The 72,089-nt window shown below is 37.2% G+C and overlaps 1 protein-coding gene across 1 annotated transcript; it reads left to right on the plus strand.

Moving 5' to 3' along the window:
• The first annotated feature begins 7,502 nt into the window (after positions 1-7,502).
• Positions 7,503-47,631, plus strand: eng (endoglin). The gene is made up of 14 exons (XM_014970854.2): positions 7,503-8,243; positions 9,261-9,419; positions 24,695-24,837; positions 31,692-31,799; positions 35,361-35,532; positions 36,528-36,711; positions 36,820-36,922; positions 37,139-37,343; positions 37,479-37,645; positions 39,227-39,478; positions 40,057-40,123; positions 43,307-43,417; positions 44,233-44,280; positions 44,358-47,631. Exons 2-14 carry the CDS (start codon positions 9,362-9,364, stop codon positions 44,477-44,479), a joined length of 1,740 nt encoding a protein of 579 aa, XP_014826340.2. The 5' UTR covers positions 7,503-8,243; positions 9,261-9,361; the 3' UTR covers positions 44,480-47,631.
• The last annotated feature ends 24,458 nt before the right edge of the window (positions 47,632-72,089 follow it).

Below are 72,089 nucleotides of genomic sequence, written 5' to 3' on the forward strand. Positions count from 1 at the left end.
CTTGGACTGGGACACTCCAACAACCATTTCAGCTCCTGTCACGGTCCTCTTCAGGGCCCTTCGTGTGCCATATTGCAGCTGGAGTATCGCACTGAGATGCAGTTTATGCAATGATATATTAAAAAATAAAAAGATCATGGGTGTCCACCATGTAACAGACACCTTGCATAATATTTTCATATTTTTCAAAGATGCTCTACTGTATTCCTAACTTGAGGGTAGAACATTTTGTTTTTGTACTTGACTACAGCTGGTCATTGAGCTTTGACGTTTAAATTGCTTATCATTTTCTTGTATTGTCCATTTTGGCAAACAGAACATGTTGTGCCAATGAATTACATTGTGACATTGGCAGATAATGTGGTTACGATGAATTACAAGACAAAATCTTATTTTTATACAAACATACAATAGATCTATTCAACACATTTGCTATAAAAGAAGTTCAAAATGCATAAAAAAAACAGCCACGCCACTGCTACAATATGTCTTCTTGTGCCATTTAACGGAGACAAATTTATAAAATAAGGTTATTGTTCACATAGGCAGAACTTTTCAATTCCTTTTTTTTAGCCCATCTTAAGCTCTGCAGATATTTTGCGCCGCTTTCATTGTGACGGTATGTACACATGTGAAAGAGATCTCTATAAAGTTGTAAAAAATACAGATGTTCAATATCCTATAAAACAATGTAGTTTGATGTTAATTTTGCGGTGGTGTATGTACTGAGCTCCATCCCTAGATTCCACTTTGTACGATTTTAAACGCCATCATACTGAGATTGTTGGTAATTCTGGACAAACGCCATAAAAGGAGTCCAACACAGGAAATGCTTTCTAATAATAAACCACAACGAGGACGCTGGAGAATGCAGACACAACAGGATACAGGACACCCTGCAGCAGCCGTGGTCCAGCAGTGTTATTCCAATAACTCCTTTGAGGCCCAAATGACCAGCTGCTCTTCCTCTGCCTCTCACCTCCCTCATCTTTCTCTCACACAAACACACATATTTCCAGTCGGGGCTGAGCCAACGCTACTGCAGGTATCCGGACTTTTCTCCAAGGACGGCTCTGATCATGACTGTGCTCTGTAGGGATGAGGAAAGGGAAAATGGCCTCTGAAGGTGGACAGGATGTGTCCGTAGGAAAGTCAATCAGAAGGAGGCGTCTGAAATGCTTTCATAAAGTCACTGAGGATGCTGCTTGAATGCCAAGAATTTTGTTCTTGCTTCATAAAGGTAGAAAACAAAGAGGACATGTTGAGCTTGCGGTGGAATTTGCCACGTACAACTGTGGAAAAACTTTGGCGTCTAGCTTGACCGACGGCTTATTAATCTCGAACAAATTTGAGACAATATCAGTCATGCATTCGAAAACATCTGTAAGTCATAACACCTGATGACTTATACAGTTAGCACACATTGTTTTTAAATGGATATTGAGGTTATAACTTGCAACGTGGAAGTCATTGCAAAAGACGTTTGTTCTGTCAAGTCGTTGAAGTGAGACAAAACAACATACAGCAAATAGCAAGTAGCATAGAAGATGCATTTTGTCAGGGTTGCACATTTCAGTCTTTTCAAGTAGACATTTCTGAAATATCACAGGAATAGCAAACTGTTTATTATACCAGTATTACACTGACCAAACTGCTGGTGAAAAGAGATGAGAACTCTGCTTTCAGATAGGACGGCAAGGGATTGATAGTTCATTAAAATTTCATGCGGAAACGTCCACAGAAATCCACAATTTTCAGGTCTTACAAGTTGTTTTGTGGAAGATTTAAACCGCAGTTCCTTAAATAGCCACCTGAGGCGCCGATAGAGAGCATATGCTCTCTATTGCTGAATGTCTGAAAGGAAATGAAGCAGATGTCTCAAAAAAAAAAGAAAGCAATGCAAATAAAGTAAAAGGAGGGGAAAATAGAGGGTAAAGTTTTTATTTACATTGTATTTTGAAGTAGTATAAATTTATTTAGAACCACATCAGTAATCAAATGAAAAAAAAAATAGTACCATTGGAAAGATCAAAACATTTTATGATTCAAGATTTAGTGATTTGATGATTAGCCTAAATCTTTGAGAATGAAAGGCCTCCTTGCAACCAATCTTATCTTTAGTTCCCTTCAATTTCCTTGTTTTTTCTATGTTGTAAAGCTCTGAAAAATATATTGCATAACACAGGGGGCTCACATGCAAAGAGAAACAAAGTGATTACATTTCTGAATATTGAACTTCAGTTTTGCTTTTGTCAGAAATCGTTCTCAGGTCTTCGTTTCATAGTTCAAGCCTACAAGTAAAATGCAAAACAGGAAATTGAGGAACAAAAAAAAAAGTTTAATATTTGAATTAGTCAGGCAACAGAAAAAAAAATAAATGAAAAGGATTAGCTTGGTGCCAGTTCAGGATTAAAGTGAAGATACTGACCCTTCCTGTGGGTTAGATAGAAATTTCATGTGATAATGTTTTGACTGCCCTTTTAGAGGGAAAAAAAAGAGTAATATTTTATAATGTTCTTCATCAGACTAGATTTATTTATTAATCACTGAACACATTCGTATTACAGCCTTTTGGTAAAATCCTTGACAAATGCATTTTAGATGCCCCAGTCTAACGCGTGAGAAATCTTACGGTTTGACGAGATGACAAACCGAAGTAATGTTTTGTGCATATTTTAAAGACATTGAATACATTGAATATTTATGTATAGAATTTATTAAAGCATGCCTGTCATCTGATGAGGCACATACCTCAGAGAAGTCTGACTCTTAAAGCTGAGTAAGTACTCCAATAATCTACATATATAATTCACCAAAACGATGTACTTATGAAGCTTACTGTTACAGATATCGGCAGCAAAAGTTCACGTACGTGAAGCATATTTGGTGCATTGTGTTTCAGCTTTGGAAACGTGCTTCAAACGCATGCAGGTGTTGCTTTTGAAATATCACTACAGTTGAGGGTTAATTTGCTGCAGGTGATTATTTCATGTCAAAGTGTTTTGTGGTAAGCATGGGAATTGTTCAGGATTTGTTTTGATTTGCAGTTGAGCAACTGTAGATGAAAACAAGAAATCGGGGCAGGTTGGAACAGAACCACCCACATGGTCTATTTAAAACAAGAGCGTCTAGCTGAATGTATACGTCAAGATTCATTTTCTCAGGGTTTTCGTTTGGGGGGCCTCCGTTGGGTTATCAACACAGGACTGATTTAACATCATCAATCTGTCATTTTCTGTGATAGAGTGCCTCCGCCCATCACGTAACTAAAATCTCACTTTAATGCCAGCAAAAAAAACAAAAACTGTCAACCGCTTTCAAAAATGAGATGGATATTCACAAACGAGACGACTCTGCCTGCAACAAGCGCCTTATCGTTCAGTCTGCTTGGAGGACTGGAGACGCACATTAAATGACTTTGTAATGGTGATGGGCTTCTTTCCACTCGTGTCAATCCAGGGTACTTTCAGTGAAAGCCCGAGCGTGAGACCCCTCCGCCCCATCATCCCCCACCGCCTAAGAGGACGATAAGGAAACGAGGAAGCCGACACAGGCTCTTTATTCTCTCTCAGCTCTGCTGTAGACTGGCTGTGTGCTGGCTGGCTGGCTGGCTGGCAGCATAGAGACCTAGTGGCACCGTGCGGGAACCAACGTCAGCTTGTGATGAAAGACGACGGCCGATTGTTTCCTGTTATTGAAAAAGTACTACTGGGGAGAGGAGGCTGAAGGGGGGCGAGGGGGGAGGGAATGCCACTGAAGTATTGAGCTGCTTTAAAAATGTCCTTTGGTGAGGAACAGAGGTGAATTCCAACCCTGACATTTTGCTCATCAGCTAAAATGTAAGCCCAGCGAGCTGCGTGACGAATGCAGACATTTATGTACCAGATACTTTGGGCAGGAATACAAGTAGAACAAAACTGCCCCCTCTTAGGGTTAGGTCTCATGTGAATTTGTTTGAACATGCTGCTTGATAGAATGAGGTCAGATTTGCGGCGTTAAGACGCAACATATCATCTAGGCTGAAAACACAAGACTCTCTGAATAACTTTAGCTCGCTATTTGTCACATTTGAACATCTAAATCGGATGCTCTTAGACTGCCGCGGTCCCTCACTGAATGCACACTGACAAAGAGTTGGCACAGTTCTGTTTCGCGTTGTGCTTTCAAATGACATAATCAGAGGTGTGACAACAACATTGGTGTCCACAGAGATGTGCTCCACCATGCTGGTTCTCACCTCGGTGACTATCTCCTTTCGGGCCAACCGCAGAAAGAGGGAGACCCAGCCACGTTGTAAATATTCTTGGAGACTCGTTAAAAGTATTTCCGTGTTTATCTTTTATTCAGTTTTCTCCTCAACTAAAAGGCTTTGTGTTGTGGAGTTGACTCAATGGGAATATGACTTCTCCGAGTCCTTTCATAGTGGAAAGGATGTTTTGTCTACCCTTTTGCAGCTTTTTTTTTTTTCTGTGATGGTGAAGCAGCCAAAGAAAAACATTGCTCCCTGAGAACTTCAAGCTTTTTGTTACATCAGAAAAACAAAAACAAAAAAAACAGTGCAGATCAAATATACAGGGCCTTGAAAACATGTTCATTCTGGTAAGCTTTGGTAAGCATTTTGTCACCAGCAATTTTTTTTTTATTATTATTATTCTAATGTGGCAGAACACAAAATGGTGCAGAATTGCGAAGAGGAAGTTTTTCTAAATTTTCCATGAATAAAATGTGTGGCCATGATTGCATTGGGTTTTATTTGTGGGTGTCAAAATAGAGGGGGCTCAACACAAATGCAAAATACACTTAGCAGACTTTTAGTAAAAAAAAAAAAAAATCCATTCCCTTTCACTTGATCATTTACATTTTTGATTGGTTTATGTCCCACTGAATCATAATGAAAACCCTAGGTCTAACCTGATTGCTAAAGTAGGTAACTTACTTTAAAAAATATATATTTTTTACATATTTGTTAAAACTCACTGTCTGCTGACAGTATATGAGATTGATGTTTTGTGAAAAAAAAAGTATAGTTCCTCTGCTCTTCTATAATTGTACAATGAAATTATCTGTTCTGAAAGCAAATAATCTTATTCACTCTGACCTCTCCTCTTCTGATGCTTCCACTTTTAGTGTTTATAATTTTAATTGATCCGTGTTCAAAAACACTATAATTTTTGTCTGATGGACCGACTCTTAATTATCTCCTACAATTTAGACCTGCAGTGGTATGGCTGCAAAATATAATTTTTTATCTTTTTTTTTCCATAATTTTATTTTTGTCTGGAACTGAAAGCTGTGAGTCAGTGGATATTTTTGTATGTAAAAAAAAAAAAAGTGGCAGCAATACCTGCTAACCCATTTTCACTAATGGACTCACTAATATCTCTGGCTTATGAATTGCAAGTATAGACCATAAAATATGGCAATGACCTTTAACTGATAATAGGTGTGTAATTTTCTATAATAGCTTTGTAATTACACAGAAAATGCTTGCCTGAGGGATACAAAAACTCACTTCAAAATTACAAGATCACGTGTGGGTCTGAGGACAATAGAGTGCCAGAAATGAGAACTGATGGAACAGAAGCAATAAAAGAAAAAAACAGACTGCAAAAAAAGAGCCCAGATTTTTAGCATAATCAAATCATAGTTGATGGGGGCAGAAGATTGGAGGAATTATTTTGAGAAAAAGCACATAGATGAAAAAAAAGAAGAAAAAAAAAAGGAAACGAAAAAAGCTCAATCCTTTTGTCAAAATTCAACCAATAATTTCACGCTGTAACGTGAGAGGTGGCAACAGAAGATCATTATAATACAAACTTACCACAGGCTGTTAAATGAGGTTGCAGCTGACATTATTATTGTTATGGCCTACAGGGTAATGTGAGGCAGTTTTCTTGCAGTGTAGCAGAATGTCGCTAATCATTTTTAAAACCTATAGATGCACACAAATTTCTTGGTACCCTGACGGCTTGTTACAAAATAATTAATATGTCATGAAAAGCGATGCAGTTAAGGTCTAATGTACACTTGTCCGCCTTTTAGTATTTGGCAAAGTAAACAAGCAGAATTATGAATACTTAACTTCTTATTGCAGAGTCATATGGTGAAAATGCAGTGCTACCCCTAAAGAGAGTTAATCCTCACGTTTTAGAAGTATTTGCAGAGAAAGGAAAAGTGAAAGCTCTCCGAGGACCTCAGAAAGAAGAATATAGGGATATCCATAATGCAAGTAAAGACTAAAAATCCATTCCCAAACAGATTCATTTCTCTGTGACTGTAGTCACTAATGCTGTCAGCAGATATGGCGTTCAGTGGACTGTGTAAGCAATCCGGTTGATCAGATTGAAGGTGCAGATGATGGATAATAAAAAAAAAAAAGTCACCTAAAGCCGTTCAAGAACTCCAAGGCCAAAATACTTAATATGCTGATTTCAACATGCATTACATTTCGAATCATGCTGGGCTCCATGGAAGAAGTTCAAGATCCGGGAGGGCTCCACCGCTGACGGAAAAACACAAAACAGACAGACTGGGGAAAGCAAAAAAAAAACAAAAAAAAAAAAAAAAAAAGCATGCTGGCAAGCCCTAAAGGATCTGGAAGGATACCCCGATGAAACAAAAACAGAGCTTTTTGGCCAGTCATGTTGTAGCTGTGCTTTCAGGAAGGAAAGTCCGACATTTCAGGGAGAAGAACATGATACATTACATGCTGTTTTGGGGATGATTTCTCACAACTAGCATTGGCCAAGCTGAATCTGCACTGGACACCTGGAGCGAAACATATTGTCAGAAGGTTCATTCTCAGTCGCTGGTTATGGGTCTCCTAAGAATATAAATAGAATATATTGAGCAATAATATTTACTCACTCAAGAATGCCCTCAGTAACCTCAGATTAAATTAATTCAACATGAAACTTTTACAGGACAATCTGAGAATGGCAGAGTAGAGATGCCACCCTTCAAACCTGAGAGAGTAAGGAGGCCTGGCAGATGAGGAATCCCATTGTTTGTTGGTAGTGATTGCTGCAGAACGTACTGGGACAAAATACTTATATAGATGTACATATATATATATTTTTAAATTATGATGTGTAACTAAATCATTAACACAAAGAAAAGTTTAGCTAGTTTTCAATGTTGACTTGACAGCATATTACGTGAAGCAACTTTTACCAGCTTCATTTTTTTTCTGCAGATGAGGCCAAATGTAATTCTACCTCTAAAACATTTTGTGTGTTTCACCGAAAAGAAAAAAATAAAAGAGTAACAATGCAATGGAAAAATAAAAATAATACCTCAAAAATAAATATATCATATTGTAGAACACGTAAAACCCTAAGGTTACAAGGTATTTTGTAATTTTTAAGCGCTGGCCAATTTTTTTCCTGTTGTCTTTGTTGTCATATTGAAAGCTCATAAAATGTTGTCACATTTTACTTTCATCAAACATTTTTCTAGACCTCAGATGACGATGTTTGTCTCACTGGGTTTAGCTGTTCTTTAGGGGATTTTTTTTTTTTACGCAAGAATGTGGAATATGTTCTCAATTGTTGCTGAAGCTTTTAAAAAAATGTTAGTGCCATATCCATAAAAATGTACTAATTTCTATTCATTTTACTGTTAAGACATGCAATAGTATACAAAACTAAAAACAATTAAGTTTTTTTTTTTACAGAATGAACAGTAAGATGTTTTAATGAGTATGAAAGGAGCCTTCTTTTATCCTTAGTAAAATTCTAACTAATTTACGTACCTTAAAAGGAAATTGATGAGACATTTGTAACCTATTACTAATTCAGAGGACGGATGCACAGCTCTTGCCAAATGAAACCTCTGTGACTCACTGATGTACCTTATGCGTTAGAAAAACCCATCATATTTAATTTTGTTGACACCAAACAACCTATTCTTTCAAACTTGATTGTATTCAGAGGGAATGAGATAATTGTTCTGCTTACTGTCTCATCTGTTGATCATTATATGAACTGAAGGGAATTAGTTTTTTTCTCTCTTTCTCTTCTGTTCACAAGGGCTCAGCATGTGTTTCTGTTCTCAGAAGCAAAAAAAAAAAAAAAAAAAAACAGGATCCTGTGGGAGGGGTACAGAAGTCAGTCAGTACCGCCCCGGCAGAAACAAAAACTTTGGAAAGTCCACACATCGTCACTTTGCTGAATGCAGCCGCATTCCCGCCAGTGGATTACAAAGTCTAACTATTATCCAAGAGAGCCACCTATTTCAAAACGGTAAGTTTTGATTTGTTTGCTTTCATTCTTTCTCGTTGCTGTTATTTTCCCTGAAAGCTTAGAGGGCAGAAGCCAGTATTTTTATTTTTTTTTTTCCTTGACTCTGCGCCAGTCCATTTTATTATATATCAAAGCAATTTACTGGGGTTGTGTATCTGCAAATCATGTCTTGGGATTGTCACATATTTTACTTGTAAAAACAGAAACCTGTCTATATCTGTTAGATATTCTCTGAGAGTCCCAACTGCGGCTCAAAAGGTTTACCATCAGGGCTCAGTTCAACCAACAAAAACGCTCTTGAATTGTTTCTATATTAGCAGCTCAGTGCTTCAGTTTTTCTTTATAGTTTCTTTTATTTTATTTTATTTTTTTTTAAATCTTACAGTGTGATGTTCGGGGAAGTAACGAGGCTTTCTGTTTTCCTTGGAGCTACATAAACAGTTTACACAGACTCTTCCTTTCCCCTCTATATGAATTATATAACAAGAACAGTCTCCTTCTTATCTGATCTCGGCATTGTGGTATTATTTAAAGACAGCGATGCCGCAGAGCTTCCTGAAAGAGTTTGCCAGACGTTTGGTGACCAGCAGATAACCTCTGGGTTCAGACCCTGATTGTGCATCGGGAAGACGGGCAGAAATGTTGCCTCGCTGTCTTATGAGTAAATTCCTGTTGGCCATGCTGTTTAAGTGACCAGTGACCTGTCTATTTTCACAGTTTCATTGTTCAAATTTGGTTTTGTTTTTGATGGACACATACTTGGAATTTTTTCAGAGGGAGACATGTGCTCTTCCATTGTTCTTATCGATTATAAATCATGTTTATTTTTGCAGCAGAGACTATTTTTGTATTGCGACATTAGCATGACACGTTCCTAACACAATGGGACTGTGACACTTGGGACACATCTCATCAATTACCACATTTCTCTACCGGTTCCCTCATTTTTTTTTTTTTTTTTTCTCCTGACCTTTCCACCTTCTAAGACTGTAATTATCTGTTCTGTCACTGCCACAGTCATTGTCTCGCCTGCCACCGGACGAGGACACTTGAACCACTGACCGAGCACCTTCACACCGCAGAGACTGAGATCCCGCGTTTACAGAAAACTTTAAGCGATGGAGGGACACCTGATGAGATTCACTCTGCTTCTGTGCATCGCCCTCGCAGCCTCCTGTAAGTCTGACCGGCTACAATTTATTTCTCTCACCTTTTACATTTTACTTTCTTATCTAAGTCTTTCATTTACGGAAATAAAGCAACCTGAAGCTTCAGGCAAAAAAGGCCAGTATATTTAGTCAATGTTGAACCTTTGAGTGACAGTTCTGTCAAACTAAAGTTCAGAGGCAGATATTAATCTCGATTTGTTCCATTCTTTGACATCATTTTATTCTAGGCGCATGCAAGTTCCTTCTGTAGTTGTCCATCAATCTGCAGAGGCAGACAAAATAGTTCCTTGTGAATAATTCCACGTGAAAGACGTCCCAGCAGAATTAGTCTTGTTACTGTCAGGTTTCTGGGGGCGGGGGGAAACATTTGTTGGCTTTATTGCTTAGAAAACATTTTTTTTTCTTTAAGATCTGTCCAAAGACACAAGAAAACATGTGGATACTGATTTAATGTAATCCTTCCCAGTTGCACCTCATCCATCAGCCCGCCTGCTGCGGCTGGCTGACCGTAACAGATTCAAACCAGTAATCCCCACAAGGTATTGAAGATAACGAAACCCTACCTAACCCAGTGAGCCAAAAATCAAGCTTCTGAGTCTGCTTTGACTCATGCTGCCATGTGTTTTCCAACAGTGAGATTAATATCCGACACTCACAACCATGTCAACAGTAAAACTAGGCCTAACATTTTGGCAGCGCTCCAGATCTGCTCATTAAGTTTTAGAGATAACAAATTTACAAGTTCATTCAGCGTTTACTTGCTCTCTTTAAATTCATGGACAGATACTGTTGTTTGTGGAGAAGGTTTATGTTGAAGATTGCCTCAGCAGCAGGTAATAAAAACCCAGAAACTTATTTTTCCACTTTAGTTTTTAAGATGACTGTTGAATAAAGAACAACTTAATAGCCCTAAATCCCTAAAATGGTAACATTTTCAATCTCTACACGTGAAATGCTGGTAGATCCATAGATGGAAGGTGACAATGCGACAAAGTGCGAAAAAGTTCACATTTTCACTCTTGTAGCATTGAATGTCACCGTTTCATTTTAGTCTTTGACAAACTGCATCTGATTTACCCAAAATTTCTATTAAAAGAAATAACAGATGCCGCCTCTTGTCCGTGAATGTGTAGATGTCATAGCAACAAACACGCTGCCACTGTTTAATGTACTTTGACATTCACTGTTCCCATAACAAATTTCTTGGATTTTTTTTTTGTTGTTGTTGTTGTTGTTATTATTATTTATTTTAGTTTTGCTTGAAGTTGCAAGTGCTGGATGTTTTGCTTCCACATTCAAAGGTCTTTACACATACCAAAAAAAAAGCAAAAAAAAAAAGCAAACAAACCAAAAATAAATAAACAAAGTGACATTTTCATCATTCTTTTCGGAGAAACATAAAGTAGACACAAGGCTGTTAGATTTTTTTCTTCTAGAAAACCAAGCCTGCATACACAATCTGGCTGCAGTAACTGACCTGCTGTATTACGAATCACAGTATTTCCTTAGGTACTAAGCAGCCTCTCAGCGTGGTGCTGCAGGCATGGATACAGTGTTGTGTTGTACTTTAGCCAACTGGCAAAACCTGTGGAGAGTTTGACCTTATGTAGTTTCACTGCAGGGGATCAGTCTCGCTTTCTGGTGCTGCAGCTTGCAAGGAGCTGTTTAGTTCAGTCCTAATTGCCTGTATGACACATAGTTCTGAACCCAATATCCGTTTTTTTTTTCTGTTTTTTTTTTTTCCTTTTCTTAAATGAGGCTCTAGGGATCTTCTTTTTCCCCTTATTTGTGCTTCTGCCAGAGCAGCTTTAGGTGAAGACCCAAGGGGAGCTGGAACATTGTTACAGCGGTATATTCTGATATTGTGCTCTGGATTTCTGAGACATTAATCAAAACATTGATGAGACACACACACACACACGCGAATCGCTGTATCTCGTCCTTTGTGTGTTTGTCTTTTTTTTTTGTGTGTGTGTGTGTCAAATGAGTTTGTCATTTTTCAGACATGTCTCCTGGGCTTAACGCTACTTTTTTTTTTTTTTTTTGGTTTCACGAGCGTGAGCTGTGTCACACCGCAGCCAGGCACGTCCTCTCAAAATGGTATTTTTCCAGACCGATAACAAATATGGAAATGAATTCTGAGCACGCACAACATATTCAAAGGTTTTTTTTGGGGGTTTTTTTTGACAAAAACCCAGTCAGCTGTAACTGTGACTAAAAACAGATGTTGTGAAAAGCTGCTAAAAAGAAGTAAACACAGAAAAAAAACTTAAAGTAAATCAAAAATAGCCTGCAGCCCCCCCACAAATCCCATGACATACTAGGCCAAAGCAGTACTGTATTGTGTTTTCCTTTAGCTCAGGCCTGCTTTAGCTTTTTGTAATCGTTTTATATGTTCGACTATGCTGTCAGCTATGACGCATGACCATAAGCAACAGCTACTCTTAAATTCGCAGTTAACTTTACCCTAACACTTCACTGAAGGATGGGGATTTGGATCCTGTTTTGTGTAATAAATGTGGGACATATTTTTTTTTTTTTAAATTAAATGTCATTGAAAATTTATTTATTTCAGTAACTAAACTCCCCAAGAGCGACACATCTTGATTAATTACACATAGACTGGTGTTTTTTTGTTGTTCCTTCCCCCCACCCCCCAAGTCTTTATTTCTGCTAATTATGAGAGCTACAGTAAACATTTAAGATTGGAATGTTACATTAAACCAGCACAAATGCAGAAATGTAGACTTAATTAAAAGTATGTTTAAAACTTGCCTGAAAGTTATTAGTTACAAAAAAGTACTATTAGTGTGACAACTGAGATTCATCAGGAACACATTTTTCTGTTGAGTATGACTGTGCTCAATGGAGATGTAATGATTTTCAAACACCATCACTCAATCAGCAAACTGACCAACAAAAGTAAGCCTGAGCTTATGTGATGCTAGTCCAGTTTTTCTTCTTAAACCTGAAAATGTTCCTCTCTGCTCAAATGGGTTGGATTTCTCTCGTCTCGTTAGCAACTTATCCGTAATCTCGGAGAAGATTTTTGCAAGGCTTCAATAAAAACAGCCATTATTAGGCAGGTCTTAGCTTCACTGCACTGCCTCCCTGTGGGACTAATTTTGTCAAAAGTGTTGCTGTTTTAATAGTCTTACAGGCTTTACCCAGCAGGTTTGTTTCTAAGCGCATTTAAGTCACAACATATCTGATATCTTCAGTAAACAATTGTTTTATAAGTATTAGATTACACAGACTGATGATCACACTTCAGCAGCGGTGTGTGTTCACACTCCGTCTTAACAGCTGATTTGATATGTAATTTTGTTTTTAAGAGAAACATGGATTAAGAGGTGATCTTGGTGTCTATTTGGTTTGTCTATGAAGAATAACCAGTAAGTGCCAAAGCAGCGTATTTACAAAATTAATAATTTTGATCGAAATTACCAGCCGGGACGCCACCTGATTATCAGGAAATAGTTGTCAAATAGTTTTTTAGTATTCGTTATTGTTTTATGAATGCCTGTGTGTTGAGGTTTGGAAGGTTGATGCAGCAGCAGATCTTTAATGTTTCTAAGCCGTTCAGTGAGTTAGAAACTAACAAAAGTATTTTAATTTAAAGTCTATTCTCTGACTTTAGACACATCCTTACACTGCAGCTCAGTATTTTCTCCAATAATATATCCTACACGATAAATATCCAGATGTGAAAGTAAAACAACCCTGCAAATATCTTAAAACACTCTTGCTCAAACTTGAGGGAGCTTCTAAAGAGGAAGATGCAAATTATTAGTTTCACCAAAAGGAGCTTAAATCAAACTGTTCTAGTTTGTGTTTTTACTCTACCAGCGCAGGGCATTTGGGTGATATTCGGATTTACTGGTTTGTTGCTACATGGAAACCAGCCGCGTGCCAACTCCTTAGCAGACAATTTTCCGATTATGTTTTTCAGACTAAGCACAATAATCGCTACCATAAAAGCTAGCTGTGGCAGTTGGACAGATTTACAATCATCTTTGCGTCTGACTGAAGACTTTGTGATTATGCACTGTGTGTGCAGCGTTTCCTGGCTGGGAAATAGTGTTGAACATACCCCCTGCTGCAGCAGCTTTCCCAGAGGGACATCAGGCTTCATGATGTTAACTGCCAGACCTCCTGCTGCATTTTTGCCAACCCCGGAGTCTCCCGCCACGGACTGAGGGAAAAGTACAAAAGTGATTAGCCTGCCGCTGGAGGGGGGGTGAGAGTCGGGGAGATTTGAGTCTGAAAATGGACCAAAAGAGAGACGCAGGGCTAGACAGACGCACAAACAGAGATAAGAGAGTTCATAAAGGCTGATTCATGGAGACAGTGAGGGAGTGGGGGGTCAAATCTTTGTGACTGTCAAAAGCAGATAAGTGGAAAGATTTAGGAGGAAAGAAGGAAATAGATGGGGGGAAAAAAAAGAAATTTAAGAAACAGGACAAGATTAAAAGAGTGTCAGATATAGGGGCCAAATGAAAGTATTAAATCACAAAAAGTGACAATTAAAGAGTAACCAGACAAATGAATAATGAATAAAACCTGACGCACAACCCAGGACATTTCGGCCGTCTACAATTGACAAGGTAACAAAGAAAAATAAAGAAAGCCGACATAGGTTTCTCAGAAGTCGGGCTGTTAAAAATGACTTTGTGAGTCAAAACAGTCGACTTCCCCTGTTTGACTGTAGTGAGCCAGCTCAGCCTGCAGTCAGACTGGGTGGCAGGGAGACGCGACCACTTGTCGCTGCCTCAGACCGATTTCAATCTCCTACAATGTTATGCCCCTCCCGAATAACAATCCATTTCTGACTGCCTTTCTTTTCCACTGTTTGAATACAAAAAAAAAAAAAGCAGTGTGAGGAAGCCTCACCAACCTTCTGTTCTTTTTTTTTTTTTTGCAAATGTTTTTGAGAGATAAACATTTTTTTAAGATAATTCTAACATGACTGGGTGGGTATTAATACTATGCATGTAAAAAAAAAAGAAAAAAAAGTTTCTTAGTGAGTGATAAAAATAATCCTTAGTGGAATCAGAAAAAAAGTAGTAAAAAATAGAGATATAGAACTGTTTGGCACCAAATTACTTTAACATCATAACTTCTAAGAACTGAAGCAGACTTCGTTTATGAAAAGCAGATATGCTGACCCATAGTTCACCGACTTGTTTGATTTCACCTTAATGCAGTTAATGAGTTAATTTCCATATCTTGAACCCTTGGGTGCAGGGTTTTTATTATGCTCCTGCATGCGAATTGAATGGCTCATTTGGAGCGGTTGAGATAAATGCGTCGTCTGCATGGCGGCCACTTGTGCCCATGTCAACATGCCCGCTGTCTGTGAAGATAAGGCATGGAGTTATGTATCCTTATCTGAACGTCCATCTGACCTCATGCTTATTAGAACAGAGGAGCATTACTGATGGGTGAGCTAATTGAAAACACATAAAAATGCCTGGTCGGGATTTTTACTGGACAAAGAGTTTGTGTCCTGTTATTTGCATGATCTAAATTCAATTGCAAGTAGTATCTGGCAATATGTTTAAAATCAGCTTCTCAAAATACTCCTACATTTAACCAAATCCACTAATTTCCATTTTAGAGACATTACAGAAACTAGAGGTGACGTTGGGTTTAAAAAAAACCCCCAAAATGTTAATGTGGAAAATGCATACAAAAGAAAATTCAGTTCTAAGCGTATGTCCTCAATCCCCTGGGAGTTATCCGGGAGGCACTTTGTTAGCGCATGGCCTTCATGTGAACTTATGCTTATGCACAAAGCTATGCTGTTACATTCATACTGTTAAAGACTATTCACGCATTAGAAATGGCCAATCCAAATTTGTACATTTCTTTACAGACATGATTTCTCAGTTGCTATATTTCTATACGTGAATTATATAGCTTTCAGTTTTTACTCATGCAAGGTGTCATGACCTCTGATAGTTGCCCCTGGAATTATTATGTGCTCCTTTAAACAGTTCTTTAAATCAGGTTAAATGCGCATGATCATATGACCTATCAGTCCATTATATTCGCAACCAAAGCTTCAAGGCTTTCCATCATCGAGATTTTCATCGCCTCCTTGTCGGATTATTTTCATTGGTGAGATTCGTTTTGTGCATACAACTACATTTTTGATTCGGTGTGCAGTTGGCATCATTGCAGAGTTTCTCTCTCCCACCGGTATGCCTTTTTAATCAAACACATTAATTTACCGTCGGGATGCACTGGTATGGAGATCGTGCGGTATGAAAACCTTGACGAAAAATGACATTTTTGTAAAAAAATTTACACAAGAATAGAAAAACAAAAATGCATGAGAAGATTTAATTATTTATATTCAAAACACCGAACATGGAAGTTATTGCTGTTAAAATTTTCAGTTATTAAACATACAACACTTAGGCGGGTACAATATGATACTAATTTATTGTGACGGTATCACTCTATGCAGTGTTGATATCATTAAAAAAAACTGTGTACATTTAATTGCTGTAAGCGTTACCATACTTTCTTTGACAATAATATATTTTCAATCAGAAATTTCAATAAAGGTAAAATTGCCAATATGTCAGATATAAACTGATGTAAATTTTCATTCGTTCTCAAGCAATACGACTTGAGAACGAAGTTGTATTGCTTTGCCAGTGGCTGGATAAACTACTCACTATCTGTGGACAGGCCCAGAAGGACAGGAAAGTGGATTACAGGTGTCCAGAGGAGCTGACCAGGACATAAGGAAAGCGACATCTACCAGCTGGAGAGGATATTAGTGAGATGGAAACCAGTTAGATGTTGCAATGCAGCTAGGCTCCGAACTGAGCGGCTGAGGGAAAAGCATTGAAGAACTGAAAAATGAACACACTTGGATCTACACCGAGCTTTGACACAAAACGATTTACTAAGAAAAAACGGAAGAATAACACTAAGATAAACTAAATCAAGAAAAATATGCTTATTGCACATAGTGAAATGCTTTTTTTGCTGTGGAGTTGATGCTAGCAACCCTTTTAGCTGAGCAATCTGCTCAGACATTGAACCTGGAGTTCACACTAAAACAATGCAAAGAAAGTACAATTTAAAAATTGAATACATTCACTTGGGTTTATTTACCCATTATTCAACAGTGTAATTTATTTGTTTTTATTATCGAGCTTTTATTGGGATCATTGTAATCAAACTCTTCTTAAAAATGTTCAACAGGTATTTTGACAGTTTCTTTGATGACGATCATCAAGTCTTTGAGGCCGCAAAGCCATTAAAGAACGCTCTAATATTGAGCTGCCTTTGTAGACTCAATAGCAAAGTCACTTCAGGATCATGTCTGTGCCGCTCCAAAATGCTAACATTACTTTGAGTCAAAGGAAACACGCTGGCAAATTTAAAAGGTTATTATAAACATAAATCAATCTGTATGAATAATGTTGGGAATAACTGTGGGTATTGCAGTCCTTTTACTCTCTACATGGCAATTATATAACTGGCCTGTTTGATAGACTGTCTTTAAGAGGATTTTTGTGACAAAGCTACTAAGAGTCAGAGGGGTCCTTGTAACAATGGAAAATAAAGAGAAGAAAGAAACAATTATTTGGCAATGGTATAGGTGAGAATTAGTTTAAGATTCAAAATGTTTCTACCTGCCTTGTCCTGAAAATAAACCTTGAAAATGCACTCAAAATTCAACAAAACCCAACACTTTCCCTCCCCAAATTCCATTAAGCATGCTCTCTAAACCCTCCCTAAATGTTAAGATTTTAAAATTACACATTTTCTATTCAATTTAAACCACCGGGAACTCACTGGAGTAGGCGTACTGGTTTATGAAAGCACTAGTGGGTGGTTCCTGTTGATTCAGGTGCCACACTAGTCTGTTTGTTTTTTTTTTAATCTGAAAAATCCCTCTCTGAAGTCTGTGAGTCTGCTTACAGCGAGTCTGTGTAAGGACGATGTGATGGAAGAATCATCCCTGTATCGTCTTTATTCACGTTAATTTATGTGATATGTTAGGGAGCACAATGTAGAAACTAGTGAGAAAGGCTTGACGGATTATTCTAATATCGGCTCATGCACTATTACTACATCATATCAAACAGTCAAACTCTGGGTACTTAATAATCCTTTTTACAGATGCTTGAGGGAATAAAGTAACAGTTTTGCTGGAACTCTCCCTCTTGTCCAGACACTTTCATTAGTTAAACAGTAAAAATGAAATCATGAACATGAAGCTGTCTCATAAATCTTACTGTAAGATAATTCAAAAGCCTCTATGCTCAAGAAGGCGGAGGGAGTTCTGCGCGATACACTTTGGGGTGTGCTGTCACTTTCTTGAAGCCTTCATTATGAAGCCTCTATCATATAGGAAATCATTAATATTTGCTGGCAGAAATCAGTCATGGAAAACAAGGTAATCTCTGTTGGCTCAACATGAACCATATGTTAAACGAAAGCTACATCAATCTCAAATGATTGGAAGCAGCCACTGTGCACCGAGTTTTCTAATGCCTCAGTCTGCTTCTGCTGCACACAGTTAGCATGAAACTTTCTAAATTAGTCTGTCTTCCCACCACTTAAATCGTAAGATGATTAATTGTTGTTTTTGCCTGCGTTCTTTCACTACGCTGTGGAAAAAACGTCTACCGCACAAGTCAATACAGGAGATACACATTCCCCAGAAACTGATGGTGCTTGGAATATAACAGATGATTTATGTGCGTGACCACAGGAAAATATCTCTTTTCTTTGCCCAATACTGTTTCCCTCTCTGAAATGTCCCCACTGATAATCTCATTCGATAAAGCTGAAATGGCTAAATACTAGCAGCAGACGAGATGTAAAGTGAGGCCAACAATGCCAGTTGCTAGAGTTCAACGATGAGTCGACGGACAAATGGCTCCCAGAGGTGTAAACAGTGCTAGTGTGAAGACAGCCTGTCTCCAGAACAGCTCTCACATCCTCAGTACCTCTCCAGTAAACACTGGTAGCAGGACTTGGCCCAAAGATACATGGACAATCATCATAAGCCATTAAACTGACAAGACTAATAAGCATTTCTTTTTCTTTCTTTTTTTTTCTGACAGAGCTTTAGGAATAAGAATATGATGGTGACACGGTCAGGAAGCTTGTGTGTTGTATGGCGTGTGTAATGTGTAGTATGTAGGGGTTAGAGGCCAGGGGACAGTTTATGCCCCTGCAGAGCACTGATAAGAGCTTGTTTACCTTCCTGTGGATGGTAAGGCCTCAATCTACAGCTGCGGAAACGCTGGGACAATAGGTGTGTGTGTATATGTGTGTGTGGGTCTGTGTGTGTGGAGTCGAGAGAGAAACTTGAGCCAGTCTGGAAGCTCCCCTTTTCCTCTTCAACTAACTCTGATAGGACTGCCGACCCTCCCTCCTCTTTTGCCGTCATGACTCTGTCGCCCGACCCTGGACACAAACAGTTTACTCCGTCCCCAGAGACCACAGGAGACAGTTGGTCTTGACGCTGTTCGCTATCAGGGTTTCCCCCTCATTTCTTCTTCCCTCTCATTCCTCATAAAAAAAAAAAAAGAAAGCTGCCGAGCTGTCCCGCTTTAACGTCTGTGGGTCTTAATTCACTCGCTAAACTGTTGGCAATTACTTCCCCCCCCCCAATGATGTCATAAAAATTAAACACCAGTCTGCAGGGGGATATGCACTTACCAGATATTATCAGCAAAAGTCCAGCCAGTCTCTAATTTTTTGCAATGCTTTAACCAGATGATACTGATTTCAATCAAAAAGGCTCAAAAACAAATAAAAAAAGTTCTCACTTCCAGCACAGTCCCTCTGTCCCTTGACTTAGATCGTCTCCGGAAGATTTTTTTGAACGGGCCAATCAGTGAACAGAAGGAGAAATTGTGAATGGCGATGATGTTGATTTTCTGCAGCCCGCCTGTAGTTTTAGCAACAAAGCCGTTCAGTCCGTGTCGGCCACGCTTCCAAATGTTGAATTAACATTAACAACCGCCTCATTCAGATTCTCTGTTCGTAGTGGAGGACGGCTCCTTACAGCGCAGGCAATTTCCGGTAAGCTTCTTTGCATTGAACGTACATATGTCATGGGCAAACGTTAGCAAGTGGGTAAAATTTAAAGCCTCTACAGTCCACCCCTCCAGGGAGCAATCGTTTCTCAATAGCCAACAACTTTGTTTCATACTTTCCTGTATGAAGCAAAGTTTAGTACAAGGAGTTGGTTTTTAGTAGGCTAGTCAATTTCTTTTTTTTTTTTTTAAAGAATACTATATCCAAAATATTTGTTCTCATTTTCCTGCCCTCAGGATTTAATTAATTATTTATATTAGAATCAAAGATCATGTCGCACTATGTATGTGAGGAAGCAAAATAGGGTTTTACTATTTCTTTTAAAACGAACCAGATTAAAATGAATACATTTTAAGCTTTCCTCTGCATCGTAAAAAAGCAATTAGCACAACAAGCCTGGTTGTCATTCCTTACTGTGAATAACAGCCTGTGATCCCTGGAGAATGTAGAAACTTACCTTTAATGCTTAATTTATACTTCTCAGCCCATTTCATGTCCGCTTCATTGAGAATCCGGTGTGATGAGAATTTTGTCATTATTACCTGCCATCTTTGGTCCACTAGGACTCTCTGCAGATGTTTGGATGCAGCCAGATTTCTGTGACTGTGCTGACAGTGTGCGCCAACAGAGACAATAGTCCTCTCTCTCAGAGTATGGTGCCAAACACGTGGCAGACAATGAAAATGACAGGTCATAATATAAGCATATAAACAGCAGTGCTAGTATTTTAAAAAAAATGAAAGAAAAAGAAAAAAAACTGTAAGGAATGTTTTTTTTAATCCTCTATAGAAAATATAACGTTCATTATGAGGACACAAAAGTTGCATTAATTTTCTTCTCTACGTCTTTCGGATCTTCATACACAGCATTGCTGTATATAAGCCAGTACGTTCTTACCTCCTAAAGGATTATTGTGAAAGCTGTGTGTCTTTAATTGGCAGGTGGTTCTTCAGCTGAGCTAAAAATAGTACAAATAGGGTCGCTTGTCTATGAGGTCCAACCAGCTCATGTTCACAGCGACTGGAAGGTATGTGAAGGCCTTAACTCTGACATTTACAAAAGGTTGTCAACACATCCAAATCCGGTATGTTTTATAACAGAAGTTGAAAGCTCAGAAGACTGAAACAGAGCAATTTTGTTTTGCTCCGTTCAGTCTCCAAGTTGGCTGCTGAAGTCAGTCCCCAAAGCTGTGAGAAAGACAAAGCCGCACAATGGCAAACAGATTCCAAAGTGAATCTGATTCATTGACCAACAGAGAAAATACAACTACCTTTAGAGTAGCTTGATGGACACGTCCTACTTTCTTTGACTTGATTCTTAAAGCCTGATAATACATCTCTGTTTTTGCTAACATTTGATGCTATGTAAAACATACATATGCTCATCGTTGCATTGCATTTTTTCTGTACACATCCAAATCATTAATCAGAGAAAGTATGACAAAGTAAAACACAGCATTTAACAAAGCAAATACTTGCAGACTGAAACGAGTTAATGACAAGTCGACCTGGAAATGTCCTACGACGGACGCAGTTGCACCAAGAGCCTAATTGGTTCTGTGCACAATTGAGCAAAAACAGATGTTTGTCATTTCATCAAGCAGTCTTCTGTGTCCTTAAAGAACGTATCGGAGGTTAGAAAAACACTCTTGAACAAGTATATGACCAGATGGGATTTTCATAACGCCCCTCACCCCCTGCCTCATTTCACTAATGGATTTGTGGTGTTCCAGAAAATCATGCACTTTATTGATTTTTATTTTTTTTTATGTAAGCATGCTTTATATTTTTATTCTCTTTTATGAGCTTTCACTCACTTTACTTTAAACCTTTTACTTTGTATCCAATCATGATTGTCCAATCTAACGAACAGAGAGTATCTTTTAAAGCGATTATTTGAATCCAACCTTATTTTATGAATCAAGTTCATTTTCTGGCCTCCTTAATCTTTTTTATTCACATTTACACAAGATACTTAACATCTAGATGGAAACCACTGACATCCATAAACACATCTTCTCATGGAATGGGAACTGATGGGGACTGATATAAGTAGATAAAGGGGACAGACGATGGAATGGCTCTTCTATACCTCATTTACCAGCAAACCGCTTAGCAAAGCCATTGGCATTTCCGGGGTCAAGGGAGCTAAATGAATGTTCTTCATATCCTATGGTGACTCGTAAAAAGGCAAAAGTGACACACACATACACACACACGCGCGCTATCACGCAAACGTTGTTACTCAGTCAGCGTGATTTATACCGGGACCTCGGGTGACAGTCATGGGCCGTTGACTCTGTCACAGCAGAACAAGAGAGAAATAACTTAATGGATGTGGATATTGAGTAACAGACATTAATGCAGAAGGCCAGAATAACAGGAAGCGAGCCTTGACCTCTACGGCAAGAGCAGAGAAGACAGAAGGCAAATGGGCACAGATGATCCTCAGTCTTGATTTACAGCAAGAACTGCTGCTCACAGTACTAAACCCAACAGCTGGTGCGACCTTTCCCAACCCTAACCTTCTAAGTGGTTGAAAATAGGTGTTTAAATTAAACAATAAATAAACTCTGTATAAAGGAGGGAATGATTTCTTGAGCGAGACGGAGAAAACCCCATCAATGATGTGAAATATCCCATTTTAAAGCACTTCTTTTTTTAATAGTAACATAAGTCAAATGATCAGGGTCTGTGTCTAATTAAGGTCCCCAGACAGTTTTTCACAGTGCATCCCTAGTTGCTATACATCAACAACTTGTAGTTATGTTAAAATTTGTTTTTACACAGGACAAAAATTTTTAGACAACTGATTGCTTTGCTGAGTGTGAAGCGCCAGGATTATTCTTAGAAAAGGGAGTTGTCTGTTGCATCCCTTGTCTTATTTGTTGATGACAGTTTTTTTTTTTTCTGAAAATAGTGCCCTCATGCACAATTTTTAGAGCATTCAACAAAGTAAAAATATCTACACTAAAATACCCAGTACCATGAAGGAAGGATGACTGGCTAATAGAGGTTTAAAGGGGGTCAGAAAATGCAGAACTGAAAGTAAATCTTCTAATATTTTAGAAGAAGGATTTGGAAATCTATAGAAACTTGGAGCCTTTTATTCTTCTTACTCTGAAACATTGTAGTATTTAAATTGAGCTCTGACCTCAATTTAAATAGTGAGTCCATATCGCTCGGAAAGAACAATGCGTTTCTTGACAAGGAGAGATGTTTGTCGAATAATCATCAAAGCACGTCATTTTGTTGATGATAAGTCAAATGATTAAGCAATTAACCTGTTTGAGTTACTATGGGAAACATTTTCTTATGTGACTCATTTTGGGCCCCTCCTTTTGTTTATTGGTTTCTGTCCCAATTTGTCTCAATCTACCTCCTGTTGATACTGATGCTATTGCCTCAGCCAAGTCTTCTCATTAGTGTTTTCTAAATAAGGGGCATCCGGTTTAAGTTCCAATCTTTACATGTTGCCGTTAACAGAGCTTTTCTCCATGTCCCCTCTCCCTGATGGATGGTGTCCCTCTGGGTTAACAGTCCAAATATATCATAGGAGCCAGTGATGCGGTCTGTCATGCAGCATTTCCTACTAAACTAGCTATTGTGGTGTAGAATTTCAACAACAGAGTCACTGGGGCGTGCTACAGTCGGATATACCTGGACGTTCATTTAATTTTGAAATGCTGTGCCTAGCAAAATTAGTAATACCCCTTGCGATTTTTCCAGACGTTTTCAGGATATAATTACCAACACCAATGTATTTTATTTCTATCTTGTGTTACGGCCCAACACAGAAATGTTCTAACTTTTTTTAAGTAAATGGGAAAAAAAAAAGGAAATTGCATACATCAATATCAAATATCACATTTCAACCCCCTTGGGTGCAATTATAGCTGCATGGCGTTTGAGCTCATGCACATCTCAGCTTTTCACATTCAAAGACTAAACTTTTTTGTCATCTATAGTTTTTTTTTTTATATACCTTTTACCACATATCTTTCTAAAGCTGCCTTCATTTAGCCCCATCCATCTTCCTACCCCCTGCTGTAGAAAAGCATTCCCACAGTCGGATTCTGCCAGAATGGGGACGCTGTGTTCAAATAATTTGAAGTTTTACCTCACAAATGACATTTTGCAGATGAGCCAAAACAAAAATATAAATAAAAATAATTCCTCTTCTCAACAGAGAATCTTTGTCCAAACATTTGCTTTTCTTTTTCTCTTTGGTAGAAATTCATGTCTTGATTAATTTCCGGTTGTGTCTTATTCTCTGATCTGTTTTTGGATGGTGGATTAAACTAAGCTTTGTTCAGGGCTTGGATATTGCTTTGTGGCTTTCATTGCACGCAAGTGATCTCTAGTTATTAAATATGTAACTTCTAAAGACACCTCGTTGTACTGTTTTTGATTTAGGTGACATGAAAATGAACCACACATTTCAGATTTTAATGCTATTCCTACAATCTCTGGTTAGGAACAGAAGCAGGACAAGGCAGCATGGTAGAGTTGATTCATTTGGATAAAAAAATAAATACTTTACTCTTTTACACCAAACTCTGAAAAGAAAAATAGTTTGCCTGAGATTTTGTCCCCGACAACCTCGGACAGGTTGGAGCACACTCACACACTCGCTCTAATTTAACACAATAGAATACACACACGCACGCACACATCGCCCAGGTCAAACGGCAAGCATTTATAACCAACCTCACCCATGACCGCACAGCCTCGGCCCGATTAATTCAGCCTCCAGAGACATGGATCCTCAGGTTAAACAGCAGCCTCGTAGCAGTGAGCCAAGTGAGCAGTCTTGATGGATGACTGCGGCTCAGAGTCCTGACGTGTCTGATAAACGTGGAGCGGCTGATATGTTTTTAAACAATGTAGTCCTACCCACACATTTAACATCCATACGCTGAAACCAGGGAAAAGCTTTCAGGATGATTAATAACAATTTTAGCTCTTTCCAGGCAGGGGATCTGTAATACAGAGGGTCTGATCTATCTGTTAAATGATAGCTTTCTGGCTTTCATACGCACAGGTTTTCATTCAGCCCGTATGCCAAAATGTGACAGCACTGTTGTAGATGGAGTGAAAATCTTGACAAGAGAATACAATGAGTTCTATGCTTATGCGGGAGACAAAAAAAAATAAAAATACTGCTGACACTGCGTGATCATTTACATCTGATTTCTTTCAGCATCAATTCAGACATGCCAACCGCAACAACAACAACAACAACAACAGGCGATCTACATGAGAGAGATGCTGATGGGCTGTTGGACCGATTTTGTCAGAGGAGACAATGCGGAGGTCCACATCCTCAACCTGATGTGGACCAAGGTAAGACTGTCTGAGTTGCACAAAACTGAGATTACGTATGAGCAAATCCGAACAAGTCAACCATTATGCCAGTATTTTGGACAGAAAGGTCTTATAAACAGCTCAATCAATCTGTGAAATGGATTTAAAATTCAGTCAGCAGGTGAATAAAAGATTATTATTGCTATATTGAAACGTTGCGTCGGAAAAATGAAATCTATATTTGCTACAGCGTAAGCCGATTCGTGTTGTGGTAGTTGGATGTTTTCATCAAACAGCAAAGAAAAAAAAAAAAAAAATTGTATTTAACTTTAAAATTCCAAATATTTAATTGAAACTTTTTTTTTTTTTCATCGTAAAAATAAAAATGAAATGAAACCTTCTTAGGATTAAAATAAAAACAAAAATACTGGCAAATGAGACATTTTCTTCTGTTTACCTCAACTGTAATGACACATGAATATTGTTACCACAAATTAAAGACAAATGAGCAAGATCTTATAAGAAATAGTAGCATGTGTGTCAGACTGACTTCATTTTTGTTAGTGGGATCTCTGAAAGATTTGCCTGTACTCGCCTTGTACAAGCGGAGCTCTGCAGAGTGTCAGAATAAGAGTGTATTGCAAACCTTTTTTTTTTTTTTTTTTTTTTTGCTAGTCGGTCATTGGTCAGATGGTCAACCATGCCCACATGAAAGAGGTTTAATGAGAACAATAGATCTAAAAGTCATGCTTTAGGAAGGATGAAGGGATACCCTGAGAGAATCTATGCAAACCCAAAGAAGAAAAACAAGCTCAGGCCGGAATACAAATCAAGACCCTTCTTGCTACATGGCAACTGCGTTGTCCGCTGTTTCACTAAGTACGACCGCAAAATAAAAACTGTGTGTATTAAAACCACTATCAGTAATGACCCACTTCCACATTGTTCCAGCATGGAGACACATATGCCGTAATACCCACTCCCTTTTCCCCTCATTCTCTCAATAAACCTTGATGTAAGTGGGTTCAGCTTTTTCCATTGCATTATTAAAATACATAGAAATACAGCACAGTTGAAGTTTGCTTGTATCCTTGGTGGCCTCAAATAAATGGACAGATAGGGAATAAATATCACATCCTTTACAATTCTTTTTTTTAAAAGAGTACCCCAAGTACACCAAGCACAGAGGTTTATCAGTAAATTTTGTTGCATATGACATGGTATCCAAGACACATTAACATAGGGACATCGCAATATATCTCCATGTTGTCATACTGAGATGTTTTCTTAAAATGTAATCTATTTCTGTTATTCAATAAAAAAAAATAAAATAAAAAAAAAGCTAAACCAAGATATTAATTAGGTCCATTACACACAGGGGATATATTTCAACCTTAGTTTAAGTGCATTCTCTTAATTTTGATTAGGATCATAACATTTGATTTTAGCTTAGAACAGCAAATGAAGTCTCAAAGCATCTTCAGCGTCTTGGACAATTGTCAGGTCATAGAAAAAAACACATTTCGAACACAGAATATGCATTCTATACTTAGTTTGTCCTCATTTTGCATGAATTATTGCATCAATGCGGCGTGGGATGAAGGCAATAAGCCTGTGCCTCAGGTGTCATGGAAACCGAGGTTGCTTTTGAAATTTATAGTCACATAACAACTTTTTGTTTTTTATTTTTTTTTTTTCAATTTTTTTCTGACACTTCATAGATTCTCCTTGACGCCGTCACAGAATTGTTGGACTTTTGATGTATAAAGATATAAAGAAAAGACACGGAAGCCTTTTGTTGTTCACAAATGCACAGTGACCTGTCAGGTTAATAACTGCTTCTTGACTCGGTGCATTTTGGCTCGCTTGTCACAACATAATGAGCTCAGATGTAATCAAAGGTAGCTTTTGTCGAATTACTCTGCTCTTGGTCAAATCTGTGGCTCCGTGTTATGTACAGAGGTTTATTCCAGTTCAAAATGAGCAGCTGAGCCACGCGATGTGATAAGCTGATAAACTCAACGCTGACAGTTTGATGTTGCCCAGGAGGAATAAAATGAATGCTAATAATGTTCAAACAGGAGCTTATAGGGAAGCTGCTGCAGCTAAACTTGCAGACCAAGGCTGCAAGATGAAAAAAAATGATTGAATTATAATGAAACATGCTTTTTGTTCAAACACATTTGACTCAATGTGCTGCACACAAACTAATCCTCATGTTGAAATGAGTCCACAAACTATGCCCTGACATCTGACATCATAAAATATAACACACAGAGTTTCACTCCATATCCAGCGCTATCAGGCAGATAGTGGAGACATTTTCTCAACACGACCTCTTTAACTCATAGTCGACTTAATTTGGCTGCATTTTTAATTTTTTTTAAGTCTTTTTTTTTTTTTTTTTTAAGAGATGTCCCTGCTAAAAGTAAAAACACGCAAAATAAGTGTTGACAGCAAACTGGGGCAATTTGATTTTTAAGCAATTCTTTAAAGAATGACATTGAGAACTTACTTCAGAAAACTTTTAATCTATGTGCAGTTATTGCTCTGCTAGAGCACATTTTTCACTGCCCGGTGTTGTCGGTCAGCTCACATTATTCATTCCTTTATCAGCGAGTTGTTTGTACTATATATGGGACTTCCATTTAACCTTTGTTAAACTGCTGTTTGGTATTTTTAGTTTAGTTTTTCATGGTTTATATTCAGTTTTCTCACATGGATCGAAGCAGCTCTCTTCATTCTGCCTATGATGGTGCAAGACTGTGTAATCTCATTAATCCATTTTATCTGTTAAATCATTGCAGGGATCTTTCCCTCAGATGCCTCTTGGAAAACCTGAAAGATTATTTCTTAACAAAAAAAAAGTGCTGCAGTTTCTAATCAGTGCGGTAAGCTAGGCATTGCATTTTACAGTAACTATTTTGGCTGTAATGATAGGTCCGTACAAGGTTTATTTACCAACTTAGTTTCAACATGTTGCAAATGGGTCTTTGCGTTTGTTTCAAATGCTGCTAAGGCTGAAAATGCATCCCGATGATGAAACGCATTTAAAAGATTTATAGAAATACTTTTCCTCTCAGTCATTGGATGTCAGAACAAGAAAAGAGGCATTTTAGAATACTCAATTTTAGTGTGGGGTTTAACACGTTTCAACAACAAATAAGTCCTAGTAATGCAGATGACATAATAGAGAGCTATCGTATTTTTATTTTTTTCTCAAATCGGACTAAAACTGAATCCTATTCCATGATGTCCTCATTATAAGTAAATACAATCCCATCTTAGTCATTTTTGAAAGGTAACTGAGCAAAATCCTTCTTCAGAAGTAAGATTTTCTGGGACACATTGGCGACTCTGCCTCTTCAGTTCTTGAACTGTTAATTAACTGTGATTAACCAGATGTTTATGGTTCAATCTCCTAAGTTTGTGAAGGGGCAGATTTTTTTTTTTTTTTTTTTTTTTTCCAACAGTGACAAATTGACATATCATCTGTTTAGGTACAATGAATTGGCAAAAGCTAACAACTTATTCTTTAAGAAGTATCTAATTTTATTAAATATATTTTAGGGGCCAAACTCTGACTTTGAGATTATAGGGGCCATTTGGCCTTGATGGATGGATGGATGGGTGGAGGAATGGATTTGTATGAAATATATACTAAATTAGTCAAACTCTTATCTAATCTTTTGAAGAAAAAAAAATGCAGCAAACGCACAGAAAATGGCTAAAACTGTACAGTAGGCAGGGAGCTTTGCACTCCCTACACCTTTCTTTGTCCTTTAAAGTTCCTTATCACCTCCTTCCTCATCCTTTTATTTTCTTATTGATTTACAACCCACCCGGGAATATTTGACTATCACAGTTTGACCACACTGCTGAATTATAGCAGGAGCATCAAGCGGCTGCACAAGCCAGCAGAATGTGCTGGGAGGTGTTGCCTGTGTGCTGGACCCATTGATGTCACACACTGGCTCGGTGTCTTGGCTCCAGGCCGAGACTAGACCAATGGAGCCGACACAACTTAGGGGAGAGAGAGCCAAAAGAATAACTGGAAACTGCATCAGCAAAGGCCCTTGAAAAAAAAAAGAGAGAGAGAGAGAAAGGATTCAGAGAAAAACAATTGTATCCTGAAAGCTTAGGAACAAAAGCAGCAAAAGGTGAGTGATCTGGGTCAAAGTTCAAGAACAAAGTCACAAAACTAGGCTGCAAAACAATGAAGCTCATTAGAAAGGAGTATTTAAAGAAAACATCACCGAGGTGTCTCTGTATGAGGTGCAGTGGCTCTGCAGGAAATGCCATTCATTCATTTACTGCATGCAGATGTAACACGACTGAAGTAAATCCTCAGAGGTATTTCTTGGCAGATGCCGCGCTGCTGCGCCACACAACTCTTTAGTTCAGGCTCGTGTTTGAATAACAACTGAGTTTTTTTTTTTGTCTTTCTTTTCAGTAACTCTTCAGGGCAATCTATCTGTCATCTTTGGCTACAATAAATATTCTGCACCGTAGACGGAGGACTTACCAAAACACGATTTCCACTGACTCTTGATTACCTCGGCCATGTTCATGCCGCATCGTATGCATTATACATGTGCAGGTGTGGGCACATGGAAATATTTTAAGGCTTTATGCTCCTGTGCCCCATAAGCAAGCTATGCTATGGAGTAATCTGTCAAAGTATGTTTTCAAACAACTTTAAATGTTTTGGTTAGTTTATTTCTGATTCATATTTTGTTACTTTACTGAAGTGTTTCATTTATATCTCGTTTCCCTGGAAATTTGAGATTCCATATCAATATCTCTTGAATTGGCTTCATCTTTCAAAAACAGGACATGTTGCCATGACATCTTCTGCCTTTTGTTTAAAGGCATTTAAAGAAAGCAATATTATTTTTTCATAAAACAAATTTCTCTTTCTCATTGTTCCAACCACTACTATACTAATTATATACTAGTATAGTAAAAAAAAAAAAAAAGACTTAATATCAACCAGTGTAGAGAATGATGTGCCTTTTTTTATGCAACACATCTACATTTCCAGTTTGAGCTGTGTAATGGTTTCAGACAGTCTGAGGGGGAAACAGTGAAGACAATCCTCGTTTTAAGTGACCAAGATGTTCATAAACTCAGGAGCAAATTACTGACATATGCACAGCCTTTTTTTTTTTTCTGAGAGGGAACTGAGACCATTAATTTGATGCACTCATTACTCCATTCCCACTATGCACAAAACACTGTTAGTGTATGTCTGTATGCATGCATGCAGGATAACACCTCCTTCCGTCTGTTAACTCTCGGCTTGCAAACAGCTCCCTCAAAATGCATCTGCGTCTGGCTCACAGGCAATTTGACTTCAGTCTCCTTAGGCCTAATTTGCTCCGCAGGCGCCCAAAAATCTGCGTAGCTCCAGCTTGGGTTCGTAACAATCGTCTTAGTTTCTGTTCTGGCGATGTCAGGCAGCGAGTAAATAAATTCAATAGAAGGGATTCCTGCTGTGTCCTCAATGTGTTGATTGTCTGAACAACAGTCCTGGTCTTACAATAAACATATTTTCAAAAAGTGGAGCTTTAGGTTATCAAAGGTGGACAAAGGGAAAGATTTGAATTCATGAAAGTAACTTTTTTTTTTTTTTTTTTTAAATCACTGAAGAGATGCTTTCGTGGATTTTTATTTTTTTTTTTACACTTCCCCTTCTTTTTCATCAAGCTGAGATTTAATGTTGAACTGATTACAAATGAATAGAAAAGAAATAAAAACCCAAATCTTTCACTTCCCCTAAATCCAATTATCTTTTGGCTCTTAAAGAAGTAAAAGTAATTAGAACTCGGATTTATTGGTGTTAAGTTGGATGGGAAATATATATCTCTAAACTCCAATTTATTATTCCGCCACCACTCAGCGCCATTTGCATCCATAAAACTCAGCAGTTCCAGCTTTACCCCACGCACATGTGGAGCATAGTAATTAAGGCTGATTCATAGAGTGACGGTAGTGGTGATTAGCAAATCACATCACCATTATGTTACAATGGATAAAATACAGCTGATGAGACATTACATTATGTGGTAAATTATGTTAAGGGGTTTTATATTCTGCACAGTTCCGATGAGATTAGACATGTATGGGAGGACCGGTTGAAATGTATGGAATGATAGTGAAAACATAGACGTTTTCTACAAATGCTTACATTGTCCCAATACTTTGGCTGCAGATTATATAAATTATAAAAAAATAAAATAAAAATTACAGCTCATTGCACAACGAGGAAAATAATTACCTTTTCCCCCTTTGTACAGCACAGAGGTGTAATAACACGGCAAAGCTGCATTACCTCATTTTACGTCTGCATCAATACAAAAGCAGACGGGAGAGAAAGCTTTCATGCCTCCACCAAATATAAGCCCCTCTCATATGACTGGCACTGCTTTTTCAGCCGAGAGAAGCATGTGGTGACATTTCAGAGCTCAGCCGCAAAAACCTGGAGGGATTGTCACGTCCCTCACTGATTTGTAGTCGCAGAGAAAAGGAATCAAACTTTTACCGAATTAAACTACCCTACCGTTGGGGGGGGGGGAGGGATATTTTTAAACTTGGCGCAGCAAGCACAATACGTCCCCTCGACGCTGTCAACTTGATGTCTGGTAATTTAAGGGCAGATCGGGAGGTTTGCAAATGAGGGAGAGGTGTTGGACAAAAAAATTAAAAAAGTCAAATTCTGGTGTAGCAAAGAGAAAAAAAAAACGTAATAATACACACACACACAATTAAAGTGGAGCAGAATTTGAATTCTAATAACTTTAACAATAGGTATGTAATTGTGTGCCTTGATATTACAATTGTAAATAGTCAAATGAACTGAAATGTGTCACTGTCTATTTTTGTCTTGCCAGGATATTACATACTTCAGTCTGAACATTTCAAGACCGGCGATCCTCATCATTTCATCCTCAAAACCGGCTTATGCGAACTGCGACCTCTGCGAAGACGTGAAAGTTTATGTGAGTAGCACCGCTGAGTCTTTCTATATGTCCGTCATGTTTGTGTTTCTCTTGGAAACATTTCAGCGTGTGATATCTGTTGATTTATTGGTGTTTCTCAAAAACCTATTTTAACCTAGGCTTTTTACGACCACACTCTTTATTCTGTTTGTATTTTATGTCAGAAGCCAGCACAAATCAGGGAATATTCGAAAGTGGGGGTACAGTTTTACTGAGAAGTGTGATATGCAATTTTATCCTGTCCCCATGATATGTTGTGGGACTCCCTCGGTAGTTACAGATAGATGTCATTAGTCGTACAACTCCACCAGCTTTGCACATCTACAGATTGAAATATTTTGCATTCTTTTTTTTGCAAAATAGTTTGACAAATCTGACTGGACACAGTAAGTCGTCTTTAGATTATTCTAACACATGGATATAGATATGTCTAAACTATTATATGAACAAATTCACGGGGTTTGAATACTTTTACCTTGGACTGTAGATCATGTGGGTCTGTTTAGCAAATATTATGCTGCTGTTGAAACACTAATACTGCATTGAACGTCTTATTTCATTACTGTGGGAGCTTTTTTTTTTTTTTCCTGTGTTAAAAGTCTAGTGCCAGCTGCTTTACATACAGTAAAAATGACACAGCTTTGCAGTTCTCTGAGTCTTTTGGAAGACTGAGACCACTTTGGATTTTTTTTTTCTGGATATCCCCCAATGGCTTGCTCTGTGAGAAGCAGTTTTTGTTTTAGTGCTTTAATTAGCCACACTATAAAACCAACAAGTAGCCAGTAACTAGAAGGGATGACGGTATTGACTGTAAAATTAATGTACCAGTAAATGGTAGTTCCAGACTTTTATACACTGATCACTTTTTTTTTTTTTTTTTTTTTTTTTAAGTGCATGAATTGAGTTGCCAAAAATAATCAGATGTAGGTGTAAAGAGTGAAATAACATTGCAAAACAAGCAAAGTGTTTTACTGGTGAATTCTAGTCTGATAATGACGGGAATGTTTAAACGTTTGCAATCATGAAAGAAAATTAGCATGCCACTGTTTATCTGTTTTTCTTACACCAACATATAAATTTAAGCTGTACACATTTTTATACAATCTATAGAGGAGCTCGATTTTAGTCACAGTATGTCCACTTTATGTTGCACTTCCAGAGCATAGTAACCATTTTAACAATTATAAAAACAACACATTTTACCTACTGCAGCCTTAACATGTATCTTAATTCATAATGAAGATACTATAACTTTTAGTTCAGTTTATTTACATAGTGCCAGCCGACCACGCATGTCGTCTCAGGACACTGAAAAGGAAATTTCATCAAATCATACAGAGAGAGAGATTTAAATTCATCCTAATTACCAAACAAGCCTGCCAAGTTCAGGTTATTATCTATTTAAACAAATAGAAAAGTTTCCATTTCCAGAAACCCAGCAGATTTCATCGAGTCACTGGCCTTACAGCATTCACTCCTCCTGGATGAGTATGTACCGCCGATGTTGGACACTTGCTCGCATTTGCTGCAATCCTTCATCCTAAGCATGCATGTAGTGATAGTGGAAGGGAAAGCACCTCTTGAACAGAAAGCCTGAAGACTCCTCAAGACTCAGTAGACGTTTCTTATGATCTCTTCGGTCTTTTAAAAACTAACTCTTTACACTTTCATTTGAAGTTTCAAGCAGTTTGTCCTCGTTCGCTCTTTGCGCGTTCACAGAAGCTCTCTCGCAGTCTTGAAAAATATTTCCCGGTATTGTGAACATTGTGCAGACATACTGAAGACATCGCATATGTGTAAATTAAGTGGAATAACAGCTGTCCAATCAATGCGATGACACGCTTGCAGGCGTGCCAACAATTACTGATATGCTGACAGCAGCATGGTACCACATCCTGTATCGTGTCCTGTCAGGAGCCTGGACAACATTCCCTGTGACGGCAGGATGTTGTTGTGAGATGAGCTCTATCACTGGGGGATAATAGCGCTTTGCAGCAGATTGCATTGTAAGAGAATAAACATCTGTTCTGCATCCGAGAAAGTACGTCAGCAGCTTGACAGCATGTCTCGGTGTCACAGCTCCTCTCGGCCTCCCGAGGCTGGCGCTAACACTCAAGGTTGTTTAAAAAGCCAGTAGGATGGTGGCTTTTTTTTTTTTTTTTTTTTTTTCCCCCGAAGTCTTGTGAGCAGTCGTGTTTTTTGTAAATAACAGTTCAGTGGTTGTCAAAGTGAGTTATTCACATTTCATTCTTTATGGGGAAATATGATTGGACTCCTACACTTGTGTGTTACAAGTAAATCAGTTTTTATGTCGCCTGTCGTGTGGAACCGAACATGTACAAAACATTACTCCTGACTAATGCGAAAACAATTAAAAGATCAGTTGCTTCTGTCATTCCCATTAGACACCGGTCCTGTTTTTGGCTATTGCTTTCAAAATCTCTGGTAGCATGTAGAATACTGCTGACACTAATGTGACTAAATTTCCATGACATTAGGCTTTTTTTTTCTTTTTTCCTTTTTTTTTTCCCCTTTTTCTTCATGTCTTCGTTTTGACAACTCCTCCATCTGCTTGTTTCTGTTGTGAATTCCTCTCCTGCTTTTTAATGTTTGCAGTTTCTTTCCACACTATTTTTGATCTTATCAATCAAATATTTATGTAGAAAGAGATACGACTCCCTCTGGCATCCAGCATTTGTTCTGAATTTGGGACGCAAAGGCATGCACACAAACCCGCATCCGCAGGCCGGGATAAAGATTTCTAGAAATTTAGAAAATAGACACTTTAAAAGGATAACGCAGTGACATTACAGGTGTTTCATTAAGCATCTTTTTAATTCTTAACAAATTTCCTCCTGAGAGATAGAAACATTTCTAGCCTTTTGAATCCCTTCTCCAAGCGTCAGACTGAGGAGGTTGTAGTTGTTGAGGTAGGATCTAATATGCATTATGCATTTCAAACCCTTGAACAAAAGAGAAGCAACTCAGAATTTTATTATTTAGTTGAAAGAGATTTTTTAATGCACCGAGACACTTGTAACACTCGGAAGGCATTGCTGCTCTCAGCATTCTGGAAGCATCAGTCCAATTTAGACACTACCCACGCCACATTTCTGCTGCTGTTCACTAATCCGCGAGTTTGCATGCTGGGTCCACTAAACCCAACATGCAAACTTCTTTACTTCCCATTCGTCCAGACAAGGAAACGGCAGTGTCTAGTCAATGAGATGGATGTATATATTTATACCTTGTATGGAGTCAGATTCCAGCCGACTGTGGTGACGCACAAAGCTAAAAAAGGTCCCATTTCCTGGCCCCACTCAGGAAGCAAAGGAAAGACCTTGGCTCCAAAGAGGTTGTGCAACTCGGCTCGTGGTCACTTAGCCATAATAAACATTTCTCTTTCATAGCCCGGCTCAGAGAATAGAGGGAGAGTTTGGTGAAGGATAAGAAAAAGGAGTGGAGGAGAATGACAAAGGAACATGATGAGAAGAAAGGCATTGATCCAGCCCTGTGTGTTTTGCAGTTAACGAAAGGCTGTGTTTGTTTTGTGTTTCACAGGTAAATAATTCCACAATTACACTGACCAGTAAACCTCAGAACAATGTCTACAAAGAAGAAATGCCCCATCAAAACGAGGAGCTGATCACGTGGGCAAAGCAGAAATTTGACGGTGTGACTTCATTCACTACTGTTAAAAATCCTGAAAAAATCACACTAATAGAAGCACAGGGTAAGAAAAACGTTGTTTAACTTTGCTTGGGTTAACAAAGAGCTTTTCTTGCCAGTGTAGAGGCTTGTCAAGAAATTTGTCCAGTGCATACGTATGAATTATATAATGATAGGACGTATAAAAACCCCTCAGTGCAGCATTAAAAACCAAATAAAGAAATCCTGCTGACAATTCACTAGCTAAAGATCCAGACTGGCACCAAAATTTGGGCCTGTCACTCCGCGGGTAAAAAGGTAGAGTAGTCAGCGTCTCGGGGGGGGGGGGGGGGGGGGAATCATCAGACCGATTCTTAATCACCTCAGCGATGTTCGTTAAAGTGACCTCGGGTTCCCCTGCGACCTTAGAGTTTGTCTCCTTCATGGACGACATGAGATCCTCAAAATTGTATGACGCCACGTGTCGATCTGTCCGGTGTGTTTGTCAGCAACAGTCCAATCAGCAACTGCAATTTGTTCCAAAGTGAAACGCCCCTTAACAGGCTGAACCGCATCGCTTTACCTCCGACAAAGTCTCTGAGTTTATTATTACAAATGCGCTGACGTCATAGAGATGCTGTGGAAAATAATTGACAAAAACAGTTAAATGTTATCAGTGGGGAACATGCAGTCACTACGTGCTACGTATCCAGAGCATTTAGAGGGAGAAAATGGAAGATTAAAAAGAACAGCCCGCCTTCAAAGTTAATCAAATTATGAACACCTTACAAAGGTTAAAAGGAAATAAGATTAGTTTTTTTTTTTTTCTTGTCCATGTTGTAAAGTGTCTAATCAAATATAGCAACATTGTCTGAAACCTTTTACCTGAACAACACTCTCATTAAGACCTACTACTTTAACTACTTTAACCTCTGTGACACATAGATTTAGTGTTCTTCTTTGTGGTAACCATCGACTTGCTCATTACTTTGCACAGTGCCTATGTTTTAAACTTGACTTTCCATTAAAATGCTGTATTACTCAATGATCAATGATGAGCTGTGATTTGTTTGTTTGTAGGAACTAAACCTACCAGCATACCTACAGCTGGTCCTACGGATTGTGTACTTAACAGCGAAGACATCTCAGAAAAGCACTTTATGAAGATTGACATGGTTCCAGATAGGATCACGTCTTGTGCACTGAAAAACCCAAACGATAACCAGATACATGTCATAAACATTCCAGACAGTTCTCCTGTTCGGTAACCTTTATATTTTTAAGAAACAGAATTTTATGTTCCTCAATTTTTACCAAATATTTTTTTCGTAATCCTCTTTTTTTTCTCTCTCTCTCTCTCTCCACATGGCAGCAATGTATCCTTGCTCGTTAAAACTCAGGGCATTTCTTTCTTCCTGAGAGGTCCTCAGGGCACCACATGGACCTTCCTCAACATGGGCTTTTCGAAGCTTGGCGTAAGTTTCCATGTTATGTGTATACCTTTTAGAAAATGTCAGTATAATGGAATTCATTCTAAAACAAATTTCTGTCCGACTCAAAACAATCAAATTGATTGTATTAGTGAACAATTTCTAGGCTTTCTGAAGTTCCTTTTGTTATTCGGCACTTGTCAAGTACTTGCTGTGATATATTTATTAAGAATTTATTTTTATTGTCTTCTTTTCTTATAGTCTAACAACGACGTCCAGATACAAGGTTTCGAAAATAAGGTTACACTACCTAAATATAATGGTACAGTGACAGGTGACAAAGCAGAGGTTGTGCAGAAAATGGCTTTGGAATATTTTAAAGTCAGTTATTTCACCAGCTACAGTGAAATAACACTGGACTCATCAACCATTTCTCTAGTGATTGAAAAACAACACAATTTACCAGGTATAACTTTTAGTTTTCTTTCTTATCAGAGAAAAATAAGCTGTAAAGAAATGCAGAAAGTAGATGCACAAAGCTGGGAAGCAAATGTTGCACTATTGATAGACATTGCAAATGTTGCTTTTGTTTTATTTCTAGAGAGATTTCCTTCAGTCAGAGAAGAAATAGCAAAAAGTATGATTACCAAAACAACTGATGCCCCGAATCAGATGTTCCTGAACATCCATCTGTACGCCTCCCCAGACTATCGCTTTCTCTTAGACCCTTTAGCCAGATTGCAGACTAACAAGAGAATCTACGCACTGGTAAGGATTTATTTACGATTTTTCTGATCACCCAAATCACATTATTTTACAAGCCACATTTACCCACTCATGCCATGTATTATTTTTCTATTTTAATAACCGCTTTGTTTTACAAATACACTCACACATCAATTGACATATAGCAGAGATCATCAGCGTGTTAAACTTGGTACCAACCTTGATGTTTAGCAAACAGTCCAGTTATGACAGTGAATGAAAAGCAGCAAACATGACACTGTTAAGAAAATAAAAGAAGAAGCAGAAGAAAAAAAAAAGTCTCTAATTTACAGCTAAATACCGGCAGCTGTGGCGGTAAAATTCATATTTATATGGATTTTACAGTGGCTGGTATTTTACCGTAAATTACATATATTCATTTATTTATTTATTTATTTATTTTTTTTATAGCGCAACCATTGACTGAATATCATTCCTAAAATGTCACAACAGGTTGCTACTTTGTAATCACTGAGCAATTCACCATATAAAATTTGACCAATCATGTATCATTGTGAAAATGTATTGATCTCCTTAATTTTTTTTTTAATGTAATTTATATATTTCATCTGTTTTTGGTTCTTTTAAATCTTTTATGTTTCAGATCACTGAACAAAATGTTAGTATCAAACAAAAAAAAAAAAAGTAGTTTTCAAATATTGATGCACAGTGTGAAAAAGCCATTGCCCCCATTATCAAATAATTTATTAGCGGTGAATAAACTCATATTTTTAATTTAACTTCACTTCTTCTCCAAGCTGGGCTATTGTTAGACTTGTATAATCAAGAAATAACAAACGAGAAACCGTCATCAACATGTATTAACATCTGTCAATGTGGAAGGGGTTTCAATGCCTCTTCCCAGGGCTTTACTAGGACATTTACTGGGGCTTTAAAATATATATTCAAAATGTTTCTCACAAAACAGAATCAGTAACTAAACCCTCAGCAATAGTGTATGGAGAAAACTCTGTAGACTATTGTTGTGGCTACATTGTATGAGTGAACCAAAGTTTCGCTCTGCTTAGACAGGGTCACTCCATCTGCTTCATATGCCAGGCTTATTTTAGTTTCACCTGGGTTTAGTCTGCGCCTGCTAGCAGCCACATCGTCATTCTTGTGGACTATTTTTGTTGAAGCACGTGATGTTGTGATTAATTTATGTCTACTTTACTCTTCCTCAGCCAATCAGTAGCACATTCTTCTTCCCCTTAGCTCCTGGTCTAGTGCCTTCGCCTTCTCTGTGTTGAATTAAAGTAACCTGCCACATTTTTACGTAAAGGGAAGACCATTGTAACGATGGGAAAAGTAATTTGTTAGATTACTCATTACTGAAAAAAAGTACTGGCGTTAGTAACGCCATTTGTTTTTTATGCCATTCTTTGCATCACTGCAAATGGAGAACAGGGAACAGAAGTAAATATAATCAGGAGGATAAGGAGACCAAAATTACTTTAAGAGTGCTTAGACGATTCATACAGGAGATCACAAAACGAAATCTCTAGAAGCATCTCTTGCTTACATTTTATTAAAAGTTGTGTTGCTTCCCTGCAGTTTATTTAATATCGTCTTTGTTCCTTATAGATATCTACGAACACCATAGGTGACATAAAAATTGCCCTCAAGGTGATTGGCTGCACCATAAGGCCCAAGGCCTCGTCCTCTGCAGAGAAAGAGCTCCCGATCTTCTTGGAGTCCTGCGCTGCTGACCCCTGTCACAACAGCGCGCGGCTCAGCTTCTCCTTAGATCAGATGCCAGAGGGAACATCCAGCACATGGGTCCTACAATGCTCTGTCAAGCTATGCTTCTCTGAGAAGTCATATCAGATGGAGGAGGTATTTCACAACGGCTTTTTCGACAAAACAACATATATTTTCAGTTGGCAGAGGCACAAAACATTCTGCATATTATACAGGAGTATCTCAGTTTCAGCTTAGACGTATTTACATCTAAAGTGGTTTTGAATAATCGTTTATTAGGGCCTGAGAAATTATTGAAAATATTACCATAATCATAAATGATTTATTTTTATTTTTTTCATACTATGAGGGGAATATTTCACCAGCTTTGCCTGAAGCGTGGTACCTGTGGAAATTCCCTGGTGGATTCTCCTTTTATTTGCTTTGCCCTTATGTTTTGTTCACTCCTTTGGTATTCTGCATTGTCTTTGCGGGTTTTTTTTGGTTTTCAGCTTTGCAAGTGAAAAGCAGCATTATAGCAATGACATTGTATTATTGATGTGCTCGATGCAAAATGCTATACTGTGTTGTTATATCATCATCCCTAGTTTGTCTATGGTGATTGTCCAAGTAGTATAAAATACTGTCCGGTCACATTTGCTGGAAAAAAGTTTTTCAGCTCATTTCCTGAAAAAGGAAATTTTTTTAAAGTTATTTTTCTGTTTCACCCACAGGTCTGTGAGGACAAAGTGAGGACAGCAGAGAAGAATCTGGAGATTATGCAGTCATGCCAACCACAGGGTGAGAGAAGTTATTTATTAATTTAATTTATTTTTTAAAAAATTACCTTGATGTTCATTTTCATAAATTATCTGTTTCATAGTAACAAACTTGTCAAACTCCTACACAAATAATCATAACATTTAATTTACCTTTCATGCCTCCTGGACTAAACTGCTAGTCAGTCAGTCAGCTAGTAATTGAGTAATACTATGTGCTGACATTTTTTCCTATTATAGCACTATTTGTGCACAACGCTGCCTGGGCTGATTGTCATAGCAGCGAACACAGGATATTCAATGAAGCCAGTGAGCGGTGGTAGGGCAGGGCCTCGTCCTTTAGGAAGGTCTGCAGGCTGACCTTGTGGCCACAGTCACACGTAACAGCCCTCAGGGGGAATCAGTGGCAGGCGGGTGGGTGGGCTAAAATCCTTTGTGCTTCCAAAAAGTCTGACTATTCAGATGTCCAGACACATTGGTGAGCTTCGAGCCATTAAAGGACTGATGAACATTTTTGTCTCAAAGAGGGATGTGTTTCTCTCAAGATGAGAGAAACAAAATCTGTGACTCGAAAAATATTAAGGAAATTAATGGCATTAGCTTGAATTTTGTAGCAGCTCAGTAATATAGCACTCTCTGTTTTATCAGCAGTACGACTCACTGCAAAATAACATTCCAGATGCTGTAGTCGATATTTTTTCTTCTTCTAATTCTTCTGTTTCATTATAATTCATAAAGTTTTTCTTGGAAAAGCAAATCTGCAAATCAGTTTTCTAAATTAGTTTGTCGGTTCATTCGTTCCTTTAGTCATTAGCTCTCTTCACACATTTTACGCACCTTGTTAAATGTAAAAAAAAAAAAAGATATCCTAACAGGACCTCTCAGAATTGTGTGGGTGTGTACTTTCACACAAGCTCAGTATTTCAGAATGAACTTAGTAACAACACTCTCTTCTAAATGCAAACCACATGTGCCACCATTCTCTTCACACTTATCCGAGTTTGGCTGCACAATTCAGATGAAATCGATTAATTTGGTTACTACATGTCACTGAAGGTGCCAAAATTGTGAAGAAACAAACAAAAAAAAAAGAAGGAAAAAAAAACTTTTTCTTCAAATTTTGTAAGTCTGACAAACCTTTTCATGGAGTCCAGTTTGTTATGACAAAGATAGAATAATTACTATAAATAAGCATAACTAGCAGGCGTCATTGTTTTCCGAGTCTTTATCAAGCGGCAGCGACCGCTCCATTCAGCAATCCTTCCTGTTTGCTGGTTTTCATACCAGGGGCAGGGAGTCATGGCGCAGGCCTGATGTCCCTCCATACCTCCCCACCTGCACTGCAGCTTCTGTTTCCTGCAACTGTTTATTCAGCTTTGCTGTCAAAGGCCCACTTATACAAACTAACACTGCCAGTGATTGGAGAAAACAAGTCTCTGAGGAAGGCCGTCTCAAGACGCTGTGATGTTTCTTCCCAATTCAGAGACAAGGAATGTTCCTTTGTAATCTAACATCAACAAACGAGGTTGGGATGCAGTCGGTATGTACGGCCACCAGATGTCACTGTTTCAGTGCCCTGGGAGCAATTTAAGGTTGACTGTTAAGTGTTTTTGTTTGAACAGAAGCAGCTTTACGCTTTGCGATTAATACACAAATGTTAAATGAACAACATAGTGTATATACTAGATGCTTCAGAGTGCTTTTATTTCTACCTTAAGGTTTTCTGCTAATAGAAACAAGTGACTCCATCGTCTCACTCTGTCATACTTTTCTCAGTGCTTCAGTTTAAATTCACCTACTGTGTTAGGTAGTTTATGTTTCAGCAAAAAACTGCTTTTTTTTGTCCCATGTGTACCCCTTTAAGTCAGATTAAACAACAGATGAGTTGAGTTATGACTCCTATATCCCAAAACTTAACTTAGCTTGTTTCAGCAGGAAACAGGAGGCTGCAGAGGCAGGTGAGAGAAACTCATGTGCAGGTGATGATTAGTTTCTTAGAAATGTTCTGGTTGCTTTGGAGAAGATCTTTGCAGGTAGCAAGTCAAGTAGAGAGAGAGAGAGAGAAAAAAGGCATCTGTTTGCACACTGTCTCTATTGTTATACAATTCAGAACAAGCATTGTGTCTCTGCTTTGGTGGAGATTTCTGACAGCTTACATGGTGCTATTGCAAATTTGAATTTTAAAATCGATTCCTCTCAGTCAGACATGTAAACCTGTGAAACACTAAAACCTCTCTGAGTGTTAAAATTGATGAAAAGAACTAGAGAGTAATACAAAAGGTTTCAGGAACATCCAAGATTTTTTTTTTTTTAATACACGAAAATGAAAGCCCTTAATTCATTATTCATTTATAGAGGTGATAGGGTTGAAAAATATTTGACGGAAGGGCAAAATTGATGTTCTTCTCAAGAAAACATAGTCAGGGTTTTATCGTAATAAAACACAGCTATAAAGTGAGAATGGCTTTCTAGTGTGTAGCCTATGTTCAGAGGCCTGAGCAATTCGCAGTAACTATATGCTATGTTTTCCTAGTTTTTCCCAGTGTACAGCTTGCACCTAAAAAATAACTACTCTGCAAAGATATCACTTTATAGATTTTAATATACATATGTTTTCCATTTTGCCTTTACACCATAAATCAATCGTTTACAAGTGGTACTGGGGTATACCTATTTCTAATAATGAATTGACCTTAAATGACTATGTTTATACTTCCTAGTATGCCGCTACTAAAGTCTAATTATAACCTCATTGAAATACAAATATTTTTTTTTAAATCCATTTTAAAATTTGAACTGCAGTGGCCACCATTGCTTCATATGTGCAATAAAATTTAGGCGGACGATGACATAAAAATGCCAACAGAGCTATTTATTTAACTATGTCAAATCTACTGGCCAGCAAAATTGGTTACGACTGCTGGCCAGTTGTTGCCAAATGTAAAATGATGCAAAAAACTACAACCGAACCAGGTGCATTTGGTTGTAGCTTCAAACAAAAAAGGGAAGAACAGAAAGATTCAGCATTACACTCCGAGTGATTCATTATATCATACTACAAGGCATCATATAATTGTAAACTAATCTTCCCACATTGCATAGCTTTACATTTAGTACAACACAATTTTATCATATTCAATCGCTGTTCTTTAATTAAAGGTATATTGCACTTTTTTTTTCTTTTTTTTTCTTTGTGGTCTTTCAGATCAGCCATGCTTTGATTTTGGCCTGTCAGATGTTCTTGGAATTGCTTTTGGAGGGTTCCTGATTGGAGTGTTACTTATTGGAGCGTTGTGGTTTATCAAGATTAAAACAGGTAAATGCATGTTCTGTTTTGTATCCTATTCTAATTGTAACCTGTGTAAAACAGATCACATAAATTTGGGTCACTTTTATTCAACATATTCTCACTAGCTCAGATAACAATGTTTGCCACATTTGACACAGGATTACGCCTACATTTTAACATCCACAAATGGTCTAATACTGTATCATTTTGCCACCATGTAAAAAAAGAAAGATTACCCAAATAGTTTCCAGTCAAAACAGGATAAAGAAAAACATGTGCATGGTTTTATTTGCAACATTTTATAAAATGCTCCTGCCAGAGTCCAATATAATGCCACAAAAATAGGTAATTTTACACCAAACCCTACATTAATTCATTAAGTTGTTGTGTGCAAAAAGTTTGATTTTTAAATCTAAGAGATGGAATGGTCATCTCAGGATTACTTATTAGGTACTATGTAGATCACCCAACTATCACAAACCTGTTTTACTACATGTTCCCTGACCAGAACTATACAAGTGAAACATAATTTAGTCTCTTTGCTCCTCATCTCTGGAAAAAAAACTCACTGAAAACCTCTGACGTGCAAAATTCATTGGCTTTTTAAAGTCTGGACTGCATATTTCCTATAAAGAATAAAGCTTATGTACTTTTATCATGCCATAGATATTTATTTGTTGTAATATTTGTAAAAAAAAAAATATATATATATATATATTCTTTGCCATAAGGGTAGCGGTTCACCGCTGTTCTCCATATTTATTTTCTTTTGTGTTCCAACTTGTCAAATGTCCCAACCGAATATGCCTAGACTTAACGTGGTCTCATTGAATTAAACTCAGGGTACCCAGCTGGACTTGACATGAGGTCAACTGCTGCCAGTTTTCCTGGTGAGAAGTATAACTGTTCTTCATGATTTTCTTTTTATTGTGATCAGGTTCTAATCAGCATCTGCCTTCTTTTTTAGGATGTCCCTGTTCAAGAGCAAAGCGACAACCTGTTTCTTCCAACCCATCACCCTCAGAGAATAGCAGTGCAAATGCTAGCATTGGAAGCACTCAGAGCACACCGACCAGCAGCATGGCATAAGATCATTGTGGGTTATACTAGCAGGCCGCCATCCCTTCTGTGTCATCTTGATGGGTTTCAAGCTTTGTGTTGCATCCGTCCTTGAAAAAGCATTTCTTTATACCCTGCTCTGTTTAAATTGTTGTTTAAAAAGCACAACTGGTGGTATTTGACATACCATGTCTAAAAATGAGTTTGATCTTGGAGTCTGGAGTTAGATGTGGAGAAAGGATGAATGATGATTAACCAAAGTTTTGATATTAGTTTTTTAATGCTTTCCTTTGCAGCCTCTCTGTAAATTCAAATTCCTCAGCCAGGATGTTACAGAGGCCAAAAAGACAAAAAAGAAAAAGAAAAAAGAATTGGCTCCCAGCAACAGGAAAAACAAACCATATCCCCCCAAGAGCTAACAGGAAATTCATAACATTCTTTCCAATGAATTGTCCTCGTGTGATGGGAGCACAGTAATAGTTATCCAGGACACAAACTGGTCCAAAGACAAGCTTTGAAAAACAGATGAAAAGATGTTTTGCGAACATTTAAGAAACAAAAATATGGCGGGTTGTGTGCTAGGTCAGTCCAGAGAAATTCATCAACAACATCAAGGCGCCTGACGTTCTGTGTATTGGCATTTCCAAATAGACAAAACAAATACTTCCTTGTATGATGTTAGACTAATTTGCAGTCTATGGACCATGGTTTTATTGCTACCTCTTATTGAGTAGAAATCTGGAGCTAAGGTAAAACTTAAAACCAGGTTTCTGTAGTGAAGTTATTGGGGTTTTATTAATCATTTTTAATTTACTGTCATTTCTTGCTACCATATCAAAACCCTAAAGTGGCCCTATGGGCCATTTGTAGCTCACAAAATAAACTTATGATGCCATTGTTTTGTTATCCAGTGGATAAATAAGTGTCATCATATTGTTTTTCCATAGCACTCATTTCAGATTAGATTTGAACTACATTTAGTAATAAATTAGCAAAACTAAATGATGAAAGAAGACATTTACTGTGGACTAACATGGATTTTTTTTTACTTACATGAGCTGAGAATGCATCACTATTTTATTGCAGAGTACCATATTTTTCAATATGTATTCCTGTATTCAGAGCTGAGCAGTGTTTGTAGAGATTCACTAAGATTTCCAGGCATCACACTGTTGCATCGTACTATTTAACACTCATCCAGCTCTTTCTTCCAGGTGGAGTCCCCCACGCCCCTAAATAGTGTTGAGGTTAAACTTCAGTAGTTTTCATTTGCACAATACCCATTGTCACCAGTGACACCAATTCTTCACCAGTACTTACCAACCTACTGTGCACGTTTTAGGTCTGTGGAACAGACCTTTGTGTGATGACTTCAAGTCTTGTAATATGATTTTCATTACACTGTTAACCTTGTAGATTTATTTTTGTTGTACAGATTTAAAAACCAAGATTTGATCGTTATTATACCCTCTTTCCTTGTATTGATTTTCCTTTTTTTCAGAATATAGCTATTCTCAATTGTCCTGTTTTGTAGGCATTATTGAGTTAAAAAGATTTCCGTTGGACTTAACAGGACGCTTATGAATCATGCTTCATACGAAGTTTGCTTTGAAAACTGAAACAACCTTGATAACAGTTGTACCTTAAGCTGCCATTAATTTAGACTTATTTTGCTTCTTTATCAAAAGGCTGTTCAATCCTTTGAAAGACTCAGTATTCACATTTACTAATGGCATTTAGTTTCAGAGGTCGTCCTTGTTGTAATAGTTATTGTATAATGATACATAAGAGCAGAATGACACTGTATGTTATAAAAACTAATATTCACACATTCATGGTGAATGACTGAATGTAGTGGGAAGAGCTTTGGGGTCCTCTGGACTTGATAAAGTGCTACACAAGTACAAGACATTTATCATTAATTTATAATCACAAAAATTTGCTTCTCTAAATTTGATTGACAGGTAAATATATACATGTATTTTTCATATAAATGGTTGAATGTATCTTTTAATCTCTTATTTAAATCAGCTCTGAATACAGACTATTCAGACTTTATTGCATGATCAATATTAGCATTTCTACATCCCTCCGTATGTGCATTAACATATTTTATTAGTTCTTTTAACTGCTCTAACGGCATTTGAAAATGTTAAAAAAAAAAGTAAAATAAAACAAACATATTTTCACCTGTTTCTAATCTAAATAGGTATATTTTCAATATTGGTTTGTGGTCAAAATGAACAGCTCATGTCCAAACTGTATAATATTGGCTCTATAAAAATATGCTGTTTTATTTATTCTTGTTCAGCTTCATTCTCAGACCTGTTCCAAACCAGTTTTGGGATATGTGTAGCATATTTCTCTCCTTCATACACACCTGCATTTTTTTTTTTTAGACAGAAACAAAGAGGGCCAGATCAAATTGCCACTTGAGAATTTGTGCAATATGGTGAGAGGTTAACTTGCATGTATGTCCATATGTTATTTTTTTGTTGTTGTTGTTGATTTTGTATGTGTTATATGATAGTCTTTCTTTGAATCATTCCATAACCTAGTTTATTTCTTGAGACAATTCAAATGGGGCACAAGACCCATCTCTTTTTATTTCAAAACATTTGACTTTTTATTCCAGTCATTTCAGACAACGCATGTCGCATCACATACTGGTCACATTGCAGTTTCACCCTGCTTGACCTTTGTCCTCCAAGTCCTCTGTGAACCGAAAAAAACATGACAAATCTGTGGACTGACATGTTGACACTGTATTGTGTTCATGGTGTTATCTTCAGACCGTGTAGTGGGGTTGTCAGTTCTGAAGACAGGACGTCTCCCCACTTAATACGTTCCAGATGAATATTCAGCACACTGTTATCAATATACGGTTCCTCCCTTATTTGCAGTACTGACATACGTTTTGATATGATAGGATAGGGAATGTGCATGCTGCCCGGGTTAAAGCAACCCTTGTATCCGTCACAACAGTGAAAATAGACAGGATGTCATTCATCCACTTGTTAACCCTGCAGTGTTATCTTTGTGCTCATGTGGGCAGTTTTTTACCGTTTTAAGTGGTTTAATTTGTTGAGAATGAACTTTGGTAATTAATTTTTTATGGTGGTGTTGTTCTTCCCAGAGACTCTGTTTCTAAAATCATCTTAATAAAGTAAATTTGAGAGATATTTCTCTGGGTTTTTTTTTCTTCTTTTTTTTATTTACCCTTAATATAGTGTGTAACCATTGGCATAATGCACGCATGTGTGAATCAGCAAACTTGGCAAGACCATATTGGAGATTGATAGAGCAGCAAAGCCAAGTACACAATAGAGCAAGCTCTAAAACATTCCTACCATCAATGAAAACAGATAAACTTTAAATGATACAGCATATCCAAGCTATAATTTCCCAAGAGGTTTAAGAAATATTATTCAATAATCACTATAACAGCAGATGTATTTATTTCCTTGTGTCTGATACAACTCCATTGGGATTTACAAAGGCCTGTTCTGACAGCGAGGTTCCTACGTAGACAGTTTCAGTCCCATATACAACCTTTATTTAAGAACTACTGTATAGGGCAATTAGTTTTCAAGAATTAAGTTTTGGCATCGTTAGAGGTAGCCTGGTAAAAACCAACCCCTTGTATTACGCTTTGCTTTTTTGCTTTGTACAGGAAGTCTGGGATTTTGGCTATTGCTTCCTGTTGTCATGCACAGTGAGTTTGTGGATAGACCAAAATGCAGACAGGAACTGGGAGTATGGATCATGTTGAATTTTTCTTTAATAATAAAACGGAAAACTTGCACAAAAAAGGAACAATGAAACAAGTCAGGATAAAACAACAAGGGGAACAAGAAACCAGGAAGAAACAAAGAAGTAATGGGAATAAACAGGAGGAACCAACAAGGAATGACTGAGAGTGAGTAATACATATTGAGGAGCTTAATCAGGGAACAAGGAAGAGATGGCTGATTAGAAACAGCTTACTGGTGTGGGGAGAGAAAAAGAGATGAAGAATGGCACAGGTGGCGAGGGATAGCATACGCAACATGGAACTAAGTTAGAGTAAATCCTAACAAGAAATGCCTCTCACAAATGTCCAGGCTGTCTACTCAATGAATTATGTGGTGAGAATTTACAATCTGTTTATCTAATTATTGCACGTGGACAAAGTAGATTGTTTATGGCTAAGCAATATTTTAAATTTGAATGAGGGAGCCAGCCAGTTTATTTTATAAGAAAATGCTGTGACATAAATGTGAGTTTTGGTTTACCACAAATTTAATACACAGAGTGCTGTGGAGTGTAAGACTGAAATACAGTAACGTCTTGCATGAAGCTAGACATTATGATTAGAAACGCAAAAAAAAAAAAAAAAAAAAATGAAGCTAATTATTACATCAGTGTTTGTTTGGAATAGAGCGATGGCACACACCCAAGAAATGTTTGTAGAAGGTCTCATTCTCCAAAATAGGATCGTGGAGCCACTCAGCCGAGAGAAGCAGACGTTGTTTGTGTTTGTGCCTGGGTGTATGCTGAACGGTTCGCATCTCAGTGTAGAAATCTGTTCTTGTCTGCAAAAAGTACGCTTTGTGAAGAGTGTTATTTGGGCTATGCGTACAGGATCCAACAGTAGCCTCGGGGCAAAACCAGCCATCACAGCTCTTTTCTTGTAACATCAAGGTGGAGGGGATTGGAGAGGGGGGGGTAATGGTCTCATGAAGTATTTGTGTTTGTATGTAAATAAGGAAACACATGTCAGTGTTGTACTAGGCTCCAGATTCTATGAATATATTTAATAAAGAAAAAAAAAGAAAAATATCTTCCCAAGGAGTTTTTTTCCCCCCATTCCTGTAGATCACATCTTGTCTGCTTCTTTGCCAATGAAGGATGAAGAAGTATTTTTGTGTTTAGCAATAAAGCAATATATAAACTATATGCCACATTTAGTCACAATAACTTGGAAAAAATAATATGGAATGTGAGGCAATTAGAGCCAACTTGAGTGTTTTTTTTTTTTTTTTGTCAAGCTTATTTTAAACAAGTGCTATAAAAATATTATACTTCTTCTGAATATATTTTATAATTTAGTCATGAAATATATTGCTAATTTTATTTTTTAACATGTTACAATTAATCTAGCATTTTTATTCAAATCTCTGTTTCCCATATAACATTTTTAAAGAAAAGTTGTTTTTTTTTTTTTTTTTTTTTCAAACAGCTGTGTTGAGCAGAATTTAAAGAAGAAGAAGAAGCATGGCAATGCCCCTTCTCTCTCATTACATTGAGAAAGGAGTTCTGGAGGCTACCACCAGAGGGTGCATTTCTTTTATCTGGTCTTCTGCAACAAGAGGGATTGTGTTTCTCATAAACAGAGCAAGACAATGAGATTTTCCTGATATATTATTAAAAGAGCAATACCGCAATAAAGTGTTAAAGAAATGAAAGCTATGTGGGTAAAAACTTGATCCAACATTGACAGCTATTTGATTATAACTATCCTGTATGTGTGCTTAATTCGGTTTTTAAAATCAGATTAGCAAATCTGTAAGTCCAGTCTGATATAAAGCTGATAAAGCCTCAGGGGCGTGTTGAATCCAGGAAACTACATGTGAAGCTACCCACAGTAAGCACTCTCTCACTCAGACTTTCACGCCCCGAGGTGCTGTGCTGCACACAAGGTTGTTTACACTCTTCAAGGCTGTGCACAGGCTTTGCCCCTGTCCTCATCCTTCACCCCCCACACACACATTCACTTTCTCGCAAGTATCAACATACTTACCCACACCTCACTGACTATCCACAGCCTGGTCCTTGGTAATCCTCTAACTTATAGGCAGTGCAGTGTGCCCCAAGCAAATCCCATTCCTTGAAAATGCAGTCACCTCTGAAGATGATGTTTGGCTAAAACACATCAGAGGCAAAACAGTACAATTTTATTTATTTATTTTTTTATCTGTTTCCTTCATGTTGGCCTCCTTACTTTGCATTCTTCTTTTCTGTAAGCAAATAACTGTTCAGTGTGCCAATTCAAGACAGCATATTTGTACAAGTAAATCAAATATTATTCATACCCTTGGCAGATCTATGTTTAAAGAAATATTTTAATTTGACCAACATGTTTCTTCCGACTGGCAGTGATGCCTTTCAACCTCAAAGACACACAAGCTGCAAATAAGCCGGTAAGCAATTATTGGGATAGTTTGATTAGTGTAATGTCAATAATTGTTCCATTGGTTATTAACAAGGATAAGACATGTATACAATATTTTATTTCTTTTGCAAACATGATGCTACTTTTAAAACATTTTTATGGCACATTGCAATGTCTTTTTTTCCTTTCATAACCAAAAATCTTGGCTAAATGTGAATAATTTTAAATCTAAATCTGAAAGGTGTATGAAAAACTCTAGGCCTAATCACATATCCTGGCAAGAATAGAAGTGGCCCTTGATTTTGTTTAACACAACATGTTATCATGACTGGGTATTTACCAATCTCGTATTAATTTAATGCTCACTCAATCATAATTCCTCAACACATGCCAGTTTAAATAAGTCATATACTATTGAAATGGGATATATGTGTTTTGGTTTTTTCAATATTTCTGCAATGGCACATCAGGATGCATATATATGATATATCCTATGTTTATTTGTTTTAAGCATAAATTGCTTTTTAAAATATAGAAAAGACTCTGACCCTGCGTGGTAAAAGTGAAACGACAAACATCTCAATTCCACATGATTGACAAATATTTATATCAGAGTGTCAGTCATATTTAGTAGAACAACATCAGAATATCAGGTGTGGACAATTGTACTGTGTCACCCTATTTTAAGTCATTTGACAGATTTTTGAATTTGTAATACTCACAGCAGGAAGATCCCTGAATGAAGTGTCAATACCACGTATGTTTTGGGAAATAAATGTGCAATTATTGAGTGCTGCCTTGTGTGTGATATACTGATGATCTTCTAGGTCAGTGGCGTTTGATTTCAGTCTTTAGGGGCTGGAATGCTGGATGTTTTTGAAGTGTCCCTGTCCCAACACGGTTCAAATGGATTCAAGTACTGCAAATACCATATTCTGTTTGTCATCACATTCTATAATGAGATATTCAATTGATTCAGGTGTAATGAACCAAGGACACATTTACAGCATGCAGACCCCAGAATTTCAGGAATTACTTTGGACGCTACTTGTCTAACATGCAATACTGTGAAGAACGGTTTATCACTTACAGATTTATTCTGTTTTTGTTCATTTATGTATTTTTTTTTCCTTTTTTTGTTCTTTGTGAGGTCATAAAAATGAGTTCAGAAGTGAATATAGATAACTCCAGTAAATGTAAAAGCATACTTCAAGAAAAAAAAAAAAGAAAAAAATGTCTCTATGTGAAAAAGTAAGTCACCCTGAAACTCAATTAATTGTGCCACATTTAGCAACAACTGACGTTTGGGGTAGCTGGGAGTGAGTCTTTAGCTTCACCACAGAGGAATTTTGACATATTATCCACTGAAATTGAGAATTTACCGTTTTTCCTCTTTCAGACATATTTTTGTTTTAGCTATGCTACAAGGGTTTCAAGTATGAATGTGTAAGCATGTGTTCCAATTCACTCATGATTCCTAAACTGCAAAAAGTACGACTAAAAAAACGGGATTATGAAATCATTCTAAAAATGTTTTCAACTCTTTCAACATCAGAATTGGCTGTAGGATTAATAAAGGATATTTCAATTCATTGCAACTTGAAATTAGACATCCTGGAACAATATCTTGCCATTCAGCTTTAAAGTGTGGTAGTTTGTAGGCTTAACACAAATTCTCATGTGAGAGAGCAGAGACCTGACTGTTAAGTATATTGATTGGGTAAATACAACGGCTAGACTGAAAATTGTTCTGTCTTCTGCAGCTTGATGGGATTTTTTTTAATTTCCCAAGGTGTTTAGTAAGGTGTCCTCATACTTCACATGAAAGCCACATATCTGAGCTACCTTTTAGGCTTTACCTTGACCTCTGACAAAGTTAACCATGCCAAAGAAGTATTATATCGAATGTATCGTTCTCCACATGAGGTGTCGGTAGTACCATTTGTGATATATATATATATATATATATATATATGTGTGTGTGTGTGTGTAGGAGACGTCAGGCATAAGTTTTTCTTCTGTTTTCGCAATTTTTTTTTTTTTAATTTAGAGACATAGCAACATTTTTGCATAAGTCAATTTCGTAATCCACACCACAAACCAGAAACCATCATCTCTGTGTAATTCAAGTGTCTTTTAATCTCACTCTGATAATGCCCCAGAAAGCACTGCTGTGTATTTTCTCTCGTGGTCCGGTGATCCAGCTGATGTGTAATTGCTTACTGCTAACAACTTTACAGGTATTGGGTTTCGTTTCTCTTCTGATTTGGATCTCTGCCTAGTGCCACAACACATTACTGTTTTCTCATCCCACTGCTCGCTCATTTACCTTCTTATACTGATCTATTAGAGAACATTTTTCTTGATTAACACTTTTACTTGAAATTGGCTGAGCTGGTTAAAGGTGTTCAAAGAACACAGCTGAGGGGTTTTTGTGTTATTTGCAACTTCATGGAACTGGACAGCATCGAAATGCACGGGTTTACGTAGTTATGCGAGTTTGCTTGTAACAAAAAGAGAAATATATATATATATATGCAGTGTGACCTATTAGAGATGCAGAACTTTGACCTGAAACAAGAACCATTGTGCAGAAATTTTAATAGTATTCTGTACTTCTTTCTTTAGTCAAAATAGTGGTTTCATTACAATATTTAAATGCCAGATGGTATTGCATAAAGAAATAAATCATTTTGCATTTTCCAAATAAGAGCTGTATTCCAGTTTCATTTCTCCTAACACTTCAAATCCCAATCCTGACAATTTACAAACCTGAAATCAGAACCTTCTTGATAAAGAAAAGCCTGAACATCCTGATCTCTAACTTTACTGTATTTGTTGTACGTTTACGTCTCACCACACTCTAATATTATGCCCACTCGTTATTTCACCATCCTCATCTATGCACATCACTATCCTGAGGGAATCCACACTGTGCTCGTCATCCAATTAGGATTAAATCTGATTTCACTAAAAGGCTTGATCATTTAGACGCTCTTTTAGGGAGCAGCCATTAAGATGCATTACAACAGGAGAACTGTTTACTTTCATTTTCACAGCAGTTAGCACATTCTCCCCTGACTCTTAAGCAAATGCACTAGTGCCAAACTTCTAGCAGAAACAGCTGATAGAGAGACATGTTTAAAGTCAGAACATTATGTTCCCAGCTCAGGAGAGATACAAAGGTACAACTGACAACAGGTCAGAGAACATGACCCTCTAATTATCAGATCTGTTGTAAGTTACAGTGTTAAGCGATGGGATTCATCTGCATGATATATTCTGTCATTATGTGATTATTTTCCATTAGCTAAGTAGAGGTACTGGTGGCACAGTATTGTTAGCAGATAGGAGGGGTCTGAAATAATGAAGGAGGCTAAGATACTAAATAGGATAAGACAGGCATTTGTTTGCATTTTGCACCCGTGCGCTTGTCTCATGCTTATCAGATTCTTTTATCAGGAGTGACGTACAGGTCGGGAACAAAGTGGAGGCAATAAATCAACTAAAATATATATTCTAGGACATTTCCACAGGTTTCTTCCCACTACCGTATAGACTACAAACGATCTACCTACTAAATGTCAAGCATTCTCATCTCATTTTTTTTTCTTTTAGAAATGTATATGATACCCAGTCTGTTTTTTTTTTTTTTTTTGCCAGTTCTTAAGTCAAATGATTTTATATTAATGTCACATTTTTAGACAAAATGGTTTGGATAAATTTTGATGTCGTTCAAAACATATGTGATTCTACACTGTCAAAATTGTACGTACTATAAGATATTATATTCAGTCCAATATAGAGAAGGCCTTTTTAAGCACTTTGTACCCCTAAAAAATCAAATAGATTATATAAGATAGATTAAACACAACAAATGATGTCTGATAAGTAGGTCGTTCGCATTGACAGCTGAACATTTAGTAGGTAGGTTTATAAGGAAAGGAAAGCTTTATTTCTAAATATTGCATGTATTGATTGACTTATTTAGGTATCTGTAGCACGTTCAGTTGAAAAAGTTGCTGTACTCTTTTTTTTGCATTTTAAGATAATCTTATTTTTTTTCAATCTTTTGGCAAGGCAAATATTTTTCCTCAAACGATGTTTGCTGTGTTTGTGTCTCACCTGCAGTTATGGTTTTTTTTTTTCTAAACTGGATGTGGTGTCTTGCTAAAGAACCTAAGCAACAGGCATTTTCGTAATTCAGGCTGTCATAAGATTTGATTGTTGTCCCTTCAAGACTATTGAATAAATTACTTTTTTTCACTGTACTATTCAGACCACACTTGTGGTAATTAGAATTCAGGTCGTTTTCTGCTGAAATATTGATGTTGGTGAAAATATAATGAAGTTTGCATGAGTTTAATTAAAACACAGAAAGACAGGGGTCTGCAAAAAGGAATATCTTAAATGAGGTCCCTAAAATATTTATAACATTTTTAAACATCATGCCACGTAATGTGGCGAGGATTAGGTAACTCTTTGTGCCTACATCAAACTAATGCCATATGTAATTTAAGTTATTAAAGACTTTAGGATACATTCTCAGAAATAAAAATAGGGCAAAGAAAAATTAGTCTTAGCTATGGTAAAGTAATTTCTAAATAATTAAGCAATTATTTAATTTACAAGCCTAGTAAGGCTTAAAATTTCAGAAACCATTAGCATCAAGACAGCCAAGTGATTCAGTTGGACATTGTGTATGTAGTTAGTACTGATCATACTGAGCTCACACAGTTAGCGTCAGTGCTTGAAAAGAAAGAGTTTACTTCATTTATGTGTTGACAGATTTGTTTTCCAGTCAACTCTCTTGCCTTAATGTTGTGAGAATGCAGCATACTAAATAGGGAGGCAAGGAAAGAGAGAAAAGCATAACAAGTTGAAAGCACCATCATCCACTGCAAAACAAGAAAAAACAATAACAAAGGTTATATTTTTAAGACCAAAGTAATTATCTAAAGAGCATGGATAGTTGAACCACAGTTAATATCTTAAAAAAAAAATGTTGCAGACAGCTTAAGAGAAGCAGTCATTTACAATAGATGATTGGATAAAGGATACATTTTTCTTTTTGGTAAAATACGGGCCTTTTCACCATCCACCAAGTAGAAGAGAGCCTCAGATTTAAATGAGAACGCTTATGCAAAGGCAGAATGACAAATCTTGGTATTCCTCTGTATCACCAGTTGTAAATTTACTAAACCTGAAGTATGAAGTATTTTTTATAATATATATATATATGTATATATATATATATATATATATATATATATATATATACATATATATATATATATATATATTTACATATTTGTTGAATTTTAATTCATAAAAAGCTTACAAGTGGAGTGAGTATGAAGCACGCGTCCCACATAAACTAACATGTTTAACATGGTAATTATTTAGAATATAAAAGAGAGAGAAAGCCTTATGCTCTGTTACAACTTTCTCATTAGCACATTGTTGCACTGTCTACACACAGCACTTGATATCATTGCATATTTGTGTACAGATTATTAATGGGATCTGTATCAAATTTCCATATTTGGGTCCACTTAAGTCCCAAGACAACTAATATGCCCGGTAACAATATTAATAATTATTCATTAGTACCACGTGGAGAGGAAACCAATACAATGTCATAATTTCTTGTAAAGTTACCAAAATTATTTTCTTTCAATAAGATTAAAAACTGCACAGAAAACTTGTTTAAAAGATAAATGATATGGAAAAAATAGTTCCACATTTTGCTTAAGACAATATAAAATTTTGAATTTTAATTTGGGTGAGTGACACAGGCCACAGTTTCTTTCACATTCCTTAAAAGAAGGAGCACGATAGTAGAGCCCCAGACTGGTTATGAGAAACTTAGCCTGAAGACCTGAATACCTGTCAGAGATATGGAATGCATTCTGACTTATGCCTTCATATTTTATTACACTTGATGAGTGAGCCTGTGGTGCAATTAATCAAGCACAACATGGCAGACATATCCTCTGAAGCCTGGGCTCAGGCTCACCCCCATTCCCTGCCTCACAGGGTATACCTACCTCTCTGCATTTACATTTTAAAATTCTACCAGACATAAATGCAAAATAGCTTCTACATTCAATTATTTATCAAGGTAGAGACCGTCAATTGACATCTTGGCTATATTTTAAAGCAATGTAACTACGGGATTTGAAACCACATTCAATTTTGGACTAAAGTCACTTTTAAATGCAGGTTATAGTAGAGGTTTGGTGTCTAAGTTGAGAGTCCTGGATAGTCTAGCAAAGAAATTAGGTATACGTCTCCTGTCAGATTATTTAAGAGGTTTGCTATAGCACAGAATTATATCATGAATAAACTGGATCTTGTGTATTTCAGTCTGCAGTTTGTGGAGTGTTTCCAGGAAAAAAAGGAAGAAGGTCAGCATAGTTGTCAGTGTTTAAAGTGTATCGAAGGGTTAATCTGTCAGCTGATGACTGATTGATATGAAGGAGCATACATTTTTCTTTAATGCAATTTTAAAACAGATAAAGTTTAATCTGATACATCTGACCATTTCAATACTCTTGACAGATCCTTGTCTAATTACCAATTAGAAACAAATATCTTGGTTGAGTAAAAATAATCTCAAATAACCAGGGGTAGGACAGTTTTGGTCTGTTATCCGATTCATACGTCTGAACAACAGTTTAAAGTATTAAGAAATTTACTACTTGTCCCAAATTTGCTGGTAAATCATCATGGACTCATAATGTTGAGTAGCCATTCACTAAATGGAGCAACATAAAATTTTATTATCACTATCATCCAATCTGACACGAAAAGGGCAAATACTCTAAATTTACCCTTATCGTAAATGAAAATGATGTAGTAATGTGACGTGATTGGTCGTATCTCTGAGAAGATAACTTTGATAGATGCTAAAGATGGGTATTAAAAGACCATAAAAGTGCTATGTGCACATGTAGAAAACCCTTAATAGCACGCATAAAATAATTATTTAACCTTTGAATACTTTTATAAAGGAGAATTATTTGTTTTTATTTAACTGTCACTTTGTGTTATATCATACTGGATGTGCACTGCTACTGAGAGTGGTTGGATATAGCACACCTGCCATCTCGAATTTTCACCAACAGCACTATCCACACTTGCCTAATTTAAGATGCAAGACCTAAGGCAAGCTGTAAAAAAGAGATAATTACAAAAGAAAAAAATGAGAATTTCTGATCTGTGGGGATTCTGACAGTGGAGATAGTGCAACAAGTGCCTGCTTTCCATGCGATTTCATGAAACCAGGGTGATTGTGGCACAGGAAGTGGCACATCTAACACTGTTGTCATGTTGCCAGAAGCTTTTTGCTGCTCTGTCGAAATACAGTAACCTTTCAAAATGCGCCGCTGTTCTCGTGATGTAGGAGGTCAGGCTGGGGTGCCAGAGTCTCTCAGGCATATGCCGATTCTGTGTATCATTACAATTTCTTGTTTAATTTACATACTGCCAAGGTAAAAAAAAAACGTTTTAACAATTCACACATACTGTATTTTATTTTCACAATGTTAGTTTATACTTTTTTCTTTAAAGAAAATAATGACATGGTGGAAACTATTGTGTTTTCTACACTGGATCTTGAAGCTGCAGTATGTAACTTTTATAACAAAAATCTGTGTTTTTGCATATTTGTTAAAACTTTCACTATATTGAGACAATATGTTATGAGACAGATAATCTGTGAAACATTCAGGCTCCTCCTCGAGTTACTATTTGAATATATGAAGTCCCGTCATTGCTATCAAGTAATGAAAATGGTAAGTTTAGAGTCATCAACCACCCACCAAGGTAACACAACATTTTCTCCTGTGAAGTACAACATGTACATCCCTGGGTGTACAACAGGCCACTACAGGGGGCTGTCCATTCCAATTGACTGGACATGCAAATAAGCAACAGAAAACAAAACACCTCATAGTCACTGCAACTAGCAGAAAATGATTTTGGTCATCTTCTTGTGTCATGACACACATCTCTAATACACCAAAAAAATGTCTCAGCAAATAGGCCTGTGCCTCCTATTAGATAGTTCTTACATGTTAAGTAACCTCAACATCTTGTGATTGTTGAAAATACGTTAGTCAGTTTGATAATGGTGAAGTCACTGGCATGCATCAAGCAGAAAACACATCTAAAGAGATTGCAGAGGCTAAAGTCCTCGAAGCTGTTGTGCTGGGTTTGATTCGCTGAATGTCTTCCTCTTCTCTTTCCACTTTGTTTCCTGAGAATTGACTGTTCAATAAAGGCCTCTAAAGCCAAACAAAACTTGGGAAAGTGAAAGCACTTCCACATGCACAATGCAAAGGGAACTCAATGGATTCTCTGGGGTAGCTGCAGTTGGTCAAGTCTAAGTTTGGCACTATTTTATTTCCAAACAATGAGGTCAGCTGACGATGTAAATCTTGAATGACCAAGGAAGGCCAAAGTTTGATTTTTTTCTTCCCTGATGATGCATGCATATTCCAACATAACAAGGTTTCTTCTGATAAAATTGTGAAAGTGTAGTTCAAGAACAAGAGACATGAATTTGACACATGGCTTAGACATCATAGGATCCAGACCTTAACCCCACTGAACATTTGTGAGATGAGCTGCAGAAGGCTTTAAACAGTAGTCAGAGTCTCCCATCATTAGAACAGGATCTGGGCAAAAAAAATTAAGCAACACCTGATGGACGATAAATATTCTGACATTGCCAAATCACGGTGAACATGTACCATAGTGGAAGTTATAGGTGCTTCACAAAACATTAGTGTGTGTGACTGAGCCTTCCCGTTTTAAAAGAACATACCCCTCACTTGTTACATTACTAAGCACTAAAAACTGGATTTCTTTTGTGTCATGTTGCATCTGGATACTTAGTCCATGTTGCTTGGAATCCCACACATAAAAAAGCAAACACCGGTTACTTTGATTCATTGTGCACTGTGCTTGAACGGCGTCATTTCTATAAGCTACTCATGACTAAATACTGTATATTAACCCTCCCTCAGTCCTAAGAGACAGGGTCCATCTGATCACACAAGTGCCTAAATGAGGGATTTTTTAAAAGTGGTTTCGGGAACTAACAGACTGACGGGACACTCCATCTGCCGCTCTCCCCATGGCTATAGTTAGATAGACTCTATCAATGTACTGTTTTTCTAAATTATCTTTGTAAAACCAAATAAAACAAGTAGTGGACTCCTCTTTTCTACTGAGATACAGATTTATTTTTCTAACTTATTCTACTACTATGCTTCCAAAATTCTATCCCAGTGCAACACTGACTCAGTTCATTATTTAGGACGAAAGGTTTTGCCTATACATGCTTGGTGCATGGGTAATGTCAATGCTCCAAAAAAAAGGAACCGTTGCATACATGTAGGATACCATATTTAATTCATAAAGCAGCAATGAAGACGGATGAAAGTATAATTTTTCCTTAAAAATATGTATTGAATTTAAAGCACAGCCAGTAATTCAATGCTCACAATTTTTTACGTTTAAAATCCAAGTTTCAGCCTTGCAGCACCACAGATTCAGAAACGGTCTTTCATTTGGAGTCTTATAGTGTGAGACTTCAAGTATCGCTTAACTTGATGAACTGCAAAAATGCATTGCAAGTAGAAGGTATCGGTGACCTTCAGTCATGTAGGAAAAGCAGCTTTCATACAAATGTAAAAAAAACCCCACCAAATATTATCTTCGATTAAATAAATTCCAAGTCCACACAGTTAACATCTGGTATTCCTGCATAACTTACAGCCAGAGAGTGACAGTGTGTTGTACAGAAAAAGGCTAGATAACGGGATTTATTACCATCTGTAACTTTATACTTTATTCAAAAAAATACAAGAACAGAAATATGGCAAAAGGATGTCTGAGAAATTCTCCAATATTGTTCCCACCTCCTACCTTATCTGCCCACTGTGTTGTAGACAGAAAGGATTTTCCACAGCACCACTCAGTAGCAATCACTCACTTGGTGCAGCAACCCGAACTCCAATCAGCTAATATAATCTAAAGCAAATATCCTGCAGGTAAAAAGAACAATCATAGCAAGTCTTTTATAACAGGAGAGCTGTGTATTTTTCTGTTTGATATAAGCGGTGGAGGATCTTTTAAATACACACACAGTCTTATGTTGTCATTCATCATCTGCATCCATTTCTAAGTCAGACATCATGGACTGGTCTCAAACGCCTCTCAAAATCTAATTTGACCTTAAAGTGTTTTCGTGGTCGGTCTTGCTGCACCATATAAATACTTAGCATCCAAAGACACGCTTCCACAAGAGAGGTATTTTAGCAAAGATGAATTGAAATAGTGAGTTATGCCCTTTGATGGAAATGAAGCATTCCTCACAAAGCACACTAGGCTGCAAAGAAAGTAGGAATTCTTTTGTTATTCTGTATTTTACAGAAAATGTCTGAACTTGCAGGCCAGATTATAAGCACTTTGCAGTCTATAATTTAAGATAACACATCACTGAATCCTTCTTACTTGATATTAAAAATCTCAATAGTTCATACAGCATCTCAACCTTTTTCTGAAGAGTCTATATTTTCCATTTTTGTGTCATTGTTTCTTTTAAATGAAAATACACTAGACATTTTTTTTTCTCTGTTTGAAAATCAACTCTACAATTCAAATTAAATAAACCATTTTAATCTGTCGTACCTCTGCCCAGGGATGAAATAGCAACATTTTGTAGTGAATGGTTAATAGCTTATTTTTTATTCTGACAAGGACACAGACTCTCCAATATGCACAGGCAGTATTGCTGCATTGCAGAATAAACTGAAATCCAATGTTTCATCAAGTTGAATTCATCGACACATCAAGGGGAGAAAGCTCAGACTACGCTAGAAGCAAGAACTTTCTGTCTCCTGTTTTAAAGTCTTTATTTTCATGATTAAAACATTTCATTTTATCTCTCCGCCTGTATTCCACAAAACACATACACTATGAAAAGCCACAAAAATGTTTGGATTTTGCCAACTCTTTTCTCCAGATTGCATACAATGACGAAGTAAGAATGCAGCAGCTGCTTGATGATAATAAAATGGGTGATTATTCTCAGAGAAAATGCTATACCTTGAGGACAGTTGCTAAAGAAATTTCTCTGGGTTACAATAGCGAGCAACTGATACAACGCAAGTAAAAAAAACATAAGTAAAATGGAAAATATTTTTCCTAATGAAACATTGTGCTTCACCAAAGGTGTTCTGGTGGGCCCCTTCAGGGGAGTCCACAGGGAGGATTTCAGGTTGCAAATCAGTAACTTAATTTAGCTAATTACCTATTGAATATAAACTAATGGCTTAATGTCACATGATTTTGATGACGCACGAACGTGACACGATTTCAGCAGGAAGTACATTTCAATGAAGGCAACCGTTTCAGAGATTCCATATTGTAGCGCTTTGGATCAAGTTTCAAGACAAAGATGAAGAAAAATAAATTAACAAATATGGTGGACGTGGCCCAGCATAGCATCAGCACATTTTTTTCTTCCTTTAGCTTTGTTTTCTACTCTCGATGAAGAGATACCTCCGTTTTGAGGTAATATTATTGATGATCGAAGTTGACTGCTGGACCCCGGCCTATCAACTCATCAATACCCAAAGAACAGGGACAGCCTAAGTCCAGATGAAGTTCATGTTAGGCTAACAGTAGCTAAACAAACAAGCGCATACTGACAGCCTGTTGGTAAAAAGAGTCACAAAAAACAAGTTGAATACCTAACCTGGTGTTGACAAAGTGGTCGCTGAAGACACCGTCATTAGCAGACGCTACTCATCCTGAGTAACATCCCCCTTTTACGGCGTTGTTCTGTGAGTTTTTTTTTTTTTTTTTTTTTTTACACGTTTCATAAATTTATGAAAGGCAACCTTTAGCTCTCAGTAATAAACCTTTCCATTTTCTTTATTAGAGCGATTGGAGCAGCCATAAATTGCACAAAATATGGGATTTTTTTTTCTAATGGTAGATCCTCAGCGACTTCGCTGCCTACCCTCCATTTGCATGCCACGCTCTTGTACGTATGTGACGTCACGTGAAAGCAACCTATGCAATTTAATTGTGTTCAAGCTTCAGTTAATTGCTGTCATTAGCAAATAAACGCTCCTTAGGCTACCTACACAGATTAACCTCCTCGGCATTATTAACTTGCATGCAAACAAATGACAAATAAGCACTTTAATAGGACCAGTGCAACATTTATGCAACATAAAATCCGCCACTGTTGTATTTGACATTTGGGGCATAAAAATATCCCTCATAAATTTTCTTTTGCATTGTTTTCTTTTCCTGTGTCGTTCTAAATTTTATGTTTGGATCACAGTGTCTCAGGAGCTGAACCGTTGAAGAAGTGTGACATGATGGATGCTCTGGGGCAGCGTTGTGGAAAACGTGATTCCACCTCACACTTAATGGACTGGCAAGCCTTCACCTAGTCTACCAGAGCTTCCAAAATAAAGGCCTGCAATCTATCTCCACTAGCACTACAAGACAAACACGTCATTCCAGTTGTTTAACAAGAGCGTTCAATCTTGAGATTAACACCTTTAGAAAAACATGTTGACTTATTTAAGGGTTTGGATTATTTTTGAAACATTTGCGGGAAACTTTTTTTCCAGCTTTTTTTTTTTTTTTTTTTTTTTTAAAAGACAAGATTCTTTGTTGTCCTGACGCATTTACACAAAATTAGAAAAAAAATAGAAATTAAATTTTTTGTAAATATTAAATATTCAGATATCAGCAAATAATAGTTAAAGCAAAAAAAAAAAAGTCAGCAACACAATGAAAAATACAATAGAAAGAAATGATAAATCTTCCCAAAAATTATAGCACAATTCTAACAAATTTCTGCAAAAAAATAGAGGACTTGAATAAAACAAATTCATAGCACCATTCATCCATATTGCAAAGGATAACAAAAATGTTCTTTATTTTCTTTTTTTATTTGTAAGAAATTTAACCTCAAAATGCCTGTGCGGTAATCACAACACAATTTCTTGACTTATTTAAGGCTCATACACCCACACAACCTGTTGAACCGTAGACCAAGGTGAAAAGACAGCGAAGATGGTTTTAACCTTTTTCCTAGGACTCACCTTGTAGGCATCACCAACACAGAAGAGAGGAGTGGGCAAACAAGGATGCTGCCTCGCTCTGACCTCTGTAGTAATGGGATGACTTTGATATTCCCAGAGCGTATGACACGAGGTACTCGGATTAAAAGCCTTTTATTCACCATGACCTTTCCCTTGCAGTCTTCCCTCCAAGAAATCCTCGGTGGTTCTACTGCCGTCGCACTGACAGGCCACCCCCATCGAAACAAAAGGCCAAGTTGTAGTGACACAAAGTCAATATGGGAGACTTGTTGATGTTTGAACGCATCAGAGTGAAAACCCTCTCTTGTTGCTGTATGTGTATCTAACTAATGAAGGGAGGCAGCGCATAGCAAATACAACTTAAAATCACAATTTGTTTAATGTGCTTTGTATTTTGGGCCAGAAATGCTTAAGATTGAATGAAAAAAACAAACAAAAAAACTCATCCTTTGTGCTGTGAGTGACAAGACTCAGAGTGACAGAAACCTAATTGAGGTCTGGTTCCAATTTTTGACCATCAAAACCGTTGATTATCACCTCTCCGCTGTTTACAGGACGGCTCATCCTGGATATGTCATGTCAATGAGTACACACGGATGTGATGGACGTTCCCAAATCCAGCATTTGTTGTTTTGCCACGTCTTCCGTGATGTTTCCACGGTCGACCCATGTTAAATGCCTCCGAGAAGAATGGATGTTTATTTCTGAACACACTAAATCAAGAGAAACGAAATTGAAAAATCAGTTTGTGTTAAAAAGATCGCTGGAAAGTACATTTGATAAAATGAACTGTAATTGGTTTGTGGAGATGTTTCTTACCTAGTGTCTTTGAATTTGCACATGCAGTGATTTCATCTGGTGCAATAGTGTGGCTCAAGGCAATACTGGGGCTCAAAGCATTTCAGATTTTTAACAACGATAGAGCTCCCAAGAACAGAGGTTAGGCTCAAACAGGTTTGAGAAAGGAAAAAAAAATTATATATATATATATATATATATATATATATATATATATATATATATATATATATATATATATATATATATATATATACCTGCATTTCTCATTCCAAACTACATCTTGCAATTTATCGTTATCTATATTTTTGCTCACCATACACATATAGAGTTAAGTCCAAAAGTATTCATACCCCTGGGAGAATAATTGATGATGATCATTTGAATGATCATTAAAATGTATCCAATATATTTCTTCTAGTTGGAAGTAATACAAAATTTTTTGAGCAGCCCAGCCAGGGTCTAAACTTTAGTGTGACCTTCCCGTTCTCTCCTTAAAATAGAGCAGTTATAAACCATGACCTCCAGACATGAATGCATTTATTTGAACTTGTGAGAAGTGTTTGTTTAATAGTAAAAAAAAGAGGACTACCTCTATGTTAGTTGACTTAACATTAAACAGTGTAATAGCTGAAATTGCTTTTCCAGTTGGACCTGAAAAAAAAAAAAAAAAACACACTAAAAAATGTTTTTAAATTATCTGGACCTCAAACCAGCTGAAAATGCTAAAATACGTTTGTGATTTAAGTTTGGGGTCCGTTTAAAGAAACTGTATTCTCACATAAGATTGATCAAACATCCTCTTTAAATCATGCCAAGAGCTTGTTGATCAGTGCAAAAATGGTTTCTCTACAATTTGGCAAGGGAAATTTACTCAGACCTCATTGTTTTCAAATGTAGTTGGCTTGTGTGCACTCATTTGGAAACGTTTGCATAATTTTGACTGTGTGGATTTTTAGAAAATTCACAGTAAATTTAAAACCCAAATTTTAGTTTAAAAATATTTAAAGCTTTGAAACTGTGCATAGTTAATAAAAAAAAAGCAGCATATTGGCTTAAAACTTTATTCAAACCAGTATTTTATTCCCCACCCCCCCAAGCTGCGAAAACATATGGTGAAAAGATCCAGCGGGCTCTAAATGCTAAATATTATTTTGCAAGAACAAACACACAAATCACTTTCACAAACACACTGAGAGAAATCTTCTTTTCCCTGCTTGCAGCACACATAAGCATGCTTCCTATCTCTTTTGGCGCATGGAGGAAATGTGGAGCATAATCGTAATAATTTCATTTGAGTAGACATGAACATGTATGTCGTTCAGCTAAATTCATTACGGTTGTTCTTCTGGCTTGCGGCTCTGTTTGTCATTGTCCAACTGGTACACGCCACCCGCTAGTAACTTTATCACACTGTCCAGCTTTCCAGCCGCCGTGGCCAAGTCCTCTCTTCCTCTGCCGACAAAAAAAATGTCCTCTTTGCACAAGCCCCCCTCATTCATTCTAATTAAGCCAACTGAAACTAAATAACAGAAGCTTTGTTTACAAGGGGATAGTTGTGCTCAGCATTCTGTGCACGGAGCCGCTTGCCGTTGCAGGCAGTCAGGGCTTTATCTAAAGCTACACTTACTGCTTTCACCAATTTACATTTGTGTTTTCCTTTCCACTTATTTCCATATTTGCCACTGTGGGGCTATGTTGCCTTCACAGAGGAAATTTATCAATCATATTTAAGCCACTGGCTGTTTCAGCAGCCTGAAAACATTAGCATACACTCAGTTTTCAGAATCCTAATGATTTAACAACCTTATTATACCTTGTTTAAAAAAAAAAAATACAAAATACGACTAGACATGAAAATAATTAAATTGTTTTTAAATGTTTAAAATGGCATGTTTCTGCAAAAAAAAAAAAAAAAAAAATCAACTTGAGCCGTAAACACAGGGTGGGGCAGTGAGCAATAATGCCTCAAGGTGTTTTGTTTGAGTCTCTATTGAGCTTAAAGTTAAAAGCAGGACAATTTATAACTTAGTAGTTTCTTCCTGGAAAGGGATGATATTTCACATTTAAGCTTGATAAAACTACCCCTGGAACAATCTTCTTGAATAACTTTTATAGCCACTTATTTTGTAAAAAGGATCAATAAGCAGTATACTGAGAAATATTGGCTGCAAAGTGCAATGTTTAAGCGGTTAAAGAGTTGATGGTGTATACTTTATTGTCCTTACACTGCATGTGCTACTAGATGTCCACAAAATATTTCTTGGGCTTCTCTACTGGAGCCTCCAACTTTACTGTATAGATCGGAACTATGCCGCTGACAGCTGGATAGACGTTTCACTGTTACTTAACCAAAGGTAGTAACAAAAGCTGGATTTGCCCGGGAATTGTTCCTACATCGTACCACGCTTCACTCCAAGACAAGTAATACTCCACATACAGTGAATACTCCCACACACGGTGAATCCTAGAAAAAGGTTAAAACCATCTTCACTTTATTCTTTTTACTTTTTCCTTTATGTCTGCTTCTTTTTCCATGTGGTTATGTGTGGGTGTGTAAACCTTAAATAAGACAAGACATTGGATTCCAATTAGAACATTGCTCACAAAAATAAAAAACATAACAGAAGTTTTATGAGTATTTCTCTTTTTCTTTGCAACCGGGGAAATATGGAAGCATGGTGCTTTGCTCGTCTTTTTAATCACCTTCTTACTTTTGTGCGTCATTCTTACCTAGAACTTCTAAAATAAACTCGCTATTTGTTTTCCGAGGTGTTGACTTGTTTCCATTTGGTTCATGTTCTTTTTGACTGCAGCTACGTGCTGCACAGGGGTCTCTGAGATGTCTCTCAGGATCTTAGTACTATTTAGATACAATGTAGCACATGCAGTTTGTAACTCAAGACTTGGTCTATGAGGCGTTTTATGGTGGCTTGGACAACAAACAAATCAAACAGAAGTCCCACAGGCTGTGCAGACAAATGAATGTTGTAGTATGCCATGATTAAAGCAGTATCATAAAAATAAGAAAAGCTGGTCTATTAACTTGTCGTCTTGCTTCAGGGCCTAGGTGCCGACCTGGATGATTTTGCTGTTTACCCCTTTTGATCTTAATCATACAACCATTTATGTCCGTTTTTCTTTACTGCAAGAACAAATGCAGCTCCAAGCTCCATTAACATGTCTGTTTTCAAAATGGATTTTAACTTATCATCTTGTCTTCTGAAAGTCTGCGAGGCCAGAGACGCCCCTTGAACATCCTGAATAAAGTTGAGCGAGTTAATATCGCGGAGTTAAATGGATTAGTGTGGATTTGAAAAGTCTGGCCTCGGCTCAGGTCCATTTCTCATAGCCTTTACTGGAAATTCATGCAGATCTTTTCTTCATGTTTTATGAACAGTGGTGGTAGTGTTTGGTGAAAAACTTTCTCATCTGCACCATTGTGTTTATAGATATTTCTGATACCTCACCATGAAGATTTAATGTCACAGCTGCCAAACTGAAAAAAAAGGCTTTGTTTCAAAACATATTTATTAATACCTTTTCCATGATTTATACCATCCTTCCAAATATCTGCCATGAGCTTACACAAAAGTACAAATCACCAACTTCAGTGTGATGGTTATTCCATCAACCTGATAGTCAACAAATGGTTGATGATGGTGCTATTATTTTCTTAGGTTAATCTTGAAGTGAGTGCCCAACATTCACTGTAAACTTGCATAAACACACTGTCTTAGCAAATGACATTTTGTAAACCAGTAGAATAAATACAATACTGTAAAATGATATGCACTGCTTGAATTCACCCTCATGTACTTGAACATGGTTGCTGCATTGTTCGACAGCTGTTCTGGACAGGACATGTACTGTATCTCCAGGATGCGTGAAACACGTGGAAAATGTTTTGCAATAATTTATCGTGGTCTATTTTGTTTACGTCACCAAAACCTGTCACATTAACATGCCTGAGTTTTTTTTTTTTTTTTTTTTCAAATGAAGAAAATGTGTAATGGTTTTGTCAGCATATGTGTCAAAATACAGTGAAAAATACTGTCTGGTGTGCATCCTGTAAAGAATTTATACCATATGTGGAGGTCCTGCCAAAACCATTCTGGCATGAAGAAAAGAACAACTTCATGGTCAGGTATCCACAAGCAAAGTGGAAAATAATAATAATAATAATAATAATAATAATAATAATAATAATAATAATAATAATAATAATAAATTCAGTCATCAAGGAGAAGTTCTGTTGCATTTCAAGTTTTTCATACACACACACACAAATGGTTAACATTGTCTTCTTTCTTGCATGGCAAACCAAATAAAGAAACTAAATTATTTTGGGGAAATATTGTGATATTTATCTTGCATTTGATTTTTTTTAACATATATTTTAGACACAACTTGCTAATTCTGCTAACGTGCCACAGCTCAAATGGATTTTGAGAATAATAGAAAGAGTAATAGAAGCTTCATTATTCAATCAAAGCCCTAACCAATACAGCCCTTTAAAGCGTATCCATCTGAGGAATGTCCTGCTGCTTTCCCAGAAGGAGGATTGAGGCTATAGCCTGTCATGATCTTCAAACAGGAACAAAGGCTGAAGCAGTAGGGATAGTGGCACACTATGAAATCTTTTATAAACCAATGAGTGCAAGAAGCAGCAATGATAAAAAATGCACCTCTCTCCAGTGGAGAACAGAGGTGAGATAACTCACTTTTGACTAGGTATTACGTTAATAAGCCATTGTTCAACAGTTAATTAGATTTTGCTATGAGAGGATGTAGCATATGCAAGAATGAGTGAATAGTTTGAATGTGAAAGAAGCTTATTGAGCATTTCTGGAGGATTCAATTCAAAAAATTCTTCAACAAAAGCCTTATAAGAATGCTGGTCAAGATACATGATTATTGTTAACAGATTTTTGCTCAACATGTGTTTATTTATTTTTGTTTTAGGGGGGGGGAGGAGGGGGGTGAAACAGCATGCTTTTACAATCTTAACTATGATGAAATTAACAGAAAGGAGAGGAGAAGTTGAAGAAAAAACATGAAAATGCAGGGTTTAAATTTTACTTTCACTAAAGGTTATTTTTTTTCTTCTTTCCCATCAACATAATTATTTAGGTCAAACAGCCTCAGATCTTAATTTTAAAGCCACATGTTTAAGGTTGTTTGGTTCAACCATACAGTTATGGGGTTTAAGGAGGAGGAGGAGGAGGAAGGACATCTGACTGGGCGCTGTTGCAGTCCATTGACTGTTTTCTTCAGTGGAAAAGGTCAGAGGATACAATGTGAGGCACCTGCTGAAGGTAATCATTAATAAACCTGCTGTCCTGTTAGAAGCCATTGCCTTTGCCAGGTATATTCAACTCTAAAGATGCCAATACTGCAGTAGTTACTCTGTGCCACGATGCAATTACACAATCTGAAGCACACAAACAGCAGTGTGCGAGGTGAGTGTGATGTATGGTACAAGACTGCATTTGCTAATTGGAGCTCGTGTTTTGAAATATGTGTGACTGGTGCTTTTTAAACATCTTGTTACCATCTAGGGTGGATGCATACAATTACAGAACATATGCCTGGCATAATGTTTGGATTTGTAACCATATCAACCTTTTTTTTATCCGGTTCACCTGTCTTTGCCTGCCATATTTGAACAGCGGCTACATGCAAATAAGGCTCCTGTCCTGCAGAGGAGAAACGGTGGGGAACTAAATTGGATCGAATGTAATTCAGTTCACCAGGCCGCGCATGAATCGATAATGCTGAGAAATGGCTTTCAAAGCAGTGTCCACCTTGGGCAGGAGCTCTCTTCTGTTTACAGCACAACCTGGGCCTGCATACTTATGTATTTTACAAAAAGTTAATCATGAATCACAGCACCTTCTGTTTCATCTCAAGCAGCCCGTCTTGTGATGTTTGACTGTGCTGCAGCACAGAAAACGACCCACCTGTTGGGTCTTGTAAACGGTTGGCTTGAAAGGCCTTTCCACTCACGATTTGTATCCTCATCTTTGTGTAATGTATTCACGAAATAAGGTGGCGGTACTCTGCACCCACATCAAGTCGTTTACAAGAAACGGCTCAGCTGAACATCTGACTTGCAGGTGATGTGTGCAATAGTAAAAAAAAAAAAAAACTAATTGTGTTTTTTTTTTTTTCAATTTTAGTTATAATTTTGTTCCTTAGTTTTTCTGATGTTCTGTTTACTCTTTGTAAATGTAAGCAACTAAAGGCAAGAAAAAGAAGCACAAACATAAACAAGAAGGACACAGGAGTCCAGGCGTTTCTTTGCTGAGGAGAGCATGTGATTGTTTGAGCACTGAAGAAATATTAAGTGAGCCTCCATACAGAAAAATGTGTGCTTGAGGGGGTGTAGAAAACCATATATATATATTTTTTTTGACACAAGAGTGTGGAAGAAGTTTCAGAAAAGAATATGTCTGGGTTAATATGGGTGACTTGTGTAGAACATTGCTTACTTGGACACTTGGCTTGAAAATGGATAGCTGTATGCATGTAGCACCCAAGGTTTCATCAAAAGCAATATCCTGTCCAGAAGACCTTGAAGCGGACATTTTTCAAATCTCTGCACATATGCTTGCAACAAATCTTCTGTCTCTCCATTCATATCTGCCCCAAATGGAACCTTTGACACACACTTTTGGGAGTCAGCAGGATGAAAACTCGTAAAAATGTGCAGCGTTTCCACCAAACGACATCCCTGCACCAGTGTTAACAGTGACAGATAGACTTTCTAAGATTAACAAATTGGTATTGTTTCAAGTTGGAATGAAATTGAATTGCACAGTTTTCATGTTGAAGAAAGCACCGTTTTTCCATGTGTGTAAGTATACTCAACATATTTCTGTCTGCTTTAAAACAAAAATAGTTAAGAAATAAAAACAGAGAGTGGAAAAATGCGATGGTTACAGAAACTGAAGATTATCTGATTGTTTTATGAGACTGTCAAACATGTCAATCGGGTTTGGCTGTTACTAGATTGGTTTAGCTTTATAGTTTTAGTGGATTGAAGTTTCAACTTTGTGCCAAAGTGCTTCTACATCGGTGATTCCTTGTGGTACTGCACCACTTCATGATGGTTTATGGATTCTTCTTTGTCTCTAGCACAAAACAGCCTTCCAGTTTCATGCTGGTAACTCTAATGTGAAATAGCTTTCAGCTTAGTAAGAGGAAATGGACAGTCAAGTTTTTTTTTAAAGTGTGGTGGGGTGGAGGCATTATCAAGAGTCAATATCTTCTGTTTTATTCTTTTTATTTGTCTTATTTAATTTTCTAATCTTAAATGTTGTGTGTGTGTTGGTTATGAGCACCAAATCATCATAATTAACAGAACTAAGGGCTTCAAAACATCAGTGTGTGTCTGTAATTGATCGATATAATGTTTCAATTAGTATCTTAAAAATGAAAGTTTTAATAATTTCCAACTTTTTGAAGATGACTTAAAATGTTGTATGTGTGTAACTTTGTTCCAAATACTTCATAAAAGTAATGTACTAAGTTACTTAGTACT

This window comes from Poecilia mexicana, unplaced genomic scaffold (assembly GCF_051168715.1).
Source record: "Poecilia mexicana isolate PSO_F unplaced genomic scaffold, ASM5116871v1 scaffold_12, whole genome shotgun sequence".
Classification (NCBI taxonomy): Eukaryota; Metazoa; Chordata; class Actinopteri; order Cyprinodontiformes; family Poeciliidae; genus Poecilia; species Poecilia mexicana.

Excerpts from the sequence above, each read along its gene's own strand:
- eng (XM_014970854.2), top strand. The coding sequence starts at position 9,362 with ATGGAGGGACACCTGATGAGATTCACTCTGCTTCTGTGCATCGCCCTC. Across the intron at positions 35,533-36,527 it reads CACACTAATAGAAGCACAGG|GAACTAAACCTACCAGCATA; the intron begins GTAAGAAAAACG and ends GTTTGTTTGTAG. Across the intron at positions 39,479-40,056 it reads AGTCATATCAGATGGAGGAG|GTCTGTGAGGACAAAGTGAG; the intron begins GTATTTCACAAC and ends TTTCACCCACAG.